Below are 72,089 nucleotides of genomic sequence, written 5' to 3'. Positions count from 1 at the left end.
CGGCCACTTCTGTCCCCGGGACCCATCCCCCAGGGCCGCCCCTCAAGTTGGGGACCCCAATGCCCCACAGTCCATGCCAGCTCCCAGCCCCCTTTGGGAGTCGGCATTGCTTTTAGGCAAGGGGAGCAGCTAACATGCAGCTCCCCTCTCCCAAATGCAATACTGTTTTGCTTCATGTAAGCGAGAGCAGCTTTCCTGCTGTCGCTTCAATGAAGCAAAGCAGAAGTTTGCAATCTCCTGCCCTACCATTGCAAACAGCAATGTTCTGGGGTTGGGCACCCAGGACATTGCAGAAGCTGGCCCTGGGGGGTGGCTGTCCCCAGGGCCTTCAAGGGCTCCAGGAGGAGGGCCACGTAGCCCTCCTCCCATCATGTTTGAAGCCCCAGGGAGGTGGTGGTCCCTGGGGCTTAGGGGGGCTTGCGAGGCCCCCCATCGATAGTCAAAAAAGCCCAGCAGAGGTGGTGGTCCCTGACCTTGGGGGGCCTGTGAGGTCCCCCACAAATAACTAACAAAACCCCTGGGAAGATGGCAGTCCGCGGGGCTTGGGGGCGCCGTGAGGCCCCCCACCCACAAAATACCAAAGCCAGGGGCAAGTGGCTGTCCTCTGGGCTTGGGGGGCCTTAATAAACAAGCCTTGGGAGATGATGGTCCCCGGGGCCTGTGTGGCCCCCGCATAAATTTACACATTGGGCTTGGGACCTGGCCTACCTGGGAGCTCATTAAAACATGTTTGTTTTTTAAAAACCAATACTCGCCCAGCTTTACGCACCCAGTGTGAATTCGGCCGATTAAAAAAAAAGGATTTTTTTTACCCTGGGGGTCCTTGTGGGACCTCTGTGCAGGCCTAGGGGGTCAGAGTGTTTCTACCCTGTCCCCTTTTCTTGTTTATTAACCTTTATTTTTCTGTTTTGCTGTGACTCGTTTACTGAGTCACAAGAGATGGCCGCCAACAAATTCTGGTTGGGAGTGTTGGCAGCCAAGCAGAATTAAAGTCGTGCTCGGGAGGATCCGTGAATCCTCATGCTCAGATATCAATATTTTAATTTTTTGACTATCTCAGCAACTACTGAACGGATTTACACCATTTTAAAAAAGCACGCTTTCTAGACCAAGACCTACATTTTTGCTAAATTTGGTGTAATACAGCTCCGCAGTTTGGGCTGTAGCTTTGTCTATAGTTTCCTATGGAAATTAACATGGAGAAAATGCATTTTGGGACCCCCCTTTATTCTCGGCCCCCACTTGACGAATCACCCCCAAACTTTCAAGACAGGAGCTAACCTGAGCTGGTCATTAGCTTTGAATATTTCGCAAAGATTTGTGAAATGGCGCTAAAGATATTGGATAAAGAAAAAACACTTTTTGAATAGAAAGAAGGTCCCAACTGGTGGTCGCCAGTTGGTAGTTACAGTTAGGACCTTGTTTCTATTCAAAAGGCGTTTTTTATTTTGCCAATATCTTTGGCACCATTTGATATATATATATATATATATATATATATATATATATATATATATATGTATATATTCACTGCAAAAAAACATAGGTTTTAGGACTTATATAGTTTTTTATTTTGAAAATGCTGATGTTTCATTGTGTTTTGCTAACGGGGTCAGACCGCAGTTCAACGGAAAGCTTAACAGAGTCGCACAAAGCCATATGAAATGAGATGCCACAGGTAGAGCCACGTTAACAACCTTCATGTGGGTCACGCTGACTAACGCTCACCAAAATGGCAAGGCGTGGCAAATGCTGAAAGTAATCATCGAGCCTTAGCTTAATTTTTAGGAATAGCTTTGATTGTTTTGCCAGGCTCAATCAATCAAAAATTCATGAATAAATATAAAAACCTATAAAGATGAGTTTATAATCAGTTCTCTTCACCAACTGCTGTGTTTAACTGTCAGCTCACTTCAACCACTGGCTCTGTTGCACTGTGAGTAACTGATTTGACTTAAGCACATGTGCACATTCACCTAAAAAGAAGTGCACTTCAGTGTCAGTGGTAGCTGCAATTCTGTAATGTGGCTTTTTTCCCCTAGCCTTTATCCCTTCTTATTGTTTTTAATCATTCTTCTGGGGAAAAAAGCCACATTACAGAATTGCAGCTACCACTGACACTGAAGTGCACTTCTTTTTAGGTGAATGTGCATATGGCTGAGATACCCGCCACCCCCTCTCGACACAATCCCCAAGGATGGGAAACCGGAAACGGTTCTGAACTTTTGGAAGGCGGGAGGGAGTGACCCTCCCGGCCGTATTTATTAAAATATGAAACAAAATCAAAACATTAAAATAACAGTTTCATATTATGTACAATTTCATTTCCACATTACGATGTTTGGCTAACCTTAACATATTTCTAATACAAAGGTTCTCCTAGCCGAACTAACATCCTACAAAACATTTAACTTGAAATTGTACATCCTAACTTTTAAGGGCCAACGGCAAGGTCGTAACCGGTGTCAGATCCCTAAACCAGAAATACCCCCCCCACTTGGGAGGGGCGACCGCACAGAGGCGTACCTCAAGTGCATCTACTAATTTCCCTTGACTTGACGGGGGCCCCAATGAACTCGACGCCATTTAAAGGTCGTCCGAGGACTCGTGTGAGGTGTCTAGAAGGTAGCGTAAACCCCCTCCCCACCCCACACAACTTACCACATCTGCCGTCGCAGGTGTCCTGGCCCCGGGAAATTCCGCAGGAGGGGCCCGTAGCCCCTCCTATCCAGGAAGGGGCCTTGACCGCCTTTCCTTTCCTTTCGGCGGCCCATCCTTAGAAGGGACCGCCTCCCCGTTGAGGGGCCAATGGCCACTTCCCCTGAGCGCTCCCATCCGTAATGGGTGATGCCCCCCCAGAGGGATCTTCCAATTACTGCTCACCGATCATGACCTTACCGCCCAACCAAAATAAATACGACAATTTAACTAAAATTACTAAATTACAAAACAACCATACTATTTCACGTATGATTACTGATCAACACTAGTGCAGAATTACTTTATTTGAAAAAACATACTGTAAATGACCATTCTTTATTGCATACTCAAATAAGACGACAATCATCACAACCTGTAAGAAATAGAGTTACCACATCAAAACTTTATTTAAAACAACTGGCTGTCCTCAGGGGCTGGTGGGTGGGTCAAAATTGGCTCTTCGTTCCGTCTCGAGCTCATGTGCAGCGGGGAGGTGCAGCTTCAGAGCACAGGAACAAGAGGATGCTTTCTTGGCTTGTTGCTCCTTTTATCCGTCTTCGGGCGGGCGTAAACCCGCCTCCGCCTGCCTCCGGGGGCGTGGCCGGCCGCGTCAGTGTCTAGGACAACCCACTCCAGGGCAGAAAAAGGCGCGCCCCGGCTACGCCGCTTCGGGCATACCAGCCGAGACTCGCCTCCCGCCCAAGATGGCCTCCCGGGGGGATCGGGGTACTCCACCATACGTTCGGGGGGACCGAATGGTCGCCCCTTTCCATATGGCTGAGATACCCGCCACCCCCTCTCGACACAATCCCCAAGGATGGGAAACCGGAAACGGTTCTGAACTTTTGGAAGGCGGGAGGGAGTGACCCTCCCGGCCGTATTTATTAAAATATGAAACAAAATCAAAACATTAAAATAACAGTTTCATATTATGTACAATTTCATTTCCACATTACGATGTTTGGCTAACCTTAACATATTTCTAATACAAAGGTTCTCCTAGCCGAACTAACATCCTACAAAACATTTAACTTGAAATTGTACATCCTAACTTTTAAGGGCCAACGGCAAGGTCGTAACCGGTGTCAGATCCCTAAACCAGAAATACCCCCCCCACTTGGGAGGGGCGACCGCACAGAGGCGTACCTCAAGTGCATCTACCAATTTCCCTTGACTTGACGGGGGCCCCAATGAACTCGACGCCATTTAAAGGTCGTCCGAGGACTCGTGTGAGGTGTCTAGAAGGTAGCGTAAACCCCCTCCCCACCCCACACAACTTACCACATCTGCCGTCGCAGGTGTCCTGGCCCCGGGAAATTCCCCAGGAGGGGCCCGTAGCCCCTCCTATCCAGGAAGGGGCCTTGACCGCCTTTCCTTTCCTTTCGGCGGCCCATCCTTAGAAGGGACCGCCTCCCCGTTGAGGGGCCAATGGCCACCTCCCCCGAGCGCTCCCATCCGTAATGGGTGACGCCCCCCCATAGGGATCTTCCAATTACTGCTCACCGATCATGACCTTACCGCCACAGGCCGGATAGTTGACCGGCTATCCGGACCCCCCACAACAACTCCTGCCTAAAGGTCATGTTTTAAACTCTTTAGCCAAGCTATGAGGTCTCCTATGAGTAACTCATTCCCCACCCGGGACAAATGGACCCCATCTCCCAGATACATACTGTCCCCCTTGATACAACCATGCGGAATAGAATGCAGTGTACTTGAACGAAACAATCTACCCAATTTGTTATTTACTTTCTTCACTGAGTGATTCAGAGCAGAAACCGAATTCGCCCCCGCCACACTTTCCGTGGAATCATATGGGACCATGCAATTGTGCACCCTGGAACTCTTCTCGCCAACCAACTTACTGTGGAGAGCATTGCCTCGAGAAGAAGTCGTCTACCAGTGGCCACCAAATCGTTGCCCCCAAGATGGACTATGATTATAGACGGCGGTGACCTTGTCGGCCCTAACAAACCCACGAAAAAGGATTGAAACTGGTCAATACAGAGCCCGCCCCTTCCGTAGAAGGTCACCCTGTACCCGTATTCCCCAGCCATGTGAATCATGTCACCTGCTTTGAATACGTCCGTGGCGCGCCTCACGTATGAGTGGCCCACGACCCACACCTCTTTTTCCGCAGCCGGTGATGTCTGACCGCTGGTTCCCAGGTGTCGGGTCGACTGCACAGTCCGCCCCGCCTCGTAAGCTTGCGAAACTGTAAACCAAACAAAAACAAGAAGCGTGAGTACATCATTACAGCTTCACAACATGTGCAACCGCACATACCTTTTGTAACAATTCGAGGACCAACGCCCCAAACGTTTCACTTTTTCCACACTCAGACCCCTGGCTGTAGCCTCGGTAGCAGCCCCTATCCGAAAGGAATGGGTCCCGAACTCGCCGGGGTTCAAGCCCGCGGCCGAAATTGACATCGCAAGCACCCGCTGGAACTGAAACCTCGTCAGTGGGGTGGCGTCAGCGTGTCTCAACAAGGTCCCCCCCCATGATGCCACCCTCTGCGCCAAATATTCCTCTACGCAAACAACAGGGCACATGGGAGACCCGGGAATCCTATGTATAACTATGCAGTCCCCAATCGCACCCTGATCGGTCTTGGACCTGACAAACGAGACAGTCATCGTTTCCACCTTAACCTGAATGTGCTCTCGGCACAGTCCCCCCTCCGTATCCTGCTTGTTCTTCGCCACCAGTTCGCTTACCCGCATAGCCCCATGGAATGCTAGCGCAAAAGCGGCTCGGAATAACACTGTTTCATACTGGGATGAACATGTCGCAGGGAGTACAAAAAGTAACAGGGCCAACCTATCCAGACCTATCGGGTGCCTCTCATCTACTCTGCGACCCTCCAGGCGTTGCCACCCACGTAGCACTTTCTGCACCACGAAAGACGCTGTCGGGTCCTGGATCCCATGAGCCCTTGCCATAAAGGAAATGGCGGCCCGATGCCTCTGGGCCATAGCTACTGATTTGCCTGCCTGACGTAGAGACAGCAAAAATTTTACGACAAGCTCTTCCTGGCCCCAAAGCTCCCCCCTAGCAGAACCCAAAAAGGACCAATAGGAACGAAACGCCCCTTCATATGCCTTCCTTGTCCTGGGTGCTAAACTCTCTCCCACGAGGTTTTGTAGTTCGGGGCACCGAGAGACCAGAGAGCTTCGGGAAAGGGTGCCGCCACCGGGTCCGCTGTGGGCAGAAAACCCCAGAAGGCCTGCATACGGAAACGAGAAAGCGCATCAGCCGCTTGATTCAACACCCCCGGGACATGTCGCGCCCTAAAGAGCACATTCAACTGCATACACAATAACACAATTTCTTTGAGCAGTCTCAGAATCCATTTGCAACGTGCTGCCTGACTATTGATACACTCAACCACGGTCATGTTATCAGACCAGAACACCACAGAGTGATCCCGGAACCCCTCAGGCCATGTTTTCAGGGCCACCAAAACAGGGAAGAGTTCGAGAAAAGCAATGTTACTCGTCAGCCCGCACTCGTGCCACCATGACGGCCATTTTTGAGCCAACCATTGCGTACCGAATATGGCGCCAAAACCTATACTCCCCGCCGCATCTGTCCACAGCCCCAGCTCCTCGGAGGACACCGCCGGTTTGTTCCAGACAATTCGACCATTGAAATCCGCCAAGAATGCCAGCCAAATGCGCATGTCCTGGCGAATCTCTGCCGAGAGCCTCGTGCGGTGGTGTCCCTCCTTAAGGCCGACCATGGCTTGTGCAATCGAGCGGGAAAAGGGGCGGGCCATTGGCATTACTCTGAGGGCAAAATTCAACTGGCCCACCGTTTGTTGCAATTGATGCAGGTTTACCTTAGGCTCTCGAATACATGTTTCAAGGGATGCCCTGAATTTTAACACTTTTTCTTTGGGTAACCGAAAACAACCTTCCTCCGAGTCGAGCTCAATCCCCAGAAACTCGAGTGAAGTCGAGGGACCCACAGTCTTACCTGGTGCCAATGGCACACCAAAATGATTCATTAAGACACAAAATTCTTTTACAGCCTGTCCACATTCTGGATCCCCGGCTGCCCCCAGGAACAGAAAGTCATCGAGATAATGCATAACATGCTGAAAACCCGTCTTTCTTGTGAATACCCATTGTAGAAAACAACAAGATATAGAGCATCCCATTGGCATACATCTATCCATGTAATAGCGACCCTGAAACATGAAACCAAGAAGACGCTGATCGTCTGGGTGTACCGGGAGCAACCGGAACTCTGACTCGATGTCTGATTTTGCCATCAGCGCCCCGGGCCCCAGGCGATTCAACATGGCGACGGCCTCATCGAAAGATGCGTACCGCACCGAACACACTTCCGGGTCTATCGCATCATTCACGGAAAGACCTCGTGGGGCTGACAAGTTATGTATTAGCCTAAACTCACCAGGGTCCTTCTTGGGGACCACCCCTAATGGGGAACAAACAAAGTTAGCAACCGGTGGAAAATCGAATGGGCCGGCAACACGCCCTCGAGTCACCTCTTTCCCAATCTTTACCTGTACCACCGCCGTATGCTGCAGGACCGACAGTTGGTTCTTACAACTTGCTTCACCCCGAAAATCCCCCACTGGAATGCGGAAACCATATGAAAAACCGTCTCGCAACACCCCGGCGGAGACATGATCCGGGTATTTGTTGAGCCAAGGAATCATTGCCATGGTATCAATCGGGGTAGGTAAAGGCGCCCCTCGGACTATTTCAGACCTGTTTGGCGCTTCCCCTACCACCGTTATCACCCGTTTTGGCTCTGCACATGGTCTCAGGAGGGGAGGACTGTCCACACCCCCCACATTCATGTCTAAACTTGCATGACCCCTGGGGCCTCGTACATTTTCCCCTGTTAAAATTCCAACAAATCCCCCTTTTACCTGCGTTGCCACTCGACTTCGAGTGGTGCTCGTTACCTGCACCCGTCCGAAAGGGTGTCCCAGAGGATTGGCGGGAAGATTCACCCCCGTTACTCCCCGACAATGGTACTTTCAACATGCCTGAATTCTCCATTTTTTGCCAAGAAATGGAGTCATAACAATCCCATGTTAGAGCTGGGTCGTGCTCCTTAGCCTTCCGAAAAATATTGTCATAACAAAACCACTGATTGCCCTCGTATGCTAGAGAATACTCCATGATACGTGTCTGATAGATAGGCAACTCCGTCAACAACTCAGGCCTTCGCTCACCCATAATGGAGGTAAAAATGCCAAACGCTCTGCCCCAAAGTACCTATGTTTTCGTCGACCTTAAAGGCGGCCATTTTTGCGCGCCAAACACTCGGATGCATAAGCTCTTTTTGGCCCTTCACATGCTCCATCTCGTAATGGTCAGTAAGCAAAGAAAACATGTTCACATACTTATCGGCCCAAATCTTTTCCTTAATTTCAAGTGGAACATGCTGGGCCACTTTTTCCCTTCGTGAGGGTACAGACCCCTCCCCCGCAATCGGCAGTAGCCGCTTACCTGTACTAGGAGCTGTACTTGCTGCTGAACTCGCGCCTGCTGCAGTCTCAGCCACCGGAACCTGTGGGGGAACAGAAGATGGTGCCTTCGCAGCCTCTCTAGATTCCCGGAGTTGTCTCATTACAGCCCTGGCGTCGTCAGCCGTGGTGCCCTCACTATCTTTTCCCAACCACGCTGCCAGTTGTGCCGCCAACTCGGGAGGCATATCTTCCCCGTTCACGGGGGTGACTACCACGGGGATCGGATGCCCCTCCTTCGGAACCGGGATTGGCTCCTCTATCGGAGTATCGGGAACCGGGGCCTCCCCCCCAGGTGCCCCCCTCTTGGACCTCTTGCCTCTCCCGCTAGGGACTACTCCCGGCAATGCTGGTCCGACGATTCGCTTCGGTCCTCCCTCCCCGTTCTTTACCGCCATCTGCTTCTTCAACTCGGCTACCTCCTTTATGAGCATGCGGAGCATCTGATCGGTCCCGACCCGCTTTCCGACCTTCTTGCCCGGCATACTCAAACGAAGATATCTGTAAAACAAAAACAAAATTACAACGCTCAAAATTGGCTCTTCGTTCCGTCTCGAGCTCACGTGCAGCGGGGAGGTGCAGCTTCAGAGCACAAGAACAAGAGGATGCTTTCTTGGCTTGTTGCTCCTTTTATCCGTCTTCGGGCGGGCGTAAACCCGCCTCCGCCTGCCTCCGGGGGCGTGGCCGGCCGCGTCAGTGTCTAGGACAACCCACTCCAGGGCGGGAAAAGGCGCGCCCCGGCTACGCCGCTTCGGGCATACCAGCCGAGACTCGCCTCCCGCCCAAGATGGCCTCCCGGGGGGATCGGGGTACTCCACCATACGTTCGGGGGGACCGAATGGTCGCCCCTTTCCACATGTGCTTAAGTCAAATCAGTTACTCACAGTGCAACAGAGCCAGTGGTTGAAGTGAGCTGACAGTTAAACACAGCAGTTGATGAAAAGAACTGATTAAAAACTCATATTTATAGGTTTTTATATTTATTCATGAATTTTTGATTGATTGAGCCTGGCAAAACAATCAAAGCTATTCCTAAAAATTAAGCTAAGGCTCGATGATTACTTTCAGCATTTGCCACGCCTTGCCATTTTGGTGAGCGTTAGTCAGCGTGACCCACATGAAGGTTGTTAACGTGGCTCTACCTGTGGCATCTCATTTCATATGGCTTCGTGCGACTCTGTTAAGCTTTCCGTTGAACTGCGGTCTTATCCTGTTAGCAAAACACAATGAAACATCAGCATTTTCAAAATAAAAAGCGGTTGCTATCTCTGTGGAACAGGCTACCATGAACCGGTATCATGTAATAGCCTTGCAATATTTATGCACTTGTCTGCTATCAAAGGCCAGACAAAGGCTAATCGTGTTACAAAATAAACAGCGCAGGGCACTTGATTTTACGAGACTGTAAAATTGGCAAATGCCTGTTTCTAGAATCAGGCGGTGGTCTACGAGTTCCTGGACTAACCCCCCCTCACCCCCCCCTACCCTTGGGTTCAGATCTTGTTGAGAGAAACCCCCGACTGGTGCCCATTAAAGCAATAAAAGGCAGCACATGTTCTCAAGTTCGGGATGATCAAACCACAGGCATTCGGCCTACAACATCTTGTCTTGGACTATAAGTGTGGCCAACACACAACACAAGAGAGGGCGGTGTGACAGATCAGTTACAGAGGCATTCTTGGTGCAAGCCTGCATTCCTGCACACAGAAGTTGGTGAAAGGTCGAGGGGTCAAGGAGGACGTACCTTGTGCGGCTGACCTGAGGACTTCTCGGAAACAACTGCCTTCCAAGCTCCCTTGGGGCCTTTCCACTTCCGGATGTTTGGGAGGGTCGGCTTTTTGCTTAGCTAATACTTGTTTTATCATGTCTTTATTATAGGGAGAGGTACTCGGGCCTTGCAATATAAACAAGCATTGACCATACCAACTGGTCTGGCTTTAAAGGAATGTTGTATTGTAATGTGAAGCATTACAAGTAAATAACAAGGGGATAGGTATGAATTTGTGTAGAAGCAAAGGACTGTCGGATAATATTGGCGTGGGTTAAAAGGTCAGGAGAGAGTTGTACTAATAAGCCAGATCTAAAAATCTATGTATAATGACAGCCTTCCTCACATCTGCACTGCTGCAAGAGAAAAACACTATAAATTATCTATCAATGTAACCAGGGCTGTTTCTAGGTGTTGTGCCGCCCTAGGCGAGAATTTAAAAATGCCCCCCTCCCTTTTTCTACCAACACTATCTATGAATGATGATACACCTCACCCGGCCGTCACCCACCCGCCCACCTCCGCCTCATTTTCATTTACAGACACCAGAAAACAGACCCGGCTCCTCCTCGACCCCATGGCTTCGGTGCTGCGCCTCTACAGACCCGTGCTGCCTGTGCCTATCTCTGCTTCCATGCGTCTTCTGCCCGCCTCTCTGTCAAGGGCAACAAATGGGTACATTTAAAACACACCCACTCAAGTCTCAGCGCCACGCAGCAGCCCTTATATCACGAGTGGCATTGTTCAGGTGCACAAGCCGGCATCGTGGGTCGGACTCACTGGTTGTGCTCAGAATGTGCTCTCGGACAAAAAGGACTCTCGATAATTCTGTGTACGTGCCCTGGAACGTAAGGGCTCTCAGTACATGTAAGGGAGTCTGTGCCTGCGTCAGCAGACAAGCAGGGTACTGCATGTGCGTCCTTAAAGACTTACTGGCTCTTAGCATATACAATTAGGCGCAAAGGGGGTCTGTGTGCATGTACCCCAAGACATGCAGGCTCTGTACACGCAGCATCAGATGCACGCTTAGTCCGTACATCTGCCCTCGCGCACCATAAGGGTGCCCTCAGATACAAACGACGCTGGGAACCCATGGACACATAAGGGTGCCCTCGGGCGACAGGTGTAACACACTTTAATAGCATTACAATACCATGTGTATGTCTGTGAAAGCTCAGACGACGCTTCTCTTCCAGGTGGCAGGGCTCCCTCCCATCACGGGAGCCCTGCAGAGTCAGCCGCCATCTTCCTTCTTCCCCCTCGCGGCGGGGGCGGGCATTCCCGGCCAGCCGCGCTGGGATTGGCCGGCTGGCCCCAGCACTTCCAGGTCGCCGCGGGCAGCGCGGCGGCCCGATTTCAGGCAGGCAGGCGGGGACAAAAACGAGGTGGGCACTCAGCCGCAGACGACGCTTCTCTTGCAGGTGGCAGGGCTCCCTCCCATCACCGGAGCCCTGCAGAGTCAGCCGCCATCATCCTTCTTCCCCCTCGTGGCGGGGGCGGGCATTTCCAGCCGGCCGCGCTGGGATTGGCCGGCCGGCCCCAGCACTTCTGGGTCGCCGCGGGCAGCGCGGCGGCCCGATTTCAGGCAGGCAGGCGGGGACAGTGCGCGCACGGGTGCGCGCATATAGATATATAATTGATTTTAAATGCAATTTTCTCAGCAAATACTGGACGGATTTACACCATTTGAAGAAAAGCGTAATCTGCGAACCAGTCTCTTCCATTTTACCAAATTTCAAAAAATTCCGTTCAGCCGTTCGGGCTGTAGCCGTGTCTAAAGGTCCTATGGAAATTAACATGGGAAAAACACGTTTTGGGACCCCCCTTTTTTCTCAGCCCTCACTTGACTAATCCCCCCCAAACTTTCAGGGAAGGAGAGGAGCGGAGCTAGCCATCTTCTTTGAGAAATTTGCGAAGATTCATCAACCAGCGCCAAAGTTATTCCCAATAGAATGTTGGGGATTTCCTATGGAAACTAGGTCCTAACTATATATACCTACTGGCTACCACCAGTAGGTAATATGTATACATATATATATTCGATCCCTTTGATACAACAGCAGATAAGTTGACACAAACGGGCACAGACTCCGATGCTATTTGCTCTTGCCCAACGCATTTTGGACAGCCAATGTCCTTGATCACGGGCTGATTTGCTGCAACCAATTACTGCAGACTACTTACATTTTTAACCAATATCACCTTTTTATTGTCCTCTAGTGGGTTTTACCAATAACGCAAAGAATGCTGGTATGTATAGTCCTCACAGTATTTATTTTCCCTCCAGTGGGTATATGAAATGCCCAAATTCATTAATATTGTCAATTCTTTCCCTTCTGTGGGTCGCAGATGTATATATATATATATATTCACTGAAAAAACCATAGGTTTCACACCAGTTATAGTTAGGAATTAGCATTTAAAAAACCTATTAAATTCACTGAAAAAACCATAGGTTTCACACCAGTTATAGTTAGCTGGAAATTTTACTGATATAAAACCATTGAAATTCCCACGTTATAGTTAGATGGACTCACTATAACTTGCGCGTGCAATGCACTGCTGATGACGTCACATATTACATCACTCATGGAAAGGGGCGACCATTCGGTCCCCCCGAACGTATGGTTGAGTACCACGAGCCCCCCGGGAAGCCATTTTGTGGGCGGGAGGCGAGCCTCGGCTGGTATGCCCGAAGCGGCGTAGCCGGGGCGCGCTTCTTCCCGCCCTTGAGTGGGCTGGCCTAAACACTGACGCGGCTGGCCACGCCCTAGGGGCAGGCAGGGGCGGGTTTACGCCCACCCTGAAGACGGATAAAAGGAGCAACAAGCCAAGAACGCATCCTCTTGTTCCTGTGCTCTGAAGCTGCACCCCCTCGCTGCACGTGAGCTCGAGACGGAACGAAGAGCCAATTTTGAGTGTGGTAATCTTTCTTGTTTGTTTTACAGATACTCAGTCGGAGAATGCCTAAGAAGGTCGGAAAGCGAATGACTACCGACCAGATGCTGCGTGTTCTGATGAAGGAGGTGACTGACCTAAAGAAACGAATGGCGGAGAAAGATGGCGAAGAGGGACCGAAACGTCCGTTGGCTGGAACTGCTCCGGGAGGAAAAGGCAAGAGACCCAGAAGGGGAGCAGCTGGAGGGGACATCCCGGTTCCCTGCACCCCACTTCCAAGTTCAGTGCCGGCGGGGGGGAATCCGATTCCCGTGGTGGTCACCCCTGTGTCCGGCGAGGATATGCCGCCCGAGCCGGCAGCACAATTAGCAGCGTGGTTGGGAAAAGATAGCGAGGGCGCCACGGCTGATGACGCACGAGTTTTGATGAGGCAACTGCGCGAAACAAGGGAGGCAGCGAAGGCAGCATCGCCAGTTATCGCGCCGGCCGCGGCAGGAGGAAAGCCACCTGGGACAGGCTCTGCCGCAGATACAGCTTCCGGTTCAGGTAAGCGGCCATTGCCGGTAGCGAGGGATGAGTCTGCCCCGTCACGAAGGGAAAAGTTGGGTCAACATGTCCCTCTAGCTATTAAGGAGAAGATATGGGCAGATGAGTATGTAAACATCTTCTCGTTGCTTACCGATCATTATGAGATGGAGTATGTTAAGAGCCAAAAAGAGCTCATGCATCCAGGTGTTTGGCGCGCAAAGATGGCCGCCTTCAAGGTAAATGAAAACATTGGCAATTGGGGCAAAGCATGGGGGATTTTCACATCCATCCTGGGCGAACGTAGGCCCGAATTGCTGTCTGAATTACCGATTTATCAGTCTCGGATCATGGGGTATTCTGTGTCACATGGGGGCAATCAGTGGTTCTGTTACGACAATATTTTCAGAAAAGCAAAAGAACATGATAAAAACTTAACTTGGGATTGTTACGATTCTGTGTCTTGGTCAAAAATGGCGGATACTGGTATGCTGAATTTGCCATTGGTGGGGAGTAATGGGGGGGAGTCCTCCCGCCAATATTCGGGGACCCCCTTTCGATCAGGCACGAGCAACGAATACCACTCCAGGCCGAACGGCACAACAGGTAAAAAGGGGAGTTGTTGGAATTTTAACAGGGGAAAATGTACGAGACCCCAGGGGTCATGCAAATTTAGGCACGAATGTAGTGGGTGTGGGCAAGCGTCCCACCCTGAGTCCATGTGCAGAGCCAAAACGGGTGATAACGGGGGTAGAGGAGGCGCCAAACAGGTCTGAAACAGTCCGAGGGGCGCCTTTACCTACTCCGATTGATACCTTGGCAATGATTCCTTGGCTCAGCGAATACCCGGATCACGCTTCCGCTGGGGTGTTGCGAAACGGGTTTTCATATGGTTTCCGCATCCCAGTGGGGGAGTTTCAGGGTTTAGCGAAATGTAAAAACCAAATATCAGTCTTGCAGCACACGACCGTGGTACAAGAGAAGATTGGGAAAGAGGTGGCTCGAGGTCGAGTCGCCGGTCCGTTTCACGTTCCACCGGTCGCTAACTTTGTTTGTTCCCCTTTAGGGGTGGTCCCCAAGAAGGACCTGGGTGAATTTCAGCTGATACATAATTTGTCGGCCCCACGTGGTCTTTCCGTAAATGATGCGATAGACCCGGCAGTGTGTTCAGTACGGTATGCATCTTTCGATGAGGCCGTAGCCATATTGAATCGCCTAGGGCCCGGTGCGCTGATGGCAAAATCTGATATCGAGTCAGCGTTCCGGTTGCTCCCGGTACATCCAGACGATCAGCGTCTTCTTGGTTTCATGTTTCAGGGACACTATTACATGGATAGATGTATGCCAATGGGGTGCTCTATATCTTGTTCCTATTTTGAGCAGTTCAGTTGTTTCCTGCAATGGGTCTTCACAAAGAAGACGGGGTTTCATCAGGTTATGCATTATCTCGATGACTTTTTGTTTCTAGGGGCAGCCGGGGATCCGGAATGTGGTCAGGCCTTGAATGAATTTTGTGCCTTAATGAATCATTTTGGTGTGCCATTGGCACCCGGTAAGACAGTGGGTCCTTCGACTTGCCTGGAGTTTCTGGGGATCGAGCTCGACTCGGAAGAGGGTTGTTTTCGTTTACCAAGAGAAAAAGTGCTCAGGTTCAGGGCATCCCTGGAGACGTGTATTAGTCTGTCTAAGGTTAAGTTGCAGCAATTACAACAATTGGTTGGACAGCTGAATTTTGCCCTGAGAGTAATGCCGATGGCCCGCCCCTTTTCCCGCTCGATCGCTCAGGCCATGGTCGGCCTGAAGGAGAGTCACCATCGCACGAGGCTTTCGGCCGAGGTTCGCCAGGACATGCGCATTTGGTTAGCATTTCTGGCGGATTTCAATGGTCGAGTTGTCTGGAACAAACCGGCCGTATCCTCTGAGGAGCTGGGCCTGTGGACGGACTCGGCAGGGAGCGTTGGTTTTGACGCCATATTTGGCACACAATGGTCAGCTCAAAAATGGCCGTCATGGTGGCATGAGGGTGGGCTGACGAGTAACATTGCATTTCTTGAACTGTTCCCCATTCTGGTGGCCCTAAAAACTTGGCCGGAGGGGTTGAGAGATCACTCTCTGGTATTCTGGTCTGATAACATGACCGTGGTTGAGTGTATCAATAGCCAGGCGGCACGATGTAAATGGATCCTGAGGCTGCTCAAAGAAATTGTCTTGTTATGTATGCAATTGAATGTCCTATTTAAAGCAAGACACGTGCCGGGGGTGATGAACCAAGCGGCTGATGCGCTTTCTCGTTTCCGTATGCAGGCCTTCTGGGGTTTTCTGCCCACAGCGGACCCGGTGGCGGCACCCTTTCCCGAAGCTCTCTGGTCTCTCGGTGCCCCGAACTACGAAACCTCGTGGGAGAGAGTTTAGCACCCAGGACAAGGAAGGCATATTAAGGGGCGTTCCGTTCCTATTTGGCCTTTTTGGGGACTACTGGAGAGGAGCTTTGGGGCCAGGAGGAGTGGGTGGTGAATTTTTTACTGTCTTTACATCAGGCAGGCAAATCTGTGGCTACAGCCCAGAGGCATCGGGCAGCCATTTCCTTTGTGGCAAGGGCTTATGGGATCCAGGACCCGACAGCGTCTTTCGTTGTACAAAAAGCGCTACGTGGGTGGCAACGCCTTGAGGGTCGCAGAGTAGATGAAAGGCGCCCGATAGGTCTGGATAGGTTGGCCCTGTTATTATCTGTACTCCCTTCAACATGTTCATCCCAGTATGAAACAGTGTTATTCCGACCCGCTTTTGCGCTAGCATTCCATGGGGCTATGCGGGTAAGCGAACTAGTGGCTAGGAACAAGCGGGATGTGACGGGGGGACTGTGCCGAGAGCACGTTCAGGTCAGAGGGGAGACAATGTCCATCTCATTTGTCAGGTCCAAGTCCGACCAAGGTGCGGTGGGGGACTGCACAATCATACAAAGGATTCCCGGGTCCTCCATGTGCCCAGTAAGTTGCGTAGAGGAATATTTAGCGCAAAGGATGGCGTCATGGGGGGGGACCTTGTTGAGACACGCTGACACCACCCCATTGACGAGGTTTCAGTTTCAGCGGGTGCTTGCGATGTCAATTTCCGCTGCGGGCTTGAACCCCGGCGAGTTTGGGACCCATTCCTTTCGGATAGGGGCTGCTACTGAGGCTACAGCCAGGGGTCTGAATGTCGAACAAGTAAAACGTGTGGGGCGTTGGTCCTCGAACTGTTATAAAAGGTATGTGCGGTTGCACATGTTGTGAAGCTGTAATGATGTACTCACGCTTCTTGTTTTTGTTTGGTTTTCAGTTGCGCAAGCCTACGAGGCGGGGCGGACTGTGCAGTCGACCCAACACCGGGTCAGCGGTCAGACATCACCGGCTGTGAAAAAGGAGGTGTGGGTCGTGGGCCACTCATACGTGAGGCGGGCCGCGGACGTATTCAAAGCAGGTGACATGATTCACGTGGCTGGGGAATACGGGTACAGTGTGTCCTTCTACGGAAAGGGCGGGCTCTGTATTGACCAATTTCAATCATTTTTTGAGGGTTTGTTAGGGCGGATGAGGTCACCGCCGGCTATAATCATAGTGCATCTCGGGGGCAACGATTTGGTGTCCACTGGTAGACGACTACTTCTTGAGGCAATGCTTTCCACAGTAAGTTGGATAGCGAGAAGAGTTCCAGGGTGCACAATCGCATGGTCCCATTTGATCCCGCGAAAAGTGTGGCGGGGGGCTCTTTCAGTTTCTGCTCTGAATCATTCAGTAAGGAAGATTAATAATAAAGTGAGTCGATTGTTCCGTTCAGGTACACTGCATTCTATTTCGCATGGTTGTATTATGGGGGACAGTATGTATTTGGGTGATGGTGTTCATTTGTCCCGGGTGGGGAACGAGTTACTCATAGGAGACCTGATAGCTTGGCTGGGGACTTTAAGACATGACCTTTAGGTAGGAGTGTGTGGGGGGTCCGGATAGCCGGTCAACTATCCGGCCTGTGGCGGTAAGGTCATGATCGGTGAGCACTAATTGGTAGATCCCTATGAGTGGGCGTCACCCATTACGGATGGGAGCGCTCGAGGGAGGTGGCCATTGGCCCCTCAACGGGTAGGCGGTCCCTTCTAAGGATGGGACGCCGAAAGGAAAGGAAAGGCGGTCAAGGCCCCTTCCTGGGTAGGAGGGGCTACAGCCCCCTCCTGGGGAATTTCCCGGGGCCAGGATATCTGCGACGGCAGATGTGGTAAGTTGTGTGGGGTTTGGGAGGGGGTCTACGCTACCTTCTAGATACCTCACACGAGTCCTCGGACGACCTTTAAGTGGCGTCGAGTTTATTGGGGCCCCCGTCAAGTCAAGGGAAATTGGTAGTTGCACTTGAGGTACACCTCTGTGCGGTCGCCCCTCACAAGTGAGGGGGATATTTCTGGTTTAGGGATCTTGACACCGGTTACGACCTTGCCGTTGGCCCTTAAACGTTAGGATGTACAATTTCAAAATGTCAAGTTAATGTTTTGTAGGATGTTAGTTCGGCTAGGAGAACCTTTGTATTAGAGAATATGTTAAGGTGAGCCAAACATCGCAATGTGGTAATGAAATTGTACATAATATGAAACTGTTATTTTAATGTTTTAATTTTGTTTCATATTTTAATAAATACGGCCGGGAGGGTCACTCCCTCCCGTCTTCCAAAAGTTCAGAACTGTTTCCGGTTTCCCATCCTTGGGGAGTGTGTTGAGAGGGGGTGGCGGGTATCTCGGCCATATGGAAAGGGGCGACCATTCGGTCCCCCCGAACGTATGGTTGAGTACCACGAGCCCCCCGGGAAGCCATTTTGTGGGCGGGAGGCGAGCCTCGGCTGGTATGCCCGAAGCGGCGTAGCCGGGGCGCGCTTCTTCCCGCCCTTGAGTGGGCTGGCCTAGACACTGACACGGCTGGCCACGCCCTAGGGGCAGGCAGGGGCGGGTTTACGCCCGCCCTGAAGACGGATAAAAGGAGCAACAAGCCAAGAACGCATCCTCTTGTTCCTGTGCTCTGAAGCTGCACCCCCTCGCTGCACGTGAGCTCGAGACGGAACGAAGAGCCAATTTTGACCCACCCACCGGCCCCTGAGGACAGCCAGTTGTTTTGAATAAAGCTTTAATGTGGTAACTCTATCTTTTGCAGGTTGTGGTGATGGTCGTGTTATTTTGAATATGCAATAAAGAATGGTCATCTACAGTATGGTTTTTCAAATAAAGTTATGCTGCGCTAATATTTGATCAGTAATCACATATGAAATGGTTATGGTATTGAGTTATGTTAGCTAAATTGTCGTATTTATTTTTGGTCGGGCGGTAAGGTCATGATCGGTGAGCACTAATTGGTAGATCCCTATGAGTGGGCGTCACCCATTACGGATGGGAGCGCTCGAGGGAGGTGGCCATTGGCCCCTCAACGGGTAGGCGGTCCCTTCTAAGGATGGGACGCCGAAAGGAAAGGAAAGGCGGTCAAGGCCCCTTCCTGGGTAGGAGGGGCTACAGCCCCCTCCTGGGGAATTTCCCGGGGCCAGGATATCTGCGACGGCAGATGTGGTAAGTTGTGTGGGGTTTGGGAGGGGGTCTACGCTACCTTCTAGATACCTCACACGAGTCCTCGGACGACCTTTAAGTGGCGTCGAGTTTATTGGGGCCCCCGTCAAGTCAAGGGAAATTGGTAGTTGCACTTGAGGTACACCTCTGTGCGGTCGCCCCTCACAAGTGAGGGGGATATTTCTGGTTTAGGGATCTAGACACCGGTTACGACCTTGCCGTTGGCCCTTAAACGTTAGGATGTACAATTTCAAAATGTCAAGTTAATGTTTTGTAGGATGTTAGTTCGGCTAGGAGAACCTTTGTATTAGAGAATATGTTAAGGTGAGCCAAACATCGCAATGTGGTAATGAAATTGTACATAATATGAAACTGTTATTTTAATGTTTTAATTTTGTTTCATATTTTAATAAATACGGCCGGGAGGGTCACTCCCTCCCGTCTTCCAAAAGTTCAGAACTGTTTCCGGTTTCCCATCCTTGGGGAGTGTGTTGAGAGGGGGTGGCGGGTATCTCGGCCATATGACATGGTCAGTGACATCACTCATGACATCACTGATGACACCATCCTTGTGACAGAGTGACAGACCTAATTTCAGTGTAATGTAACGCTTGAAACACATATTCAAAAATAGAAACAAACATTTTCAAAAAAATGAAGATACCCAAACCAGTAACAACAACCAATTCAGTAATTCCACCATCTATATACACATCCACTCATTCACCAACAGTTCTATATAGTCACTCATATATATAGTCACTCATCATATGTAGTGATACACCTATACATCCTGTTACACATCAGCTGTCATCCAAAAGTTACTCACACACATACTCACACATGCAAATAAACTATTGAACATCCATTTATTTGCATATACATTTATACACACACTACCACCTTACTTCTAAGGAAACTTACACATACTTACTCTCTTAAACAATCACTTATAGAAACACATACTTATTCAAACAGGAACTCCTACAATCTCTCACTATATATACTATGCTCACTTATATACATCAATACTCACATATTCTAGATTAAAACATATGTTGTTACTAATGAAGACACTAGTGAGACAGTCATTCACTCACTAACACACACATATACACACTCATCCACCCATACAGTCCTGCACATATGCTGTCTTCAAAACACATACAAACAGTGAGTCAGTCACCAACCCCTGCAGCCACTTATACACAAAGAGAAACACTGATACAAACATTTAAATATTTAAACAATACTCGCTAATATATGTATTCACTAAGATACACTTAATAAGCCAGTTAAACAATCATTTTTTTTTTTAAAAAAACATCCATTTACACACTTATTTAAACATTTATTCTTCCATCGACCGTTACAAATACATATATAAAACAAATTTATTTTTCAGAAAGACACACATTCACTGGATGGTGTCATCAGTGATGTCATGAGTGATGTCACTGACCATGTCATGAGTGATGTAATATGTGACGTCATCAGCAGTGCATTGCACGCGCAAGTTATAGTGAGTCCATCTAACTATAACGTGGGAATTTCAATGGTTTTATATCAGTAAAATTTCCAGCTAACTATAACTGGTGTGAAACCTATGGTTTTTTCAGTGAATTTAATAGGTTTTTTAAATGCTAATTCCTAACTATAACTGGTGTGAAACCTATGGTTTTTTCAGTGAATTTCATAGGTTTTTTAAATGCTAATTCCTTTGTATATCGAGTTTCTAACCTTTTTTTTTTTTTACAATTTGCTGTTTTTTTTAAAGTATTCATTTTTTTTATATAATTTTTTTCTTTTGCGCTCTGGGTGCGCGCTCCGGGAAGCTTTCAGCTAAGCTCTCCGGTAAGCTTTTCCGTGAGCTCATCTGAAAGCGCACCCAGAGCGCTACTGTCGTTCGTGAAAAAAAATATGAATGAAAAGTTAATAATAATGCAAAACATTTCGTACCATACAAATAAAATTAGTTTTTTTTAATAAGGAAAATGATTATGCATTTCTGTAAAAGTTTGATGACGTCACTTCGGCGCGCAACGTAAGTGCCCTCGGAAGCGCCTACGTTCGCGGCGCGTAAACGCACGCAAAAGCGCCTACGATCACGCCACGTTTGCGCCCCGGAAGCGCCTACGATCGCGCTGCGTAAACGCACCGGAAGTGCTCTGGAGCGCGTAGCGTAAACGCGTCGGGTCATGTGACCCTAAAATAACACTTTTCATTGGTTGCTAACAGTTTTTTTTTACAATGAATGAAATCCCCACCCATTTCCTTCACTTCTTCTTTCACTTTTGTGACTGAAAGACCTGCCTTTTTGCTCTTGCATATTTCTTGGATAATCATGGCTGCCAGACCATCCAGCAGTGAAGATGAGCCTGAATTCATTGATAAAGAGCCTCCTCAGCCGAAGGTCAAAGAGCATTTCATCTGGAAAATATTTAAGTTTCCAGCAGACCAGAAAAAGGTGAATGCACCAAAAGTGGAGTGCAGGATCTGCAAACAGGTCCTGTCACGGGGTAACCCCCAAAAAAAGTACTCTTTTGGCAACTTTACCATGATTCGCCATGTGGAGAGGAGGCACCCCCAGAATTTTGCCCGGGAAAGTGTCAGGGCTCTGGCACAAGAGGTTCCCAGAGATGGGGCCTCTACATCAACCGGAGGAGCAACTTCTTCTGGGAGAGAGCAATCGCAGGAGCAGGTGGCAAACATACAACCTGCATTTTTTTACACGACTGGTGCGATGCGTCACTTTTCTGTGCGCACTCCTTATGACATTCCAAGTAACGCATTGCTGGAGTGCGTCACAAAAGTGACGCAACTCCAGTAATGTGTCCTTTCACATGGAAAAAGCACCATGTGAAAGGTCTTGCGTCAGTCTAACACCTGCTGTAAAGCAGGCGCAAGATTTTGACGCAACAGCATCCTAAAAGTGACGCAGTGAAATCTCAAAGATTTCACTGCATCGCTATTACAAAGCTTTTTGCGGGAGAACACCCCCTCTGCATGCATTATACCTGACGCTATTTTTAAAAAGTGACGCATCTAGGTACATGGGTCACTTTTTAAAACTCTGCGCCACATTATATCTGCGTCAGGTATAATGTATGCAGAGGGGGCATTCCCCCGCAAAAAGCTTGGTAATAACGACGTACTGAAATCTATGAGATTTCTCTGCGTCACTTTTAGGATGCTGTTGCGTCAAAATCTTGCGCCTGCCTCGCATCACTTTTATGTTTACAGATATGTCAGAAATACTGATGTATCTGTAACTCCTTGCAACATGATTCGTCATACATTAAATATGACACATCTGGAATGTCATAAGGAGTGCGCACAGAAAAGTGACGCATCGCACCAGCAGTGTAAAAAAATGTGCCTCGTTGCACTATATTTAAAAAGTGACGCATCTAGATAGATGCGTCACTTTTTAAATATTGCGTAACAATGCGCATTTTTTTACACCGCTGGTGCGTCACAAAAATTGACGCACAGGAAGCGCAAAACTGGCAGCGCAAGGCCTTCATAAATATGGTCCTGGATTTTCCCCATGCTTCGCCGGTGCGCGTACCATGCGCTTCCCCCGTGCAAAACGAAAAAAAAAAAAAAAAATGTAATGCCCCGCAGGACCCTATTTTAGCCCCTACATCAAACCTAGGGGATCAGAGGGGGTCTACTCTTCCCCCTTATGGTCATTTGCCCCTTTTTTTTTCAAACCCCTTGTGTCTCGATTTTACCAAGACACAAGATGGCGGCCGCTCCAGACTGTTTAGAATGTTTACAGACACCCAAGAGCAAATCAGCTTTCTGCGCACAAGTCGCGTGTCGCGCCTGGAGCGCTCTCCGGTGCGCGCACCGGAGAGCGCCTATAGATATATATATTTTTTTGAACCTAAATTACTCAAAATCCACTGCAGCACATATCTTGAGACATAGCAAAGGCACATCGGGCTACCAGTCCCTTCAATTTTGCCAAGTTTGCTGGAAATCCATTCAGCCGTTCGGGCTAAAAGTGAAATCGACCGCCCTATGGAAATTTACATGGGGAAAACACGTTTTGGGACCCCCCTTTTATCTCGGCCCCCGCTTGACGTATCCCCCCCAAACTTTCAAGGAAGGACCGGAGCTCGACGAGGCCATTTTCAGGAAATTTTCAGGCAGATTCGTCAACCGGTGCCAAAGTTATTCCAAATAGAATTTTGGAATTTAACATTGAAAAAAATCCTAACTATAACTACCTACTGGCGACCGCCAGTAGGTAATATTTATATATATATAAATTCACTGAAAAAACCATAGGTTTCAGGCCTTATATAGTTCGCAATTAGCATTTAAAAAAACTTTTGAAATTCACTAAAAAAACTATAAGTTTTAGGGGTGTTATAGTTAGCTGGACATTTCAATCATACAAAACCAATAAAATTGCTCCTATATAGTTAGTTGTACTAACTATATTTCGCACCCGCAATCCACTGCTGATGATGTCACATATTACATCATTTATGACATGGTCAGTGACATCACTGATGACATCTCAAATGACATCACTGATGACATCACTAATGACATCATCCAGTGAATGTGGTTTGCTTCGTTATTTAAATATGCATAATTTATATAGCAATTTGCATTGAAGTATGAGTGGATATATAAAAATAAATATTTGGATGGAGGATTTAGTAGCAGTGTAATTGGCTGTTTACTTTACCAATTTATAGTGTCTAACTAAATATAGTGCAAAGTGATTAAACTGCGTGAATATCTGTATCACTTTGTCAGTTGTTGTGTAAACTGGTTCTCCAGTTGGTTACTAGCTATGTGAAAGTCTATATTAGTTATTGATTAGTTAACTGAGTATTTGTATGGGAGAGTGACTGTGTATGTGGTTCGGTGGGGGGTGTGTGACTGCCCAAAGATGTGTGAATAGTTGATTAGTGTTCTATTTGTCATTGACAGCATGTATGAGTGAATCTACAGGTATGTGATTAGATGTGTGTATACATCTAGGAATCATTGACTGGGGTTTTAGATACTTGTATTGCTGTGTCAATGGATTCAAATATGATACTCTGTATTTTACAAAGAGTGATGAAAGATTTTACTAGTGTATGAAAATGTGTATGTGATTGTCACGTGGATGATGTCATCAGTGATTTCATCAGTGATGTCATTTGAGATGTCATCAGGGATGTCACTGACCATGTCATGAATGATGTAATATGTGACATCATCAGCAGTGGATTGCGGGTGCGCGAAATATAGTTAGTACAACTAACTATATAGGAGCAATTTCATTAGTTTTGTATGAGTGAAATGTCCATCTAACTATAACACCCCTAAAACTTATAGTTTTTCGAGTGAATTTCAAAGATTTTTTAAATGATAATTCCTAACAATATAAGGCCTGAAACCTATGGTTTTTTCTGTGAATTTGCAAGGTTTTTTAAATGCTAATTCCTAACTATATAAGGCGTGAAACCTATGGTTTTTTCAGTGAATTTGCGAGGTTTTTTAAATACTAATTTCCTAACTATATCAGACCTGAATCCTTTGGTTTACCGCGTAGATGCATGAATGGATGACCTGGAACCTTTAGTATGCACCAGAAGGCTGCATTGTAGGGAGAAGTATTGAGGCCACGCCCCTTTTTACACCTCTCTGCAACGCAGGCCATGTACATATTTGCAGAGGGGTAACTAATTCCCCTTGCATACTGAGGGTCCATGGGGGCCAACTAGCCCACCCGGAACCTCCAGTATGCGCCCGCCAGGGGGCTGCATTGCAGAGAGGTGTAATGAGGCCATGCCCCTTTTTACACATTTCTGAATTGCAGCCCCCTAGCGCTTTTTCAGAGGGGGTACTAAGGCGAACTAGCCCACCAGGAGCCTCCAGTATGCACCAGGGGGCTGCGTTGATTTGCCCCAGGAGGTGGTTGTCCCCGAGATAGTGTGGGGGGGATTGGGACCCCCCCCCACACTTTTTTTTCACAATTCCCCCAAGATTTGGTCCCCCCGGGGGGTAATTTAAAAAAATATATATTTTGGCCTTTTGGGTCCTTGTGGGACCATCTGAGCAGGCCTAGGAGCATCTGAGCAGGCCTAGGAGGTCAGGGTGTTTCTACCCTGCCCTTTTTTTTGCGTTCTACATGTTTGTTTTTCTGCTTTTTTGTGCCTCGGTCTACCGAGCACAAAATGGCTGCCAACAAGTGTTCACAGCCAATCAATGCAGCCCATACTTGGGAAGGTCCGCGCACCGTCCGCGCGCGGACGTGCTAGCACAGGTACGCGCACGGTGCACGGACCCCGAGAATTGTCCCCAAATTTGTTTTTCTTTTTTCCTTGGGGGTCCTTCTGGGACCCCCTGAGAAGGGCTAGGTGGTCAGGGGGTCTCTACCCTGCCCCCTTTCTGCCTTTTCCACTCTTGTTTTGGGGTCTCTTGTGCCTCAGTTCTCCTGAGAAACAAGATGGTGGCCAACTGCCAGTAGATAATATAGTAGGTAATATGCCTGTATCTTTATGGGCTGGTGGGAGGAGCTGGTCCTGAAGGGCACACTAGGTGAATGGTATCATAAACATGTCAAAATGTATTACAGGTACATTGATGACCTTATCTTTGTCTGGAATGGCACCAGGGAAGAGGCCCAGGAGTGGGTTAACCTCTTGAACACTAATAACATCAATTTGAATTTCACCTGTACCATGAGCCATACCAGCATTCATTTTCTGGACATAGCATTATACATTTCTGACAACGTATTGGAAACCAAGCTCTACAGAAAGGAGACAGCTGGCAATTCCATCTTACATTATACCAGTTTCCATCCTAAACACCTTATTCGCAGCATCCCCTATGGGGAAATATTGCGAATAAAAAGGATCTGCAGCAATCCGACCGATTTGGTGATGGCACAAAATGAATGTAAGGAGAGATTCCTCGCTAGAGGATACCCTATCCATATCATTCAAACAGCCATTAACAAAACTGTGGAACTGGACAGAACCCTCCTCCTTGTTCCCAAAACTACCAAAAACCCACCCATACCTGAATCTATCAAATCACCAGAGTCCAGCACGGTCAGACTCATTGTGCCCTACAGTGCCCAAAAAGGTGCGATAAACAAAATCATTAATCAAAATTGGGCCCTCATTCGCTCTGACCCAGTAATAGGCCATACCATGCCAGCCAAGCCCAGCATCACCTACAAGAGAGCTACTTCTCTGCACAACAGCCTGGTATCTAACTGCCCTGAAGTCACACCATCCAAAAACTGGCTGAAAACCTCACGGGGGTTCATAAAATGTCATTCTTGTAAAGCATGTACTTACGGTATGAACAAAACCAGTTACCGTACAGCCTTCAGTAGCAAAGAAATTAAAATCTCTAAATCCCTCCACTGCAAAACTGAGTACGCCATTTACATCTTGGAACGTACGTGTCCCTTACAGTACGTGGGAAGTACCAAATTACCAGCTAATGTAAGGATATTGCAGCATATCAGGGCAATCACCAACTCTGACCCCACCTACCCAGTGGCGAGACATTTTCGGGAGGTCCACAATAACAACTTAATGGATCTCAAGTACTATGTCATTGAAACGATTCCAAAAACCAAACAGGGAGGTGACCGTGAGCAAAAAATGCGCAAGTTGGAGACCAGGTATATCCTGAATTTCAACAGCAAAAGCCGTGGAGGTCCAAATAACACTGAAGACTTACATACGTATCTATGATTACTATTATTTCACTGAGCCCCTCTGGAAGTGACCATTTTCTTTCCTCTCCCTTGACATTTTGATAACCTGCCCCTTGTGTCCTTTCCCTCCCTGTTTTCCTTGTGACTTACTGTTCACAGATTAAACTATCTAGCCAGATCATTTTGTCAGATGGCATGCAAATACTTTAAAAACCAAATTCTTTGGCGTCTTGCCCAATGTGGCTTCCATTTGCTTCTCCTAAACCACAACCCTTATATTGGGGTTGTTTTCTACTCATTTGCACTTTATTCACTTTCGGCACCTAATGGCACTTTAACTAATATTTTCCCTAAACCATTAACTGTTTCTGACTATGGGTTATCACACACCCATGAGGGTTTCTTACAATACAGTATACCTAGATATACTACAATCAAGCATTCATGCTAAAATTATGTTATGACCAATAAGCTTTAACCATCGAGTTAAAATATCTGTGTAAATATATGAAATGAATTTTTTATCAAATCTATTTTTGTATGAAAATAACAATTTTTATAAGAGGTACTCATATATTTTTACATGCACCTGATTAATTTTTCTTTAAAATTCAATGTTGTGCAATGGTCTATGTATTTATACTGTTATCGATGCATTTAAGCTATGAGTTTCGTTTTTTGTAAACCTCGATGGTTAACAACCTTGGTCATTATATGCATTTTTTACTAAGACTCCTTCAAATCAGTTGGTGAATGTGTTTGCTTTTAATAGCTTAATTTTTTTGTAAAGCAAGTCTTTTTTTCGAAAGAAGGAAAATATGTTGCATTTCACTTTTTCTTTATGTCTATCACTTCCACAGTCACGTGCATAGGGTGCTAGCTGTCTTAATGGTCCATTCAATGTTTGAACGTTGTCATGTTATCAAGCCACTCCGGTGGTGAAACGCGTTATGGCTGACTAACGAGAAATAAACGCTACTGCTTGCACTCAATCTGGGCTCGTGTCTGCTTTTCGTTGTATGCTGGAGACATCACGCTGCATCCGATTTTCCCAAGCGGCTCTCGAGATATATATATATATATATATGTGACCAAGGCCTCTGTGTAGGCCGAAACGTTATGCTGCCGTGGTGTACTACTGAATAAATCAAACTCACTGCACTCTGGGTCTTCCTGTTCTTTCCTGTGGAGGTTTGATGATTGCAGACTGGCGCAGTGGGAAGGACAGTGCGGATATATATATATATATATATATCAAGTCAAAGAGGGTGCCCTCGTGAGGAAGTCTCTCTGGAAGAGGATTCCCTCGTGCCTCCATGTCCAAACGCGTTTCGAGCGGTCTGTCCGCTCTTCGTCAGTGGAAAAAATGTAAATGCAATCGCAGCCATTTGCAGATCCAAGATTTTTATTTGAAAGTCCCGCCCCAGATAGGCGCTAGGCATTCTGGTCCTTAAAGTCCACACAGTTAAAGCCCCGGAATCTGGATTCCTGTATATACTCCAGTGAGTGCCACATATTGCATGTTATCCCAAGTGGGTTGAGGTGCACAGAGATGAACTGCCAAGCTCCCAATATAGTCCCGGACAGCGAGGCCCCCTTCCCTCCACACAGTGCCGCGGTTGCAAGCACGTAGGATCCGCTCAGAAGCAGTGGGACCTCCTCGCGGCCGGACGAGCCGCATTAAATCAAGTCAAAGAGGGTGCCCTCGTGAGGAGGTCTCTCTGGAAGAGGTTACAGCACACCAAGGCCGGCAGCAGCAATGACAGGATTCCCTCGTGCCTCCATGTCCAAACGCGTTTCGAGCGGTCTGTCCGCTCTTCGTCAGTGGAAAAAATGTAAATGCAATCGCAGCCATTTGCAGATCCAAGATTTTTATTTGAAAGTCCCGCCCCAGATAGGCGCTAGGCATTCTGGTCCTTATAGTCCACACAGTGAATGCCACGGACTCTGGATTCCTGTATATACTCCAGTGAGTGCCACATATTGCATGTTATCCCAAGTGGGTTGAGGTGCACGGAGATGAACAAGAGGGCAAACCTTGTTTTTTGATGTAAAGCGGCTAGTCCGGCCGCGAGATGTCCCGACGCCTGCAAGCGGATCCAGCGCGATGGTAATCACCAACGCGAGTCATGGACAGCGGGGGGCCTCGCTAACAGTTACATTAGCAGCGGTATGCAGTGGATGTATGCCTTTCACCGTACACGGATTGCATATTTGACTAAGAAGTAGGAAGGCAAACCACTTGGTTAAAGAACTACAAGAGTCTTGTGTGGCTGCACGACAGGACTATCAGTACCAGCATGCCATTTTCCACAACGCCCATTGGGGCGGGACTCCTCATTTGAATAAAAAAGTTGTTCTCAATGCCGCTCCTACTCTCTTTACTGCCAGTGATCAAGAGCTCGCAGAAGCTCGAAACGCGTTTGGCTATTGGATGTCATACAGCCTGCAAACCTAACTGCTGCCTGTGTTATGGTGTGCTTCTACCCCGAGCTGTGTGCGACATCTCAAGAGGGCAAACCTTGTTTTTTGATGTAAAGCGGCTAGTCCGGCCGCGAGATGTCCCGACGCCTGCAAGCGGATCCAGCGCGATGGTAATCACCAACGCGAGTCATGGACAGCGGGGGGGCCTCGCTAACAGTTACATTAGCAGCGGTATGCAGTGGATGTATGCCTTTCACCGTACACGGATTGCATATTTGACTAAGAAGTAGGAAGGCAAACCACTTGGTTAAAGAACTACAAGAGTCTTGTGTGGCTGCACGACAGGACTATCAGTACCAGCATGCCATTTTCCACAACGCCCATTGGGGCGGGACTCCTCATTTGAATAAAAAAGTTGTTCTCAATGCCGCTCCTACTCTCTTTACTGCCAGTGATCAAGAGCTCGCAGAAGCTCGAAACGCGTTTGGCTATTGGATGTCATACAGCCTGCAAACCTAACTGCTGCCTGTGTTATGTTGTGCTTCTACCCCGAGCTGTGTGCGACATCTCAAGAGGGCAAACCTTGTTTTTTGATGTAAAGCGGCTAGTCCGGCCGCGAGATGTCCCGACGCCTGCAAGCGGATCCAGCGCGATGGTAATCACCAACGTGAGTCATGGACAGCGGGGGGCCTCGCTAACAGTTACATTAGCAGCGGTATGCAGTGGATGTATGCCTTTCACCGTACACAGATTGCATATTTGACTAAGAAGTAGGAAGGCAAACCACTTGGTTAAAGAACTACAAGAGTCTTGTGTGGCTGCACGACAGGACTATCAGTACCAGCATGCCATTTTCCACAACGCCCATTGGGGCGGGACTCCTCATTTGAATAAAAAAGTTGTTCTCAATGCCGCTCCTACTCTCTTTACTGCCAGTGATCAAGAGCTCGCAGAAGCTCGAAACGCGTTTGGCTATTGGATGTCATACAGCCTGCAAACCTAACTGCTGCCTGTTTTATGGTGTGCTTCTACCCCGAGCTGTGTGCGACATCTCAAGAGGGCAAACCTTGTTTTTTGATATATATATATATATATATATATATATATATATATATATATATATACAGTGAGCAAGGCGGAGGCTTCCGCCGAAACGCGTCTGTAAGCAGCTTTTTGGAAATAAACTGAAACTTGAGTTGAATTCACGGTGTCAGTGCCATCCTTGATCAGAAGGACATGCGGCTTGGTAACCAATATATATATATATATATATATATATATATATATATATATATATATATATATATATATATATATATATATATATATATATATATATATATATATATATATTTTTTTTTTTCTGCAGAGGGCTGCGGAGGAGTTTGATTGCTGAGAGACATTAGTAAGGCTTTTGTAATTTGGTCATTTGGCCGTGATACCTTCCCACTGGGGTAGCAGGATGTTCTCTTCTTTTCCTCTTCTGGTTTGCTTATGTTTTTTCCTTTTTCTACATCCGTAAATTTACAATTGATGATTTGCCTTGGAACCTTAACCCACTAGGCATATCCATGGAGAAATTAATCTTATAATGGATAAATCATTTCGAATACTGTGAGCAACCCGATAAATTCATACATTAATGATGGTAACTTTCCAAGTAATATTGATATTGTTTTCCATGAGTCCATCATCAAATAGAGATGTCATCAGTGATGTCATCAGTGATGTCACTGACCATGTCATGAATGATGTAATATGTGACATCATCAGCAGTGGATTGCAGGCGCGCGAGTTATAGTGAGTCCAACTAACTATAACGTTGGAATTTCAATGGTTTTGTATGAGTAAAATGTCCAGCTAACTATAACTAGTGTTAAACCTATGGGTTTTTCAGTGAATTTTAAAGATTTTTTAAATGTTAATTCCTAACTATAACAAATGTGAAACCTATGGTTTTTTAGTGAATTTCAATGGTTTTTTGAATGCTAATTCCTAACTATAACGATTGTGAAATCTCTGTTTTTTTCAATGAATTTCTTAGGTTTTTTAAAAGCTAATTCCTTTCTATATCGAGTTTGTTACCTATCATTTTTTCATTAGCTTTTTTGTGTAAGTATTAATTATTAATAATTTATTTTTTAAATAATATTTTTCCAAATTAATATTTTTTTTATAATTTTTTCCTGGGGCGCTCAGGGTGCGCGCACCAGTAAGCTCTCCCGAGAGCACACCGAGAGCGATATTTCTGCGTTCGTTTAAAAAAATATGTATGAAAAGTAAATAATAACGTTAGAAATTTAGTACCATACTTATAAAAGCAGTATTTTTGATTTAGGAAATGAAAATGATTTTACATTTCCGTGAAACTATCGAAACGTCACTTAGGCGCGCCACGTAAGCGCCCCCGGAAGTGCCTACGTTCGAGCCGCATAAGCGCCCCCGGAAGTGCCTACGTTCGCGCCGCGTAAGCGCCCCCGGAAGCACTTCGGTGCGCGCAGCGTAAGTGCGTCAAGTCATGTGACCTTAAAATAACTTTTCATTGGTTGCTAACAGTTTTTTTTTACAAAGAATGAAATCCCCACCCATTTCCTTCACTTCTACTTTCACTTTTGTGACTGCAAGACCTGCCTTTTTGCTGTTGGATCTTTGTTGCAATAATATCTTGGATTATCATGGCTGCCAGACCATCCAGCAGTGAAGATGACTCCAATGAATTTCTGGATGAAGAGGTTCCTCAGCCGAAAGTAAAAGAACTCTTCATTTGGAAGTTTTTTTCAATTCCTGATGGCCATAAGAAAGTAAATGCTCCAAAAGTGGAGTGCAGGATTTGTCACACTGTCCTGTCACGGGGTGACCCCACTAAGAAATATTCTTTCGGAAACTCCACAATGATTCGCCATGTGGAGAGGAAGCACCCCCAGAATTTTGCCCGGGAGAGTGTCAGGGCTCTGGCACAAGAGGTTCCCAGTGATGGGGCCTCTACTTCAACTGGAGGAACAACTACTTCAGCGAGGGGGCGATCGCAAGAGCTGATTCCAAACATTCTTTAACAAAGGCGTTCTTAAATGCAGAGACTGTGATCAGCTACTTTGCTATGGGGAACAAAGTGTTCTGCTCATGGTTCGAGCATTGGAGATCCATCGCTGCCGTTCCCAGCCCTACATTTTTTTTTTTTTTGCTCCTGTTGAGCAGTTTCCAGTCCCTGTTTTTGTTTTTGTTCTAAAAAAAGAAAAAAGAAAAAAAAGTTCTTTTCAGAACTACCTCCAATTCTCATCAAAGAGCTATGTTCTTAAAAAATGAAAAAGAGTAAGTGAAGTGGAGTGCATTGATAAAGGAGAGGAAAATGTGTAAGAAAGCACAGAAAGGGACGAGAGGTGAAAGGAAGTGAAGTAGGGGGACTGAAAGAAGGTGAGTGTGGGGAAGGAGAGTGAGGAGAAGGAGAGTGAACAAGGGGAATGTGGATATTCGAAGAAAATGTAGTAAAGGAACAGGGGTGTCGAAGGGTAAGAAAAGAGCAGTGATGTTTTGGAAAGAGTGGAGATACAGACTGGATAAAGACAAGTAAGTGAGAGACCAGGTAAGTAAGGCAGTGAAGAAACAGAGAAAGTGAAAGAAAAAATAAGAGTAGAAGACTGAAGGCCTCATTTTTGCACCTGCCTCACAGCAGGTGTAACACTAACGCAGGTCCTTCAACATGGGCCTGGCCCCATGTGAAAGGATTCATTGCTGGAGTTGTGTCACTTTTGTGACACACTCCAGCAATGCATCACTTTTGCGCTTACAGATACGTCAGAAATACTGACGTATCTGTAAGTACTTGCGACATAATGCGTCATAAATTAAATACTTTTTGTGAAGCACCAGTACTGTAAAAAATGCACCTTATTCAGTCATATTTACAAAGTGACGCATCTAGGTAGATGCGTCACTTTGTAAACCCCTGCGCCACATTATACCTACGTCAGGTGAAATGTATGCAAAAGGGGCGTATTGACGCAAGAAAGGGTCATAGAGGTGACGCAGTGAAATCTATGAGATTTCACTGCGTCACTTTTAGGACGCCGTTGTGTCAAAATCTTGGGCCTGCCTCACAGCAGGCGTAAGACTGATGCAGGCCCTTTCACATGGGACTTGCCCCATGTGAAAGGATGCATTGCTGGAGTTGCATCATTTTTGTGACGCACTCCAGCAATGCATCACTTTCCTCTAAACACTCACATTTTTTACACTGTTTTTCCCCGTGGTGCACTCACGGAGCGCGTACAGGAGAGCGTACCGGGGAGCGCCGCCAGCGCTTACCCAGCGAAAATAAAAATAAAAATAAAAGTTTTTTAGCCATTCAAGGTCCTTCTAGGCCCCCCTCAGAAAACCTAGGGGGTCAGGGGGTGTCTACTCTGCCCCCTTTTAATTATATCCCCCTTTCTTTTTTCACCTCTTGTGTCTCGATTCTACTGAGACACAAGATGGTGGACTCTCCGGACTGTTTAGAATGTTGACAGACACCCGACAGCCAATCAGCTTTCCGCTCGCGCACTCCCGTTGCGTGCCAGGTGGGCTCCCCGGTACGCGCACTGGTGAGCGCCCGCAGCGCGCCTGTAGATATATATGTGTTTTTGAAGTTAATTTTCATAAAAACCACTGGAGCAATTTTCACCAAACATAGCAAAGGCACATCTGCGTACCAGTCCCTACAATTTTGCTAAGTTTGGCGTAATTCTGTTCAGCGGTTCAGGCTGTAGACTTGTCAGACCGTCCTATGGAAATTAACATGAAGAAAACACGTTTTGGGACCCCCCTTTTTTCTCAGCCCGCACTTCACGAATCCCCCCGAAACTTTCAAGGAAGGAGCAGAGCGCAGCAAGACCATTTTAAGGAAAATTACAGGCAGATCTCTCAATCGGCGCCAAACTTATTCCCAATAGAATGTTTGGAATTTCCGATGGTAGCCAAGCCTAACTATAACTACCTACTGGCGACCGCCAGTAGGTATATATAGTTAAGACCTAGTTACCATAGAAAATTCCGAACATTCTTTTGGGAATAACTTTGGCCCCGATTGAGGGATCTGCCTGTAATTTTCCTTAAATTTGCCTCCCGGCCCTCCGCTCCTTCCCTGAAAGTGTCGGGGGGACTCGTCAAGCGGGGGTCGAGAAAAAAGGGGGGTCCCAAAACGTGTTTTCCCCATGTTAATTTCCATAGGGACATTCTGACAAGGCTACAGCTCGAACGGCTGAACAGAATTACACCAGATTTGGCAAAATGGTAAGGACTGGTATGCAGCAGTACCTTTTGTATGTTTGGTGTAAATCCCTCCAGTAGAGTTTGAGAAAATTGAGTTTGAAATTTTTCAAATGACATTTTCTATGGAACCTTTAGACACTGCTACAGCCCGAATGGCTGAACGGAATTACACCAAACTTGGCAAAATGGTAGGGACAGGTAAACAGTAGTGCGTGTGATTTTTCCGAATTTTGGCCAGCTCTGCTCAGCTCCTACCCTAAACGTTTCAGGTGGATTCGTCAAGCAGGGGCCGAAAGGGGGGTCCCAAAACGTATTTTCCCCATGTTAGTTTCCATAGGGACCTTTAGACATGGCTACAGCCCGAACGGCTAAATGGAATTACACCAAACTTGGCAAAATGGTAGGGCCTGGTATGCAGTAGTGCCTTTTCTATATTTGGTGAAAATCCCTCCAAAAGTTGTTGAGAAAATTGAATTTGAGCAAATTATATATCTATATGCGCACCATAGGCGTACGGTATGCGTACCTTACGCGTACGTGCGCGTACCCTTACGTGCACGAGCGAGTTTCTGATTGGCTGGAAGTCGACTGTCAACATTCTAAACTGTCCAAACCATTAAGTGTTGGCCACCATCTTGTTTTTCAGGAGAACTGAGGCACAAGAGAACCCAAAACAAGAGTGGAAAACACGAAAAGGGGGCAGGGTAGAGACCCCCCAACCCTCTAGCCCTTCTCAGGGGGTCCCAGAAGGACCCCCAAGGGCAAACAAAAATAAAAAATTCCCAAAAAATCGAGGGGTACGCACACCGTACGTGTACGGTACGTGTACCGTGCGCGTACCCCTAACTATATAAGGCCTGAAACCTATGGTTTTTTTAAGTGAGTATATATATATATATATATATATATATATATATATATATATATATATATATATATATATATGTATTACCTACTGGCGTGTCGCCAGTAGGTATATATAGTTAGGATTATTTGTCTATGGAACTTTTGAAAATTCTATGTCTAATAACTTTGGCGTTTGTGGACGGAATCGGCTGAAATTTTCAGGAAAATGGCACATTTTGTTTCTGAGCAGCCCCTGAAAATTCGGGGGGGTTTCATCAAGGGGCGGCCGAGAAAAAAGGGGGGTCCCAAAACACGTTTTTCCCATTCATTTTTCCATAGGGCCTTTGGCCTCACTTTTAGCTCGAACGGCTGAATGGATTTGCACGAAACTTGGCAAAATTGTAGGGACTGTTAGCCCGATGTGCCTTTGCTAGGTCTCAATATATGTGCTCCAGTGGTTTTTGAGAAATTAACGTTCAAAACAAGATATATATCTGTAACAGCGCTCCGGGCTGCGCTCCGGTCCGCTTACTTTTCGCGAAACGGAACTTTGCGATGCGAAGCTGATTGGCTCTCCGGTGTCTGTCAACATTCTAAACAGTCCGGAGCGGCCGCCATCTTATCTCTCGGTAGGATCGAGAGAGAAGAAGAGGTGAAAAACGAAGGGGGAATTTAATGAAAGGGGGCAAGGTATACCCCTCTTGACCCCCTAGGAATGATGTTGGGGTTATTAAAGGGTCCCGGGCCGCGAACTGGGCCGCAAACTGGTAGCGAAACGGGAATTCACCATTTTGTGTTTCGTTTTAATTAAATTACTAGGTATAAGGGGGTGCGGGAGACGTATCCTGATCCCTTATGTTTTCTGAGGGTGGCTGAGGAGGCTCATATATGTTGATACATGTCTTCCAGCGGCTGTGCGTGAGCTTTTTTTTTTTTTTTTTGCTGCGTGACGTCTGTTAACGTTCGATTCGATGGAAATCAGGAAGTGTTGACCACCATTTTGTCACTGCGAGTAAATATTTTGTTATAAATGAATCCTTATTGATAAACATTGTCTGCGCCATCTTGCCTTTTTGTCCAATGCCACAATTTTGTCGTGCACAGCAGCCATTTTAGATGCCTTGACCAGACCCACTCTCTGCACGCCGTCGATTCTCAGCACGGCTCCCCACCCTCGCAAGCATCTCCCCCACGCACTGGTCACCCCCGCTCTCTCTCTCATGCATGGGCCATATACTTCCCCCCATCTGCGCTGCTCTTCCCTGAGAATCACACCCTGTGCCCGCCCGACACCTCCCTTTCACCCTATTCACTACCGCACCCTCTGACACTCCTCTTCCTCTGTGTCCGATTGTCCAGGCCGGACCCAGGCTATCACTTAGCCCTGCGGATGTAGTTTATGGCCCCAGCTGTAGAGAATCCAGACATACCAATCCTCCCGATTCAGGCGTGAGACTACTGATTTCAGTGCTAGTCTTCCGCCTCCCGATTCCTGCAAGCAAAAACCCGGGGGCATATTACCAACAACTAGCGATAATTTTTGTCTCTAACTTGTTTAGAGACAAAAATTGTCGCCGCACATCGGCGAATTTTAACGCAGATAAACCTTGCTATTAGCAAGGTTTATCGCAAATGCGATAAAAAACGGCCGCAATGCATGAATATCGCTGAAAAGTCAGCGATATTCATGCATTATCCAGCAAATGCTCTTAGCCATGTTATCCACCTCCCATTGGATAACATGGCTAAAAACTGCTCAGGGCAGGTGTTAGCTTTTGGAGATATTCGCGCTTAGAGCGAATATCTCCAAAAGTTGGTAATAGGAGATAGCGATGTTAGGGACTGTTTCCAGTTGCTAACATCTTGGCACGCCCACTTTGCATGTCATTAGTGATAAATATCACTGACATGCAAAGCGGGGCCCAAGATGGTCGCTATCTCCTTTTAGCTGTCACTAACTGGTGTTAGCGACAGCTTGGTAATAGGGAGATAATTTTATCTCCGCTTTCTTGGCTTTTAAAGCAAAAAAAGCGGAAATAAACACCCTTGATAATATGCCCCACGATTCCTCGGGGGTTTCAGCTGACAGGGCTTGGTATTGTGTTACGTGCTAATTCTTCCAGGAAACGTCAGAGGGTCGATGCAGGGGTTCTAGAAGGGGTGATAAACCATTTAAGCCTCATGAACAAGCGCATGGTCTTTTAAAGATTTGTGAAGTACTCGGGGCGGCGGTGTGTGTGTGCCCTCTTTCAGGAGCGGGCGGGGGGGGGGGGGCACTGCCAGCAACTTGCCAGGCCAGGCAGTGTTCAACACGTGCATCACCCTTTCTCTGCCTGCTATTGCGCTCCATGCTTCGGAGAAGGTTAAGAAAAAGAACGTGCATTTGAGTTTGAAATGTCCGATCCTGTAGCAGTACACTTGCAAAGCCCACACATGACAATAACCCGATTCAAGGCTCCATTCACCCGATTTTTTTAAAAAATATAGTACTCCAAGAAAGTAGGATTATAAAACTTTATTAACTTTTAAATATAACGAACGCAACAAAAACTGTAAATATATTTAAACATTTTTTGACAAAAAAAACCAACAATGGTCAGAAGCTGTCTTTTGTGCGAATAGTCCCAAGGCAGCACAACGTGCTGAGTTGTGGAAGGCACCCAGGTGAAGAACCATCCCTTCTTTAAACCCCATGGTGACCAACTATAGTTTCAATGAGTGCTATGTCCCAGGTTTTACATAAAGTAGTGTTTACCTAGAGTGGTGCTGTGTAGGACACTCTGAATGGAAATTAACCAGCACTATAACGATAACAACAACAACAACAATAATATAACTTTTATGCCCAAATTACGCAAACATTTAGCTAATCTGCTAAAGGGGGGAGTCGCCATTTCTTTTGATAATTTATTCACCCATCCGTAGCCTCTCTAATCTCCATTACAATGTGTTTCTTGCTGAAATTAACCAGAACTATAACCATAACAACAACAACAACAATAATATAACTTTAATGTCCAAATTACACAAAGATTTAGCTAATCTGCTAAAGGGGGGAGTCGCCATTTCTTTTGATAATTTATTCATCCATCCATAGCCTCTCTAATCTCCATTACAATATGTTTCTTGCTGTCGCTAGCTGATGAAAAAACTAAAGTGATAACTTCCTCATCCTTATTTTGTCTTTCTTTGTTCCTTAAGATGTTATCTGTGTCAACCTCTTCCGAGAATGCTGATGCGTTAGGGATTTCCTTGTGTTTCTTAATAGCATTGGTGTCTACACACTTCTTTGTCAATTCTGTGAACATGATAACTGCTTCATAAACAGACGATATCTTTGTTAAGTCATTAGTGTTAAGTGTGTCTGAAACTACAGTGCCCTTCTGTTTTTCTTTCTTCAGGCTCTACAGAGTTTTGTGTGTTGTTCTTTTGAGCGACAATTATTCCAGAGGTTTCAGGTTCACTTGTTTTGTCCTGCAGTGAGTTAACAGCTTTAGAGACTTCATGTTTATTTGCTATGTCCTGCTGTGCGTCAACTGCTTCAGAGACGTCAGCCTCATTTGTTATGTTTGACTAGATCCTGGACCTGCCCGGCCGCGCCCAAAATGGCGCCGGTGTAAATGGGACTCGTAACTGCTTGTTGTGTACTGGTTGCCCAACCTTGATATCACGAGATACGTATGCAGTTTTGAAGCACATGGCGGAGGCTCGTCTGCTGTAGTGGGGCGCCCCTTTATCGTTTCAGTTGCCATTCCGCCCGCTTTTGCTACACTGTGCCTTTTCCGCCATTCAGCTGTTTACCGCCCGCTCTTACGGCTACAGCGTCTCGCTCACCATGTAGTTGAGTTGCTCCCACTCTTGCGGTGCAGCGATAGGCGGCTGCCACAGGACTCTTAAAATGGCGGCCGGCTCTTCGGATTTGGGCCTGGTCCAGTAAAATGGCCCTGGGACACCTTGGAACTCGGACGCTTGTCTGCCAGGGCTTGGGTCCCATTCTCGAAAGCGTCCCCTCAGCCTTGAAGATTCTACAAAAGTCTTGGGGGCCCTCGACTCCCGCAGGCTTCCGGTGGGGAGCGGCTGCCATGATTGCTTGCGGATTGGCCACGACGGAGCTACGAGATGGTGGTGCTCTCATGGTGACGCCAGCTTCAGTCTGAAACATCCAGAAACAAGGTGGGGCTTTCATCGTTTGGGAAAAAAAACATTTTAATCCAATGAAAAGTGTTATTTTTAGGTCACATGACCTAGTCTTACATCATTAGGAAAACAAAAGTAAAATGAACCAATGAAAAGTTTTATTAACAAGTCACATGACCTGTTATGCTTACGTTACGCGCTGCGCGGCGCGCTCTGGATCGTTTCCGGGAAGCTGCGCCTTGCGCACCGGAGCACTTCCGGGTGCGCTAACGCGGCGCGTCATATGACGCATTACGCGACAACGCAGGTCCAGAATATAGTCAAAATGTCTCCACCAACCAGCGGTCGGAATACAACCGCTTTCAGCAGTCCAAAAAGTTCTGTTAAATCGCAAGAGCGGGAGCAACTCAACTACATGGTGAGCGAGACGCTGTAGTCGCAAGAGCGGGCGGTAAACAGCTGAAGGACGGAAGAGGCACAGAGTAGCAAAAGCGGGCGGAATGGCAACTAAAACGGTAAAGGGGCGCCCCACTACAGCGTGTCTTCAGGTCAAACGGATTGTGGGACAAGGTCCAGAATGGAAGAGTCATCAAAAGGCAAAAAATTCCGCCGGACCCCGGGAGCCGGCCGCCTATGTCGGGGGCGATCTCAGGCCACACCAGGGCAACACGACTTGGGGACGGGGCAGGAGCCAAGCGCCCCCTCCCTGTCCGAGCCATCTCACCGCCCCTCGGGGGCCTCCGTCAAGCGGTTTAGGGACGCACCGTATCACATTGTTTTCCAATGCAGTCAGGTCCACAAACGGACCCCACTTACTTTGAATAGTGAAGCTGCAGCAGGTGCAAATAAGGTTTAGACAGTGTTACAAGCGCTGCTTAGAACTCTGAAGTATGGCACTCAACATCCAGGACTTTTGCCATTTGTGTAAGGCAGTGACATCGAAGCAACTCAGGGACCAAAAGCATGAACGAACACTCACGTATGAAAATCTTATTTGGGGAAGGGGCAGGATCCAAACGCCCCCTCCCAGTTCGCGCCACCACACCGTATGTAGAAAATCTGAAGCCATCGTTCTACAAACTCTCAACCGGCCTTGGATGGAAAAATCTTAAAGAATGTACAAACTGAAAACCAATTTTTGTCTGCATAGCATCAGCAGCAACGCTTGCTATCAGTGCATGAGTTTCATGCTCGATCGATTGAGCTAGCCGGATCGGGCAACAAAAAGTATAAAATAGTTATGTAAATAGTTATTTAATAAAATGTTTTACCCTGTTACTTTGCTGGTGTGTTGTATATATTTATAATATTTGCATAGGGTTTGTTGTTATTTTGGGCGGGGTGGGTGGCGGAGTCGAGCTGTCTTGCAGCCATCATGGTGTGGAGCTCAGTTCATCTCACTATTTTCGCATTTCTCATGAAGGGTTGTTCCTAATGTTTGTATTTTAGCGAGGTCAAAAAGAGATCCAATTAGTGGTCTACTGATTTTGCTCGATTACTTTTATTTTTTTACACGATTTTTCACTATCTGCAAAGACTAAACAGAGTATTGCGACTTTGTGCTTGTTTGTAAATAGAGAATGATCCAAAGAGAACCAATTCTAAAACAGTAAATGCTTGGATAACAATCAATCAAATGGAGAGACAAGCAGGTACGACGGATTACAACGGGGGTAAAGGTCTGCGTTAACTACCCTTCACTATCTGCAAAGAGAGAGTACTACTAAGAGAAAAGAGGGGAGGAGGGGGGCAGCGTTCAAAGCACATCAGCGTGCATAAACACGAAAACGTTTTTACCTATCACGTACTTGACATTTGACAGCTTTTGATATTTGCTATTAAAAACCCATTGAAATTCACAGAAAAAACCATAGGTTATAGTCCATATATAGTTAGGAATTTGCATTTACAAAACCTTGAAAATTCACTGAAAAAACCATTGGTTATAGAACATATATAGTTAGGAATTTGCATTTACAAAACCTTATTTTACTCGCATAAAACCATTGAAATTCCATATATAGTTAGATGCGCTAACTATATATCGCGCACCCGCAATCCACTGCTGATGATGTCACATATTACATCATTCATGACATGGTTAGTGACATCACTGATGACATCACTGATGACATCTCAAATGACATCACTGATAAAATCACTGATAACATCTCATTTGACATTACTGATCACATCACTGATGATATCATTCATGTGATAATACCATGAACCTCTTCAGACTCTAATATAACCTTAGATACAATCAGTGTAAACAGACAGTCACAGACTGTCACTCATCCATGGAGTTACTCACACACCTAGTCAGTCATGCAAACAATCAATCACACTTCCATTTCCTCAACTATACAGTTATACACACCTTACTTATTCAAACATATACTAACACATATTTACTCTGTTATACAATCCCTGATACAAGTTCACAATGATCCATACAGCCACTCACACATTCACTGGCTCTTATGCACAGTTATTTATATATGTCAACTCTCACATGTACTGTGTTTTACATATGTACTTACTTTGACATGTAGCACTGAGATATCCATTCACTCACTAATACACTAATGCACACAGTCATCCGCCCATACAGCTGTTTCCACATGCAGTTTTGAACCCATACATATAGTGAATCAACTACTCACACATCTATGTACAGAGTCACACACCTCCCAGCTACCCATACACACACACTCAGTGTCCCATACAAATACTTGGACAACCAATCAATAACCCATACAGTTATTCATATAGCTACTGATCAACACATGCAGCAGTTTGTAGAACAACAGATATAATGATGCACAAATTAAGATAGTTTAGTCACTAACCCATGCACTCATTAAGACACATTTAATCATTCTCTCATACAGTCAGTCATGCACCTACTAAATCCTTCTTCCAGACACTTATACATCCACTCATTCTTCAATATGTAAGACATATTTTAACTTTACAGAAACATACAGTCACTGGATGTTGTCATCAGTGATGTCATTTGAGATGTCATCAGTGATGTCATCAGTGATGTCACTAACCATGTCATGAATGATGTAATATGTGACATCATCAGCAGTGGATTGCGGGTGCGCGATATATATTTAGCGCATCTAACTATATATGGAATTTCAATGGTTTTTTCAGTGAATTTTCAAGGTTTTGTAAATGCAAATTCCTAACTATATATGGACTATAACCTATGGTTTTTTCTGTGAATATATATATATATATATATATATATATATATATATATATATATATATATATATATATATATATATATATATATATATATATATATATATATATATAAATATATATATATATAATATATCAGTTATGTCATGGGTGGTGTCACTGACCACGTCATGAGTGATGCTATATGTGAGGTCATAAGCAGTGCATTGTGGGGGCATAAGTTATAGTTCACTAAGCTAACTATAACTGCTGAATTTCTCTAGTTTTGCATGAGCGAAAAGTCAGCCTAACTATAACGTCCCTGTAACCTTTGGTTTTTTTCAATGAACATGTATATGTATACGCACATATATATATATGCACATATATGTACATGTGTGTTTATGTATAGATATATGTATGTATATATATATATATATATATATATATATATATATATATGCAAAAACAACAGTTGATGGACAGAATGCAGAACGATGTCATACATTAACCCCAGTACAGAGATCTGTCCCTAAATCCATCGTTTTTTTGCACTCCACAACACCCCGGTTCAGACATATGCAAATCAGCCTTGACCCTGTGCCTCATGGGAACAGTCCAGCCCGAACTGCCAAGCCATGTCTTTCCTGGACCGGAATCAAGCATCCTAGGACCGGTTTCTGGCTTTCAGCCGTCTTCAGTCAGGATAGCTGGGGTGGTGTGGAGTGCAAAAAAAACGATGGATTTAGGCCCAGATCTCTGTACTGGGGTCAATGTATGACATTGTTCTGCATTCTGTCCATCAACTGTTGTTTTTGTATATATATATATATATATATATATATATATATATATATATATATATATATATATATATATATATATATACACATATATATATACATACTTTTATTTATATATATATATATATATATATATATATATATATATATATATATATATATATATATATATATATATATATATATATATATATATATATATATATATATATGGATATAGATAGATATAGATAGATACATAGTTTCACTGAAAAAAATAAATGTTACAGGGATGTTATAGTTAGGCTCAGGGTTCACTTGTACAAAACCTGTAAAATTCAGCAGTTATAGTTAGCTGAGCTAACTATGACTTGCACCCCAGTAATGCTCTGCTAATGACCTCACATATTACATCATTCATGACATTATATGACATGTGTTGAGGATAGCAACCAGGAAGTGTTGGCAGTCATCTTGGGACTCCGCTTCAGCTGAGTTTCACCAGAAACTTTGAAAAAATATAGAAAAGGGGCAGGGTAGAAATACCCAGACCTCCTACATGTGGTGGTGGGGTCCCACAGGTACCCCGCTTGGCGGATGAAAACTATTTTTTTTACAATCTTTCCATAAAATCGTGGGAGGATCTGCACATTTGTGGCAAATTGCAAAAAACCACAAACAAGTTCTCTCACGCTTCTTTGTATTTCAGCTCCCAGGTGGGCTAGTTCCTGGGTGCATGTGGCAATACAAAATGTAAAAGGTGGAGTGCACCATTAAATCACCAAATATGTGGCTGGGCATCATAGTATTGAATCCTAACTGCAACATAAGATACAATCAAGTGCAGACAGCATTTATAAACGGTCACATCAAAGAATTAAATCCTAACCAAATGCATGTGCTAAATTCAAGTGCAAACAGCACTAGTAAACAGCCACATTATAGCATTGAATCTAAACTAAACACATGTGCTACAAGTAAAAATGTCAATCATAAACAGCTGCAGTCTTAGATGCAAGGTTTCCACTTTGACAATGCTCCGTGCAAGAAAGCAGTGGCCAACAACTTTGAGCATGTTGATTAGGAGTCTCTTCAGCAGCTCTTCAAAAAGTGCCACTGCAAGAAAGCAGAGGAGCATGCCAAGATCATCTTCAACATCGAGAAGGAAGTGGATGAGCAAGGTAGAGTATTGATGTCGCTGAAGCAGTGCACCAGAGACAAACTGGTCCAGTTATTGAAAATGGCCAGGCATTCCCTGAAACTCATCTGAGCTTCAGAAGTAGGAAAGACGAGGGACAGCACAGACTGTTCCGCATTCCTGCTCTGCTTTGTATCTGACATGCTGAGTAGCTAATGACAGCACCCAACTGACACCTTCAGCAGGCAGTTCGCAGGGCACAGGCAGACAGAACAGAGGTTTCTGGGGAGTGTCTGGTACAGAGCATGCAACACAGAGACTTAACTGCCAATGCCAGGCCACAGAGGAATTCTGTCCGAGACGTCCAGTGTCCTGCCACACGGAGAAGTCCAGTCAGAACATGGGTGCAGAGGCACGAAGTACAGAGATGTTCAGTGCAAGGGTAAAAGAAAGCAGCACAGAGACTTATGCAGCACCTGGTACAGTGATATACAACACACAAAATGATGCCTGCAGCTCAAAGACTTATGTAGTGCCTGGTAGCAGCACATGGGACTTCCATGCAGTGCCTGGGTGCAGTGGCATAAAGCCTGGGTCGGGCTGTCCATAGCGGACTTCGGTCATTTCCAAGGGGGGCTGGAAGGGTGAGGGCCAGTTTTGGAGTGGTTTAATGGGGGCTGGTTTTGCTGTAGTTCTGCAATATTGGCAGCCCTTCAACAACAGCAGCATTGCTTGGGACCAGTTTAGTTTTCATTTTCATTTCATTTGCATTTATATAGCGCATAAATCACCCGAAGGTCTCTGAGCGCTTGCAGAGAACCTCCAGACAGAGACCCAGAACAGGGCAAAAGGCAGGGCTAGAAGAGCCAGGTTTTTAGCTGTCTGCGGAATCTCAGGTAATCGGGTTCTGTCCTAATCTGGAGGGGCAGGAGGCAGTTCCAGGCATCAGGAGCTGTTTTGCTAAATGCCATGTCACCGTTTCTGGCCGTACGTACCCTAGGGACACTTAGGAGAGACTTGCTGGATGATCTAAGCGTTCTCGCCGGATGGTAGACCTTACGGTTTTGTTCTAGGTATGTTGGACCATGTCCATTGATGGATTTATGGACCAGGCAACATAATTTGAACTTTAAGCGCTTTTGTATTGGGAGCCAGTGCAAGGTTTTTAAGCAGGGCAATGACGGGGTGCAGGAGGGAAGGTCGAGCACCAGCCTTGCAGCGGTGTTCTGAAGAACCTGTAAGCGAGCCAAGAGCGTGGTATTTATTGAGGACAAAAGTGCGTTCCCATAATCAATCCTACTGACAATGAGTCCCTGTACTATGGGCATGTGAGCTGAGAGGGGAATCCATTTAAAGATTTTCCTCAGACTACACATGAGGCCAAAGCTAGTGCATACTACTTTACTTATGTGATCAGACATGGACAACTTATTGTCGATTGTTACCCCAAGATTCCTAACTGAAGGATTGGGCGACGGGCATGGACCAAGGGAAGCTGGCCACCAATCTTCGGACCAGATTTTCTCGGCCCTTCCAAACAGCATGACCTCCGTTTTGCCTGCATTCATCATTAGAAAGTTCCTGGTCATCCAGTCATGAATGTCTACCATGCAATTTTTGAACCTCAGTTTAGTTTTGTCTGGGTTCTGATTGATTGTGATCAATATTTGGGTGTCATCTGCGTAGGACACGGTTCCAAACCTGTGTGCTCGTATAACCTTTGCGAGAGGGGACACATACAGGTTGAAGAGCGTAGGGCTCAAAATTGACCCCTGAGGGACACCCTTATCATTGTCATAGAAGTTGGAGGAATAAGCACCAACTTGAACCTTAAACCGCCTGTTTGTCAGATAGCTTTTTATCCAGCATAATGCGGAGCTCTCAACCCCAACCTCAGCAACTGCTACTGCTAGTGTGAATCAGTCGTGCTTCACACTAGCACCCTCATCCACCCTATGACCCCCCGCTTCAGCTGGTCCAATAGAATTGCCAGGGCTGCTTTGTGCTCTCAGTCCAGACCTGCATTCTGCACAGAGACTTATTCATTTCCAGGCCACGGAATGTGCACAGAGGCTTCCCTGCAGTGTCTGGGAATAGCGACATGAAGCGCAGACACCTATTTAGTGTAGTAGTGCTGAAGCTTGCAGAGAAATGAATCGAGTTCGCAAAAAGAGGCACCTGCCCTCAAAAGGAAGCTACAACATCTCTACCCAGCTGCAGCCAAGCATATGACTGATTGACTGGTGACGCATTCTTGACCCACTGACTGTGAACTCTGCCACACCATCTCAGAAGCTGCCTGCTGGTAACCGCAGCTGCAGTGATTGGACTTTTAACAACCCTGACATGAAGGCATAATAACGACTGCACTCATAAAGGTTATGTAAGAAAAGACTTTCATGATCTCAGTGACCTTTTATTGCCAAACACAATGATGCGATTTGTTGTAATTCTCATGTGACAATGTGCTGGCACAAGACAAAAAATAATGAAACCAGAAGCTAAAAGAGGATAACTTACTGTGAAGATCTGTTCGATTGCAAACATCCTGCAGCGGTCAGTTTTGACTTTGAGATGGTGTATTTGATATTCAAAACAAGTGGTTCTTTGTTGGTATTTCACAAAGATGCTGCAATCGAATCAAGTATAATTTATGTCATTTCGCGTGGACCAAGAAAAGCTCATGTCCTGTTGTGTCAATTTTATTTTGCAGTTAGAGTCTGAATGTACTTATTATTTCTGTTGTATTTGTTCTTGTAATGGAAGATCTGGAGCATCCCGGGTTCGGCCAGAAGCAGGGTGTGTATGTCATCGGTAGCCGGAGTGCTATGAAGAAGGAGGCAACCTAAAAACACAATACACAGAATGAATTAAAGGTAAGTATAGGTAGTCCTACTTAAGGGAGCAGGTTGCTAGGGCCTCAGGACCATGACAGCATAGCAGGTTTGTTGTTACCCAGGCTGGGCAGGGTGCAGAGCAGATAGGGCAGCCAAGCTTTCTGTGTCAAGATGATCCTCGCATTAGGGGGCAGATAGTTTGCAGAGACAATTCCATTTGAGATTTCATCAGTTATGTCACTAGCCATGCCATGAGTAATATATGTAATATATGAGGTCATAAGCAGTGCATTGTGGGGGCATAGTTGATAGTTAGCTTAGGGAACTATAACTGCTGAATTCCACTGATTTTGTACAAGTGAAATCTGTGCCTAACTATAATGCCTAACCTTTGATTTTCCAGTGATTTTATATATATATATATTCACTGAAAAAACCATAGGTTTTACACACGTTATAGTTAGGAAGTAGCATTTGAAAAACCTATGAAATTCACTGAAAAAACCATAGGTTTGACACCAGTTATAGTTAGCTGGAAATTTTACTGACATAAAACCAATGAAATTCCACATTATAGTTAGTTGGACTCAATATAACTTGCGCGTGTAATGCACTGCTGATGACATTACATATTACATCACTCATGACATGGTCAGTGACATCACTTATGACACCATCCAGTGAATATGTGTCTTTCTAAAAAATAAATATGTTTTATATATGTATATGTAAAGGTCGAGGGAAGAATAAATGTTTAAATTATTGTCTTAATGAATGTTTTTTTCAAAAAGAAATGATTGGATAACTGGCTTATTAAGTGTATCTTAGTGAATACATATATTAGCGAGTAATGTTTAAATATTTGATTATATGTATCAGTGTTTCACTTTGTGAATAACTGGTTGCATGGATTGATGAGTACCTACATGTGTAGGTATTTGGGTTCTTAGATGTTTTTTTAGTATCAGTATGAGTGTTTCTATGGTTTTATGGGGGTATTACTAATCACATAGATGCATGAATGACTAACTCTCTTTTTGTATGTGTTTAGAAGACACCATATGTGCAGGACTGTATGGGTGGTTGAGTGTGTATAGTTTTATATGCAAATAAATGGATGTTCAATAGTTTATTTGCATGTGTGAGTATGTGTGTGAGTTACTTTTGGATGATTGTCGGTGTGTTACAGGATGTATAGGTGTATCACTACATATGATGAGTGAGTATATGTATGAGTGACTATATAGAACTGTTGGTAAATGAGAGAATGTGTATATAGATGGTGGAATTACTGAATTGGTTGTTGTAACTGGTATGGGTATCTCCATTTTTTTGAAAATGTTAATTTCTATTTTCCAATATGTGTTTTAAGGGTTACCTTACACTGAAAGGAGGTCTGTCACTCTGTCACAAAGATGGTGTCATCAGTGATGTAATGAGTGATGTAATATGTAATGTCATCAGCAGTGCATTACACGCGCAAGTTATAGTGAGTCCAACTAACTATAACGTGGAATTTCATTGGTTTTATGTCAGTAAAATTTCCAGCTAACTATAACTGGTGTCAAACCTATGTTTTTTTCAGTGAATTTCATAGGTTTTTCAAATGCTACTTCCTAACTATAACGTGTGTAAAACCTATGGTTTTTTCAGTGAATTTCATAGTTTTTTTGAATGCTAGTTCCTAAGTATGTAATCACGTTCGTAACTAGATAGTATCACCGCCTACACGTCCTGAGAAGCGCATGTAAAGTCATGTGACTTGAAAACAAGACTTCCAATTGGGTCTTAGTAGTTTCTATTCTGGAATTTACACGCAGCACTCCACCCACTTTCCTCACAATCTTTTATACTCTCAAGAGACAACAACGTCGAGCATCTTCCGGAAGACTTTGCTGAAATGGCTGCCCTTCCAGATTCATCTTCCGAATCTGAAGGAAATGAGCGACCACCGTTAAGAAGAAAAAAGGAATCTTTCATTTGGCAATTTTTCACTTATCCTGAAGATCAAAAGAAAGTGAATGCGCCAAAAGTAACCTGCACGATATGCAATTCGGAGCTCTCAAGGGGAAATCCAAATAGAAAATATTCCTTTTCTATACACACCATGCTGCGGCATGTTAAACAAAGGCACCCTGAGCATTATGCAAAAGCATCGACAAGAGCCCAGGCCACGCTATTACCATCAGAGGTGCTCAGCACATCTTCTGGTGGACGACCTGTATCTCCATCGAGTGCTGAGATGGACTTGAGACCATATCTTGCGAAGGTGCACATGAAATGCAACGAGTGTGGAGAAATTCTTTTGTACGGAGAGCAGAGCCTCGTTCTTATTCAACTCAAAATTGAAAGTCATAAATGCCCCAAGAAAAGATAAATTTCTTTACTTCATTTTCATACTATTACAGACTGAAAAATGTAGTAGCACCTTTAAGAAATCGAAAGCATTATAACACTTCTTTCCCCCCCCCCAAAAAAAAAAAAAAAAAAAGTTCTTTTCAGAACTAACTCTTTCTACCAAAACGTGCTCCAAGAGCATATTATGAGATATTTTTTCGCTGCTTTATTGTAGTGCGCGACCGGTGCGCGCACCCTCCTATCGCGTACAGGACCTGACACTCCCATGTGAAGTCATGTGACTTCTAAACAACACTTCTAATTGGTTCTTGGTAGTTTCTATTCTGCAATTTACACGCAGCACTCCACCCACTACCATCACTTTCTTTTCTACTCTCAAGAGACAACAACGTCGAACATCTTCCCGAAGACTTTGGTACAATGGCTACCGTTCCGCATTCATCTTCCGAATCTGATGAAAATGAGCGACCACCTTTGACAAGAAAAACGGAGGCCACGCTATTACCATCAGAAGTAATCAACACATCTTCCGGTGGACGACCTGTATCTCCATCGAGTGCTGAGATGGACTTGAGACCATATCTGGCGAACGTGCACATGAAATGCACGAACTGTGGAGAACTTCTTGTATACGGAGAGCAAAGCTTTACTCTAATTAAACAAATAATTGAGAGTCATAAATGCTCCAAGAAAAGTTAAATTTCTTCACTTTATTTGGATAGTATGACATACTGAAAAATGTCGTCGCAACTTTAAGAAATCAAAAGCATCATAACATTTGTTTCCAAAAAAAAAAAAAAGTTATTTTCAGAACTAACTCTTTGTACCAAAACAAGCTTGAAGAGCATAGTAGCTGATATTTTCTCGCCGCTTTCTTATAGTGCGCGACCGGGTGCGCGCACCCACCTATCGCGTTGAGACACGCATGTGCAGTCATGTGACTTGAAAACAACACTTCCAATTGGTTCTTACTAGTTTCTATTCTGCAATTTACACGGAACACTCCACCCACTTCCCTAGAAAACCAGTTTATCGTAAAACTTTTAAAGCCTCCTCTTATGAAATATTCGACATCAATCACATAGCAGAGTACTAAATAGCACTATATACACTCCGTCCCTTAATTATAAGAGACGTATTGCTATGTAAAAGCAACTTTTGTTTTCCAAGATAATGTAAAATGCTGAGCCTATTACATAATTTTTTTTCACATATATGTTACTAGTCTCCTTCGAGTACTAACACCGTAGAAAATACCACCAATAGCGGTGATATTTTTTACACCGAGAACGGGCGATTTCTATCGCTTACAGCCCTTACAATTATAAAGTTTCATTTCCTAAGTCTCTGATCTCCAACTGTGCAACGTAGGTCCCCTATGTGTCGCAATAAGGTCCATAAACAAAAACTACAGAGCCAGCATTATAAACATACACAGAACCACAAAACGACAAGAGCCACCATGCTAATATATATGCTTAATATAATAAACCTCTGAGAATAAATACATATTTCCGTGGCAGCCCATAACACAAATGTGGCGTCCTCTGACTCTGCTCCATTACCATGTATGTGCAAAGTAACAACCTAGCAATCAAAATTTACATAAACTTAGTTGATAAAGAATAATAAACAAATAGCTACAACTAACTAAAAGACATCATTTTTTATTTTTTCTTAGTTAAAACAGTGAACATTTCATTCGCATAATACACAGTTTAAAAGAATCACAACATTATTGTTAAGTTAAAAAATAATTAAACAGTAAACAACAAATTCATTATCTATAGTAGATGAGTGGCAAGGTTATGTGACTCTACGCGCGTTTCGGCGGCCAGCGCCTTCTTCCTGGAGTAGCCACGTAATATTACTAGTAAGGAAAGTTACTTTTGTCTTTTCAATAGGAGGCGACCAAGTTTAAAATGCCATTATTCTTATTATGGCTTCTGACGCCTCAGGGTTTGCCGAAGCTAATTAATGTAAAGGATAAATAGTCAGCGTCCGCCACCGGAACCCTTAGTGTTGATTTGCGCTGTGTATGGTCCACCAATTGGGTTTTCTTGAATTGTCTTTGGCGTCTAGTCCATTAGGATTATATCGTTCTTTTAAATGTTCTTCACTCATAGAAGAGAGGGGGGTCACCAGATGTTTTTTTAGAAAAAACTTCCTATGCGCCTAGAGGCACGAATTCTTTTACTTCAAGGATAACGATGCAAAGTTGTGAAGGATTCTGTAATGTTGGGCAAATAGATGATGTTTTAAAAGATCTCCCTGCCTGAGGATGGTCGGCAGGGCTCCGCACGTCCGGTGGCGGGTAGCGCGAACTGGCAACTGCAAGCGCGGCAAAGTAGTCTGCTCCATTACCAAACACCGTAACTCCCCGCCCCCCTCACTTTTCACTAAACTCCGCACTCCACCCCAGCCGAACCCCCTATTACAAACCCCCAACCTACCCTCCCTGCCCAAACCCACCATGAACCTCAAACCGCCCCTAGAAAACTTATAAGACACAGGATTACTAAAACTCAAAGAATACGCAACAGGCACATAATGTAAATAGTACATAAAGGCACATATTTTTTCCAAAATACTATTTAAAAACATGTTCTATTTTTAATAAATCTATCATGCATCTGACCCTCTAGAACTGCTTTCAAAACGTGAACTATAAACCTCTACTTTTCATTTTCAAACCATACACTTTCTTCTGACCCTCTAGAACTGCTTTCAAAACATGAACTATAAACCTCTACTTTTCATTTTCAAACCATACACTTTCAATTACATTATTTTTTTTACACAATTCATGTAATGTTACAAACCTTTTCTAAAATACACCAGTCCGTATCATTTATAAGGATTTATTTTCAGTCTTCATCAGTGACACTTTCTTCACATATAATAGAAATCACTGTAACTTTTTAAACGACAATGCTAACGCGGTAAAAATAACCCTTCATTTGCTTTCCTTTAAGAATGCACACTATGTACCCCACGCATGCGTTTCTTAATCTTTGTATTTGGCAGCGAATACCGACCTTGAATCGGAAGACATGAACAAGACCGCCATTGTCACATTTAAAACTGAACGTTGCATCTGCTCACACACATATCTTTCACTAAGCTAACATTCACAGAAAACAGCATTGATGTAAAAATAAATTGACCTTGCTTTACAACTCCCTCAAATCACTCCCTTATTTTTTAACGCATCCTCCAGTTCAATAAAAGCTACTTTTTTAATAACCACTAAGCAATATATAAGTGACTAAACTCTTAGAAAATGTATCAAGTCATTCTGCTTCTCTCCACTGCATAGCCGGCGACCTAATTCTGTGGAGTTGCTATATAACCAGCGGTGCTGTGCCGTTTCCTTTACCATCTTGGGAAATTCAAAATGGATGTCCCTCCTGCCTTCGCAAACGAGTCGGGCCACTTAGAACTATTTCGCCAGAGGATGCTTGACTACTACGGCATCTTACCACTCTCGACTTTTAATGCATCATATCGATTATCATTTCGATATTCGTATTTCACCTGTGTGCAGACTGTATTTCATTGCCTGAGCTGTGATTTCACGTGGGCCCTGGATTTATGTCTCTGCAATTTGGTACCTCCTGAACCGAATTACAATCACCTCATGAATCCGTTACTTGATCATGAACAGCTTTGTTACAACGGAGGGTTTATGGCCTTTGCAGCGATACAAGGAGTTCTGGGTCATTGGAATATATTCGCAGGGGCGCAAGATTTCCTAACAGAGAGCTACATCGAAAACCCACCGAGCTGCCCAATGATGGTAAAAGACGCTCCAATAATGACAGATCATGAATGCTCCTTTGATCTTCTCAATTGGATGGCTGACATGTTTTCAGATGATAACAGTGATTTCATGTTAGAGGCACTTGCTGCATACTTTGCCTACACAATGGACAATTAACTCTTTCCTAAAAGCGAGCTACATCGAAAACCCACCGACCTGCACTCTGATGGTAAAAGAGGCTCCGATTGTAAGAGATTATCAGTACTGCTTTACTCTTTTCCATTGGATAGCTGACATAATTTCAAATGATAAAACTGATTTCCTGTTACAAGCAGAAACTACCTATTTTGCCTAAACAATGCTTCAATAACTCTCAAACAACCCATTGACGTCCTCATTTCCTTTTGGTTTTCTATATTCTTCACGTTATTTTCCATATTTTCTTTTGAAGAACAGACCTATTTGCTTTACTAACAATGGACATTATGATTTTGTGTTGTTTGACAGCTGATTCATAAAGTAATGATGTATAACCACTTGCATTTTCATATATCGTTCCTAAACTGAAAGGCCACAAACCTTCTTCCATTTATTAAAATATAATATACTTCCTTATAAGACTGTACAATGTTTTTTCCAACTATATTCATTTTTCTTCAACTATAGCGTTTGTATTCCATGTACTACTGACAATACCAATTACTGTGTTTTTTGCCATTTCTGTACTCAGATTACATAATGATTTGCCTTTAAAATAGTACATTTCTAAATAAACATTTCAAATATTCACGGTTTCTCTTTTAATCCATAATCTCAACTGAAATGATTTCATATTGAAAAACTATTCATGGGTTCCACATAACCTTAACTGTAGACACTGAGGACCTTATTTATGAAGACCTTCCGCCGCCGGGGCCTCATTTTTTAAAATGGGAAAAAGTAACGCACCGGTGGCGCAAGGCCTTCATAAATAAAGTCCTGAATGTTTTCTTTTCTCGACCTCACTAACTGATACTAGAACCTGCAAGCCAATTACGGCCCGTGAACTCTTTCTTAGTAGGTCGCGCACCGTAAACACAGTTATACCACTGTTAACATTTTTTTTTTTACTGTTACTAAGCACCGACACAGTTCCGCTTTACTCAGAGTTAATCACTGCTCCCACGCTTCTACAGGCCAGACGCTATGTCGTATTTCTCTCCTTATCACCCTTTCATCTCCACAATAACAAACAGTTGTCCTCCAGCCACCAGAGAACAGACTCAGATGCAGAGGCACCAAAGAGTGAACCCATCACCAACTGCCATCTCCGGCTGTTTCCATGGTAACACCTCATTCTGCACCTTGCTGAAGGCAGAGGTCAAAAGTTCATGTCTCAACGTTCTACAGCTAACTAATAACACTATTTTCCCTCCAGAAACACCTGCCAATCCACAACTCTGTTACATGTCTTGTTTTTTCACACCCAATAGTACTTTTCGTTTAACATAAACATTAACATGCAACGTACTGTTCAATCTCCATTTCTTACAATCAACCAATCATTTTTATTTTTTAAACCACACCCAGCCTCTTCCTTTTTCTTTATTTAGAATTTCAACTTCTAACTACCATTCCACTTCCAGAACCGATCGGAGGACGACTACAAATCCCTTGAAAATGAAGGTCTGGCTAATAGGACACAGTTATATTCACTGGAGTGAAAAATATGCAGTAAGCAGACGAATTTGCAACCTCAGCTTACCAAATGTACACATAACATGGATTTCCAAAAGAGGATTGAAATGTCACCAATTGATTCCATTGGTGAAAACTTTTATGCATCTCCCAGAACCAGACCTTATAATTGTGCACTGTGGTGGGAACGATCTAGGCACAATCACTGGGGTAGGTCTGGAAATGCTTCTAAAAGACACCTTTCGACAATTGATGACACTTTTTCCTCGATCTGCCTTGGTATATTCCAATATATGCCAAAGACAGAAATGGAATTGGTCCAATCACCATTGTGCACAATTTGAGAAAGCAAGGAGACATGTAAATAAATCTGTTTCTGCGTTCCTCAGAGATTATAGCATGGGTTCTATTTACCACAACAACTTGCGCTACCACATGCAAGACGTCTATAGGAGAGACGGTGTTCATTTGACGAATGAGGGAAACAGAATCTTCCTCTGCAACATCAGGCTCTGCATCGGTACTTACTTATAAATGCAGAAAACACTCAATTAACGCAAGGGCTCTTTTCAGAGCCACCTTATATCTAAGCACTCAAACTTCTGATTTACCTCCATTTTCACACTCTTGTAAATAGGTGTGCGCGACCGAGTGCGCGCACCCCGTATTTTTTTTGGGGGGAAAAATTATATCTTTTCGCTTTTAAGGGCCTTACTGCACACCCTGAGAAAACCTACGCAGGAAGACAATCTCTACCTTCTCCCCTTTCCATGTTTCAACGCTTTGAAATGAACAATATATTTACTCGCAGTGACAAAATGGCGGACAAAACTTCCTGATTTCCTTTGAATCGAACGTTAACAGACGTCACGCAGCCAAAAAAAATACCGCTCACGCGCAGCCACTTGGGTGCGCGCACGCATGCGCGCCTATAGATATATAATTGACTTTAACTTTAATTTTCTCAACAACTACTGAACGGATTTACACCATTCCAAAAAAAGCGTAATCTGCGAGCCGGACTGTACAGTTTTGCCAAATTTCTTATAAATCCATTCACCCGTTCGACCTGTAGCCAAGTCTAAAGGTCCTATGGAAAATAACATGGAGAAAACACGTTTTGGGACCCCCCTTTTATCTCAGCCCCCACTTGACCAATCCCCCCCAAACTTTTAGGGAAGGAGCGCAGCGGACTGAGCCATCTTCTTTGAGAAATTCGCTAAGATTCTTCAACCAGGGCCAAAGTTATTCCAAATAGAATGTTGAGGATTTCCTATGGAAACTAGGTCCTAACTATAACTACCTACTGGCGACCGCCAGTAGGTAAAATATATATATATATATATATATATATATATATATATATATATATATATATATATATATATATATATATATATATATATATATATATATATATATATATATATATATATATATATATATATATATATATATAAATAACTGCTTAAATCAGCCTGCTAAATTACTGCTTAAATCAGCCTGAATTTTGTCAAACCAGCAAACCATGGATAAAAGAGAGGCATCACGAACCACTCTGATACAAACTTGCTTTGAGGAAGATATAGCTACAACTAGTAACGGAGCCGGCGCACGTAAATCTGATGTGAGAAACATACTACGTGCATGGGAAAAACTGTCGAAAAAAGAAATTAACAAGTGGTGGGAGGTTGCAGCCCTCAAAAAATACCTGGATGTGAAACGCATACCACGAGGATTACGTATTAATCTCATGCCCAGCCACCAAGACACAAGTAATGAATTACTAACGGAGTGGGGTGAATTTATTTTGAAATCTTCACTAGGACTAATGGAGATTCTTGTGAAACATGTAGAAATAGCTTTGGAAAAAATTACTAAACAGTTAAAGGAAATGGAAAAAGAACTGGCCACAATTGAGTTAAATCCCGAAATGAAAAAATTCAAAGAGGACTTGGAAAAATTCATTGAAAAACATGAGGAAAGTGTCAGAACCCGGAAACAAACAAAGTTCCAAAGAGACAAAGAAGACTATGAGGACGGACGCATTTTTACGTATGCCAAAAAATACGAAAGATTCAGAAATAATGAATATGGAAGTATGTCCTCAGTCTCCTCCATTGCTTCAACAGAACCAAGCCTCAGTGGGGGGGAAGAAGAGCAAAGAGAAGCCAGAGCAAGGAATTCTTTTTTAGGCGATCTGAAACTGGCTTTCAACCAAAAGACTTGGGAAAAAACAATGGGTCCCCCCAGGTACACAAATCCGAGAGGAAGAGGGAGGGGAAGAGGACGGGGAAGCACACCCCAAAACAAACAAGGAGAGGCAAGCGAAAATACGGCACAAGCTTCTGGCCCAGACCGCGTAGGAACCATGACACGCAACATGAGGAAAAAATTTAATGCATAAGTAAAGATCATGAAACTCTAGAAACAAATCAAAACATGACAGACACCGACTCAAATCAACATGACACATCCAATGATCAAGAATTACAAGTTATCAATCTATCATCGAAACAACTAAGTGAATTGGAACTACAAGTTCTCAAACGGGGCATGAATTTCTGCCCCACCAGTGGCATAAACCTAGCTGAGACTTGAATAGACCTTTACAAATTTATAAGAAAGATCAAACTTGCCAGACTATTCATTGACAAACCGGACATGGCTAATTATAGGAGAAAAATCACACAACCGACCCTTCAGACTCCCATAGAGGATGCTGAACACTTTGTAAATCTGATGGAATTAAGTCAAACGCCCCAAGAAGGAGGTGGACAAGTACAAACATATTGTATACAATTAGGAGCTGGAATCTCCAATTTAAAACCAAAGTCCAGATTTTACCCACAACTCCCTCCTGGGAATAAAATTGATCTCTTTCAGGAATGTGTCGTAAAAGATCTTTACCAACTAAACATACCATTCACTAAAGACAACCTATCTAGACAAGAACGCCAGGCTCTCAACTCACTGCAAAAGGATGATACCATCGAAATTAAAATTGCTGATAAGGGTGGCAATGTCGTTGTTCTGGACAAGGAGGCATACATGCGGGAAGCCCACTCGCAACTACAAAACAAGGAATATTATGAAAAACTAAAAACCAACCCTCTACCCAAATTAAAAGAAGATTTGGATACAAAATTGGACTTGTGGTTCGCACAAAAACTATTGGATATTGATGAACACAAATACCTTCAAACTAAACACCCCAAAATGGCAACAATCTACTTTCTGCCTAAGATTCATAAACATGCCACTAGACCGCCAGGAAGACCAATAATCTCTGCCAAAGGGGCATTATTAGAGCCCATTGCCAATTACATTGATGTTTTTCTATTGCCCTATGTAAAAAGCTTAACATCTTACATAAAGGACACGGGTGATATGCTGAGAAGATTACAGGATACTCCACGTACAAACTGATCACAATGGATGTAATATCTTTATACTCCAATATTGAAAATAAAATTGGCATGGAAGCATGTAAATCCTTCCTCAAAGACAGAAGTATACAATTAACTGATCATAATAACATGCTGTTGGAGATGATCTCGATGTGCCTGGAGCAAAATATCTTTTTATTTGGAAATGAAATCTATCGGCAAGCAAAAGGCACTGCGATGGGCTTTTCTTTTAGCCCGTCGTATGCCTGCCTGACAATGGGGCAATGGGAAAAGACATGGGCATGGAGATCGGAAAACGACCAAGCGGTTCAAAAAACCATAGCATGGTTAAGATATATAGACGATTTGTTGCTAATTTGGGAAGGAACAAATGAGGAATTTGAAATGTACTTTGAAATTTTGAACAACTCCAATTTTGGTTTAAATTTTACCTACACAATCAGTGACTCCAGGGTTGTGTTTCTGGATACGGAGATCTTCGTTAAAGACAATGTATTGCACACCACACTACATCGGAAAAGTACCGCGACAAATGCGGTTCTACACGCTGAGAGTTTCCATCAACCTAGCCTTCTGCAAAACATCCCGTATGGAGAATTTCTCCGAATCAAAAGGATCTGTTCGAACGAAAATGATGGGCAAAAACATAAAGACCTAGCCAAAAACAGATTTTTAAAAAGGAAATATAATCCAGCCTGGATACAAATTGCCTCCAATCGCTCTACAATGATCAAAAGAACTGATTTACTGGCGGATAAACAAAAATCAACAGAGGATGAATCAGATAAAATTCGCTTCATCACCACTCACTCAACGGCCAACCAAGCTATTACAAAGATTCTCAAAAAAAACTGGCATATCCTCCACATGGACCCTACAGTGTCTCAAATTGTAGGAGATCACCCAAATGTGACCTATCGAAGGGCAAAAAACTTGAAGGACAAATTGATTCACAGTCATTTTCAGGAACAAAAAAAACCAGAAGCATGGCGTAGACCGAAAGGATTCTACAAATGTTCAGGATGCAAAGTTTGTTGCATTGCTAAGACAACCAAGGAGATACAGATGGCAAACAAAAAAACCTGGAAAATTGAACAATTAATCAACTGTAAAACTCAGTTTGTTGTTTACGCCCTTGAGTGCCCATGCTCCCAGAAATACATTGGAAGCACCAAAAAAGAACTTAAACTTCGGATTTTGGAGCATGTCCGTGCGACAATTAATTCTGATCGCAGCAATGCCATGGCAGGACATATGGAGAAGGAACATAAAGGTGATTGGAAATCCTTAATCTTCTATGGAATAGAAAGTGTTGGACCGAATCGAGGTGGAGATCGTGAACTGGTGATGAGGCAAAAAGAGTCTAAACATATTATGAATTTCCGTACCTTGAACCCGTTTGGGCATAATCAGGATGAAGAACTACACTGCCACCTGTAAAGTTGTACTTACACGCTTATCAGATAATGACTGATGCTCGCTCTGTGTTAATTCACAAACTTATTCTCACACATTTTTTCTTCATTCAGGACATGTTTGAAGATTTAATAACATTGCACAGTTAAACGCTGATGAAGGATTTAAGGTGTAGAATGGTTTTGCCCACTGGAGGGCTTTATTTTGAATTATGTTCATCTAAGTCGCTTAAGAACATATCATTTGAAATGTATGATTTAAATTTACTATTTGTGAACTCGTGCACAATCACAAAAATTGACAAATGAACTTGGTGTGAAACGGGTTGCCCACTGGAGGGCTCCAATATGATTTCTTTGAGGATTTTGAATTTTCTATGTGGCCCAACATTAGAACAAATGCATGAGTTAAATGCACAAACTACCAATAATATTAATTTAATTTGGAAAATATGCAAGCTGTGAAAAAGATAAAAGAATTAACGTTTTGAGCTATCTGTGAACAAAATTAACAAACTACATGTCCCAGAATGCCTGTATAACCTACAGGAAGTGATGTAATCCCAAATGGTTTCCCCCCCTTCTTTTTTTCTTTATTTAAAAAGCAAAATGTTGTCAAATACACTAACCTGTGAGCAAGGTCTCCGTAGAGACCGAAACGCGTTAGGTTTTGCTGGATGCTGAAATAAAGAAATTGTAATTCGACTGAAAACCCGGTGTGGTTTTTGAATTCTTCACACGGGAGTGCATGAGGAAAAAACTTCCCGATGGGAAAAGCTGAAAATGTATATATATATATTCTTTCCAGGAGAAGTGGGAAGGACTTTGGAGCGTAATATATATATATATATATATATATATATATATATTACCTACTGGCGGTCGCCAGTAGGTAGTTATAGTTAGGATTTTTTTCAATGTTAAATCTGAAAATTCTATTTGGAATAACTTTGGCGCCGGTTGACGAATCTGCCTGAAAATTTCCTCAAAATGGCCTCGCGGCGTTCCGGTCCTTCCCTGAAAGTTTGGGGGGGATTCGTCAAGCGGGGCCGAGATAAAAGGGGGGTCCCAAAACGCATTTTCCCCATGTTAATTTCCATAGGGCGGTCGATTTCACTTTTAGCCCGAACGGCTGAATGGATTTCCACCAAACTTGGCAAAATTGTAGGGACTGGTAGCCCGATGTGCCTTTGCTATGTCTCAAGATATGTGCTACAGTGGATTTTGAGTAATTAAGGTTCAAAAAAATATATATATCTATAGCCGCGCTCCGGTACGCGCACCGGTACGCGCACCGGGCGCTTACCGCGACTTGCGCGCAGAAAGCTGATTGGCTCTGGGATGTCTGTAAACATTCTAAACAGTCCGGAGCGGCCGCCATCTTGTGTCTCGGTAGGATCGAGACACGAGAGGTGGCCAAAACAAAGAGGGAAATGACCATAAGGGGGCAGAGTAGACCCCCCTTGACCCCCTAGGTTTGATGTGGGGGCCATAAAAGGGCCCCGCGGAGCAAAAAAAAAATTAAAAAAAATTTTGATTTTCGCGGGGTGAGCGCCCGGTACGCGCACCGGTACGCGCACCGGTAAGCGTACCGGGGAGTGTACCATGGGGAAAAAGAATGACAGTTTTAAAAGTAGCTGTTTAAAAAAAAAAATGTTTTGTTGTTTTTTTTATACATACACATACATATATATAAAAATGCATATGCATATATATATATATGCATATATGTGTATATGTGTGCGTGTAGAGAGAGGTAGAGAGGTAGAGGTGTAGAGGTAGAGAGTTAGAGAGGTAGCGGTAGAGAGGTAGAGATTAGTAGAGAGAGAAGAAGAGAGAGGTAGAGAGGTAGAGAGTAGAGAGTGAGTAATAGAGAGTAGAGAGTGAGTAGTAGAGAGTAGTAGAGAGCAGTAGAGAGAGTAGCAGAGAGTGAGTAGTAGAGAGTAGTAGAGTGAATAGTAGAGTGAGTAGTAGAGAGTAGTAGAGAGTGAGTAGTAGAGAGTGAGTAGTAGACAGTAGTAGAGAGTAAGTAGTAGAGTGAGTAGTAGAGAGCAGTAGAAAGTGAGTAGTAGAGAGTAGTAAAGAGTGAGTAGTAGAGAGTGAGTAGTAGAGAGTGAGTAGTAGAGAGTAGTAGAGAATGAGTAGCAGAGAGAATAGTAGTGAGTAGTAGAGAGTGAGTAGTAGAGTGAGTAGTAGAGACTAGTAGAGAGAGAGTAGTAGAGAGTGAGTAGTAGACAGTAGTAGAGAGTGAGAAGTAGAGAGTGAGTAGTAGAGAGTAGTAGTGAGTAGTAAAGAGTGAGTAGTAGAGAGAGTAGTAGAGAGTGAGTAGTAGAGAGTAGTAGATAGTGAGTAGTAGGGAGTAGTGAGTAGCGAGTAGTAGGGAGTGAGTAGTAGAGAGAGAGTAGTAGAGTAGTAGAGAATGAGTAGTAGACAGTGAGTATTTGAGAGTAGTGGAGTAGGAGAGAGTAAGTAGTAGAGAGTAGTGGAGAATATTCCAAAGTTTGGCACAGCACCACTTTCACAATGAGTCCAATCAAATCATATCACTTAGAGTCCTTATTGAAGCGCTGAATCTTGGTGTATATTCAAATGCTTTTATTTTCCTTAAGTTTATGTACCACAGCCAGCCGAAAGGTTTCGTTCTGTACAACAGAACTTCTTCAGGGCGTTCTTATTTCCTTCAAGTTATGTCGGTATCCAGTTGTCATATAACTAGATATTTCTTCCAAATGTTAGACGAGACATAAGTATATTCTTATTCAAAGTGACTAGGTATCAATTTTACCCACACAATTCGGGCAGACTTGAGTAATTTATAGCATCCTCAAAGTCAGTCTTTCAAAAATTCCAAAGTATAGGACATGATAATCCAAATCCAAATGTTTCTCAAAAAAAGTAATTTACAATCGTTCGGAATATCGGTGTTTGGGCAGATATGATCCAGGGACCCCCAGTATGCAAGGGGAATTAGTCCCCCCTCTACAAACGCGCCAGTGGCCTGCATTGCAGAGAGGTGTAACAAGGGTGTGGCCTCATTACACTTCTCTGCAATGCAGCTCCCTCGCGCATACTGGAGGCTCCTGGTGGACCAGTTGACCCCAGGGACCCCCAGTATGCAAGGGGAATTAGTTCCCCCTCTGCAAACGCGGCAGTGGGCTGCGTTGCAGAGAGGTGTAACAAGGGGCATAGTCTCATTACACCTCTGCAATGCAGCCCCTGGCGCATACTGGAGGTTCCAGGTGGGCTAATTGGCCCCCAGGGGCCCCCAGTATGCAAGGGGAATTAGTTCCCCCTCTTCAAACATGCACGGGGGCTGCGTTGCAGAGAGGTGTAAAAAGGGTTGTGGCTTCATTACACCTCTCTGCAATGCAGTCCCCTGGCGCATACTGGAGATTCCTGGTGGGCTTTCAGGTCTTATATAGTTAGGAATTAGCATTAAAAAAACCTTTGAAATTCACTGAAAAAACCATAGGTTTCACACCAGTTATAGTTAGGAATTAGCATTTAAAAAACCTTTGAAATTCACTGAAAAAACCATAGGTTTCACACCAGTTATAGTTAGGAATTAGCATTTAAAAAACCTATTAAATTCACTGACAAAACCATAGATTTCACACCATTTATAGTTAGCTGGAAATTTTACTGACATAAAACCATTGAAATTCCCACGTTATAGTTAGTTGGACTCACTATAACTTGCGCGCCTGTAATGCACTGCTGATGACGTCACATATTACATCACTCATGACATGGTCAGTGACATCACTCATGACATCACTGATGACACCATCCTTGTGACAGAGTGACAGACCTAATGTCAGTGTAATGTAACGCTTGAAACACATATTCAAAAATAGAAACAAACATTTTCAAAAAAATGGAGATACCCAAACCAGTAACAACAACCAATTCAGTAATTCCACCATCTATATACACATCCACTCATTCACCAACAGTTCTATATAGTCACTCATATATATACTCACTCATCATATGTAGTGATACACCTATACATCCTGTTACACATCAGCAGTCATCCAAAAGTTACTCACACACATACTCACACATGCAAATAAACTATTGAACATCCATTTATTTGCATATACATTTATACACACACTACCACCTTACTTCTAAGGAAACTTACCCATACTTACTCTCTTAAACAATCACTTATAGAAACACATACTTATTTAAACAGGAACTCCTACAATCTCTCACTATATATACTATACTCACTTATATACATCAATACTCCCATATACTAGATTAAAACATATGTCGTTACTAATGAAGACACTAGTGAGACAGTCATTCACTCACTAACACACACATATACACACTCATCCACCCATACAGTCCTGCACATATGCTGTCTTCAAAACACATACAAACAGTGAGTCAGTCACCAACCCCTGCAGCCACTTATACACAAAGAGAAACACTGATACAAACATTTAAATATTTAAACAATACTCGCTAATATATGTATTCACTAAGATACACGTAATAAGCCAGTTACCCAACCAATTTTTTTTTTAAAAAACATCCATTTACACACTTATTTAAACATTTATTCTTCCATCGACCTTTACAAATACATATATAAAACAAATTTATTTTTCAGAAAGACACACATTCACTGGATGGTGTCATCAGTGATGTCATGAGTGATGTCACTGACCATGTCATGAGTGATGTAATATGTGACGTCATCAGCAGTGCATTACAGGCGCGCAAGTTATAGTGAGTCCAACTAACTATAACGTGGGAATTTCAATGGTTTTATGTCAGTAAAAGTTCCAGCTAACTATAAATGGTGTGAAATCTATGGTTTTGTCAGTGAATTTAATAGGTTTTTTAAATGCTAATTCCTAACTATAACTGGTGTGAAACCTATGGTTTTTTCAGTGAATATATATATATATGAAGACCCAGGTTCAGTGCAATTATTAGATATTTATTCTTGTGCTTGCCATATAGTCACGACACGTTTCGGCAGAACCCTGCCTTGATCACATGACAACAGTGCCATGAGATACACCTCATTTTAAAGTGACAGTGCTGTAATAGACATAAAGAAAATACTTTAAGTATTTCTTCTCTAAAAATTTATGTAAAATACACAATCCACATTTCTGTTCTAAAAGTATTAAACAAACATCCATGCTTAAATGCATAGGCCCCAAACTCATAAATATTATTTGACATTTGTTATGCTTTTGGTGTCATATTTCAGAGTTTCTTTGCTTCCTGGATTAAATCCAACATTGCCACCTGCCCTCTTTCGGTGTCAAACAGTCGACCTTATTTTGCATCAAAAGTTTCCTCCATCCTTATGTGTATTTAGTCCAATGCCTATAAAATAATATACAGTGCAGCCCTAGAACCTCCCAATGAAAAAATATTATTTTTGGTTATTTTTTGTGTTATTTGTTTAACAAACAATCAAACAGTGCTCCCTAACTGTGTTAAATTAAAAAAATCAAAACCATTTCTAACCCATTACGTAAAAGTCATCAAGGCACTAATGCACAACCATTTGCTCCAGAGACCATCGTAGCATTATACTAACTAATATCCTATGAAAACAGGTTTTTTTTAGTTCAAATATCAAAATTTCATATATAATGAATGATTCCCACAATTAATCATATATACCTTCAGGCTATCCATAATTCATTCATAAATAATCAAGAAATCTTAAAATACGAATATAAAAATGTTCCATAGTACAAAAATATATGTCTCTATTTGCCATAAAAAACATTCATAAAAAATCCTGTAATTTAATTTTTTCTACACATACTTTTTAACAGAAATGTTGTAGAACCTGATAGCCTGATGTTCAATATGGTGATAGGATTGGAACATCGAAAGTTATAGTACATATTCAATTCTCATTGCATTTCCTTTCAGTATTCTTATATATATTTAGTCCAAATATGTATACAGATCTTCACCCATATTCAAACCATTCGGTTGCTTGGTATGTAGTAATAGAATGTAATGAGTCTCCAGCCTGCGCAACATGCCCTCTCTGTCCCCTCCTGTTCTCTGCACTGGGACTGTATCTAACAGGAAATATCTGAGATCTTTAGATTTACCACCATGCATGTCATGGACATGTCTGGCTACAGGGTAACTTGGGTCATTGTTGGTAATTGCCCTTATATGCTGTAATATACGTCTGTGGCCTGGCAACTTGGAACTCCCTACATATTTCAAGTTGCAACTGCATTCCAATACGTAAACCACATACTCACTTTTACAAGTAAGATGATGTTTAATCATTTGTGGTTTCGCACTGAAGGCCGTGATGTAGGAGGTCCCATTTACTCCAGATGTGCACGCCTTACAGTGAGGGCATTTGTAAAATCCCTTTTGTGCCAGAGATAAGCCTGTGGAATCCCTATATTCTGTGCTGCTCTTTACCAGAAGGTTGGCCATTGAAGTCGCTTTCCTATGTGTTATTGCAGGAAAGTCAGGAAGGGAGCTGCCAATTACGGGGTCATCCTTTACCACATGCCAATTGCGCTGTATGATTTTGCGCAAATCCTTGTGCTGTCTGTTATAAGTCAAAATCAGCCTAAGGGAGTCCTGAGGTGCTTGAATATTTTCAATTTCTGGCTGTTTACGATCGTCTATACCTCCTATAAGATCCACCCTCATTTTCACATTGGATTTGGCAATTGCAGCGTCAATCACTTTTGCACCATAGCCTCGTTCTAAGAACCTGACCTTGCTTTCCTGCTGATGCTTTTTAAGTTCATCTTCCTGGCTACATATTCTCCGCAGCCTTAGCATTTCCCCATATGGGATGCTGTGTATAAGATGTCTGGGGTGTGCGCTTGTTGCATGTAACAACATATTCCCTGCTGTTTCCTTTCTGAATAACGTTGTACATATCTTGCTGTCTACTACATTTACTGATACATCTAAGAAAGATACATGACAGTTACTAATGTTGTGCGTAAACTGTAAATTATTGTCATTCAAATTGATATCTCCAATGAAATCTATGGCTTCTTCCCAGGAACCTTTCCACACAATTATCAAGTCATCAATGTATCTCATCCAAGAAACAATTGTGTCTGTGTATATTTCGGTGTACTGTCTTTTGAGGACCAGCTCTTCCCACCAGCCCATAAAAAGGCAGGCGTAACTGGGGGAAAAGCTGGCCCCCATAGCTACACCTTGTACTTGGCGATATATTTGTTTGTTGAACAAAAAGTAATTGTGTTCTAAACAAAAAGTCAATAGGTCCATTAGCATTCTGTTGTGTTCCGCAAACTGCATGTTTCTTTTGCCTAGGAAATATTTCACTGCTCTTAGTCCATCTTGGTTCCTAAAACAGGTATACAGGGATGAAACATCGAGGGTGATTAGGTAATATCCATCATGCCACTTGATCTTATTGATTTTTGATAAGAAATCACCTGTATCCTTTATAAATGATTCCAGCTCCACCACGTGCTCTTGTAAAAAAAAGTCAATGTATTGGGAAAGATTTTTCAGTGGGCCATCGCATGCTGCAATGATAGGGCGCCCTGGCGGTTTTACCTGGTCCTTATGTATCTTTGGTATAAAGTAAATTACCGGTGTTTTGGGGAATTCTTTTTTGAGAAACATAAACTCATCGTTGTTAATAACCCCAAGCTCTTCCATGCCAGTAATTTAGTACATAGGTCATCCTGCATGCACTTGTAATTTAGTGGTGTGCTGTTAACATAGCATTGAGTATCCCCTAGATGTTTATTTGCTTCAATAAGGTATTCAGAAAGGGGCCACAACACAATGTTCCCTCCTTTATCAGAATTCCTTATTACGACATTATTTTCTTTTTTCTGTTTGTCAATCAATAAACCATACTTGATTTCCTCATTTGAACGATGTCTTATTGTTGCTTGGATTTTCCTGTTTCGTTTTTTTACTTTGCCACTACAATTTCATTGAAAACATCTATCGAATCCTTTATCATAGTTGGCACAAACTTAGATTTCATCTTGAAGGGTGTTTCTGGTTTGGTATTGCCCAAACTTCTTACCTCCTCTGTGGTTAATACAGGGAACGGTGTTAAAGAAATCTCACTATCCTGAGATGCAGTGTTGTTAAGTTCCTTGTTGGATATGTTGATAATGCTTTGGGCTGCTGCCAGTGTTTCAAAGTCACTTGCCGCAAGACTGGTGTTCTTATTTCCAGCGTCCATGTTGGTTTTATTTTTTAATTTGCCTCTCAATTGCAACTTGTGAAATTTTTGGAGCTTTAATTTACGGATGAACAGAAAAATATCGGCTCTAGTTTTTGTATATTGGAAGTTGGATTCCGGGCAAAAAGACAATCCCAGTGACAGTAGGTGCTTCTCTGCCGTTGTGAGGGCTATTTCAGACAGATTTATGATGGTATTTGAATTTGTGTCTCCTCTTCCCCTCATTAACTCTGATTTTTGTTTTTCTTTTTCCACGAACCCTGGTTCCAACCTCCTCGTGCTGTCGCGTTTCCTCTGGGCGGCCCTCCTCTCCCGCCTGCTCCTCATGCGCCGTTTTTTGCCGGTTGCACTGTTGTTGCTGAGCGTAGGGTCTCCCGCATGCTTTGCCGTATATATTCTAGTTCTTCCCCAATCATTGGTTTTATGGCGTTACTACTTTCCTCGCCATTTTCTGAACCACTTTCTGTGTACACAGTCGACCCTGAAACTGAAGGGGTCTCGGGTGCAGTGCTCGCCGACTGTTGTGCTGCCACAGTGGGTTGATTGGACACCTTTCCTGCATTTTTCCTCACTACATCATGTTTCCTTGAGAAGGTAAAAATCCTTCCATTCTCATAATCCTCTTTGTCCCGTCTAAATTTGTATGCCTTTCGCACTTTGATTTTATCTTCCTCTTTTTGTAAGCGTTGTTCCATTTCCTCTTCATATTTATTTTTATTCGTAGCTGGGGCTATCATTATCCTCAGTCCCGAGGTATGCGATTAACATCCAAATAGCCACGTAGTTATTTGGCCTCCCACCATTTAGCAGTCTCCCTGCGCATTAATTTTTCAAGCGCCCTGTATTTCTCTTTTATTCCTGTTCCTCCGGCGATGGAATCTATGCCGGTAACTGTCTCTTTCGCTTTTGGCTGTACTGCCTCGTCAGAGAAAATTCCTGCCGCTGCATGTTCGCGGTTCTTAACTGCTGCTGCCGACATGGTAATAATGCACAAATTACTGTTTTGCCACTTTCGCCACTGCTTAACTTTGCACACAGATATCACAGATATCGGACTCTTCTTCATCCGTAGCTACTTTGGCGCACACCTCCTCACCTGCTGGTTATCTCGGGCTGCCTCGTTACAGGTTCCGTAGCCGCTTGCTCCAGCTTCCAAGCTCCTGCTCCTCTGAGCTTCACCTGACTGCCGGAAATAGGCGACTCCTTCTTCCTGGTCTCGGCAGAGCTTCCACCGCAGCTGGGGGCTCTGAAGGTTTCCGTTTTCCGGCGCATTTATTACAGGGCACCTCGGTTCCGTAAAGCAGTTCACGGGACGCCAGTACCCACGACCTTCCTTCTGTCTGCAGAGCCACTTATTGAGGAGGGGGTCTTCGTCGCTGGGGAAAGTTGTCCAGTGCTATATGCTGCAAGGCTTGTCCTGTTTCAACAAACTTTGAAAAGACAAGGAAGACAAGGAAGACCCAGGTTCAGTGCAATTATTAGATATTTATTCTTGTGCTTGCCCTATCATCACGACGCGTTTCGGCAGATCCCTGCCTTGATCACATGACAACAGTGTTGTGAGATACACCTCATTTTAAAGTGACAGTGCGTTAATAGGCATAAAGAAAATACTTTAGGTATTTCTTCTCTAAAAAAAAAAATATATATATATATATATATCTATATATATATATATATATATATATATATATATATATATATATATATATATATATATATATATATATATATATATATATATATATATGCAGAGAACTCTCAACACCAGCGACACTCTAGATCTGCTCACCTCAAATGTCTGCTTTTCTATCAAAGTCTTTACACATTAGATTAGCACAGTGCCATTCATGCCGCGATAGAAAGGGACAAAGTCTTTTGCCATTTCTACAGCAAAGTCTGTAAGAATAGGACTAGCACAGTTTGTGAGTATAATGATCTTTACGAAAAAGTAAAAACGAGTTTTTAAACTTTCTAAAAGTGGCATTTTTTAAATTGTCATCAAAACCCCAATTTAAACTCAGGTTTAAATTATGGAGATGTAACTGGACCCGGTACAGAATAGTGACATTGTAACTTGATGTGGACTCACATCTCCATCTACTAAAAATACACATTTTAACAACAATGAACAAATGAAGTTCATCACAAGGGATTGAACATGGATCCTTATTTATTGAAACCATTCTTTCAGTGAAATACCCTTCAATTTGTGTCTCTATGGTCCACTGGGATTAACACTGTTGCAATTCTCTAGAGCTATTGCTTTTTTGACATCAGAGACATTTTGTTTCAAATTGAATATTAAATTATTTGTTGCAAAGAACTGAAAACATGCAGGGAATGTAAATCTGATTGTGAATTGTCTAAAAGGTTGTCTGATTCAAAGAAATTTGGCAGTTGTTTACTCTCTAATTTCACTAGAACTTTAGAGGATAACGGGTCTGGAAATATGAGACAATACTTGGCCCATTTTGGGGGGATGGCATTAGGTTTCTTAAAAGGTAGAATGACAGTAGTTTGTATCCAGGCTGGTGGTTTGGAGGATGTAAAAAGGAAAGATAGGAAATTTCTTTCAGAATAGCTTTGACTTCAGTGGAAATATGGGTAAGCATCCACAATGGAAGGTCCTGAGGGGGAGACAGACTTGATGGATGTGAGCATAAAAAAAATCTTCATCAGTATAGGGCTGAAAGACCATAGGAGAATATGATGGTGGAACCTTTGGGCCTTTATTCAGACAAGAGAGCAAGTCAGGCAGGTGTCTGGGCAAAAGAACTGATTGGATTTGATCAATGTTCACATGAACTAAGATAGAGAGATATGAGCAAATCTCCTGGCAGGGCTGGTTCACGTTGCTACCTGCGCTAGGACCATATGATCTTTAACAACAGCAAAAAGAATTTTTGAAGACTATATGACAGTTTCAATGATACAGATTTAATAGAATATGCTCAGGGTGCCTTCAATCTTGGTCTTAACACCAATTCTCTCTCTGTTACAATTGTTTCCCGCAAACCAGTGCATATTTGTTGGGATGGGCATTCCTTGATTTGCAGTGTGGAGCAGCAATTTCATGGGTCCGGTTTGGAGGCAGCACAAGGGGCGGTTGGGTTTACACATCACTGGCTTGGGGTATGGGGACTACGGTTACAGGATCTTTTGGTACACCTACAACAAGCGGTAGAATCCGGAGAGATGCCTCGCCTGGACGTTTTGGTGATTCATGTGGGCGGGAATGACATGTTGCCTTTAGGCAGACTAGGAGTTCGAGAGGCCTTGTTTTCAGTCCTGGCTAGGATTCGAAACTATATACCTACAACATTGATATTGTGGTCAGAGGTGATACCAAGGTCGTTCTGGCTGGGTGGGGCCTCGGTGAAGGCCATTAATTACTCTGTGTGGAAATTGAATTCTTCAATACATAAACTCTTACGTGGCCCTTCAATGGTTACGATACAGCATAGATTGCTTCATCTGGGGTCTACTGAACTGTTCCATCGTAATGGTGAGCACCTGTTGACAAAAGGAATAGAGATATTCATCCATACAATTTTGGGGGCTATTCGGGAGCACAGTCAACGCCGGTGGGGGGGGGGGGCGTGTGCGCCAGGTAGCTTCTCGCCCTGTGGCGGCGCGCTGACAGCTAACAACGAAGGGGCATACTCAACAAAGGAGGTTGAGTGACTGGATGGACCCTAAGACGGGGTAGGATTGAAGTGTGCAATGGATTGGCGGTAAAAAGGGGGACCGGCCTGCCGGTGGTCCTCAACGCTACTGCTCGAACACGTCACTTAAGGACTGAGATGAATCTTGGGGAGACTGCCTGTGTTCAGGCACCTCGGAGGGTCGGTGCGCTATGCGGTGCCCTGGATTTCAAGTAAGGTAACTGTTTGTTGCGGGACGCTGTGGCCTGCCGGCACAAGGTGCGCAGCAGAGGTGTCAAGACTATGAACAACATAAGGCTATGCTCACCTGTGATGACA

At 43.9% G+C, this 72,089-nt stretch overlaps 1 pseudogene; it reads left to right on the top strand.

Moving 5' to 3' along the window:
- The first annotated feature begins 36,399 nt into the window (after window positions 1–36,399).
- On the top strand, window positions 36,400–44,566 carry LOC147665054 (transcriptional and immune response regulator-like; annotated as a pseudogene).
- The last annotated feature ends 27,523 nt before the right edge of the window (window positions 44,567–72,089 follow it).

Source organism: Lissotriton vulgaris, unplaced genomic scaffold (assembly GCF_964263255.1).
Source record: "Lissotriton vulgaris unplaced genomic scaffold, aLisVul1.2 SCAFFOLD_3869, whole genome shotgun sequence".
NCBI classification, from domain to species: domain Eukaryota; kingdom Metazoa; phylum Chordata; class Amphibia; order Caudata; family Salamandridae; genus Lissotriton; species Lissotriton vulgaris.
The sequence above is the reverse complement of the archived record's forward strand: the minus strand, read 5'-3'. Positions and strand labels throughout refer to the sequence as shown.